At 40.4% G+C, this 72089-nt stretch overlaps 3 protein-coding genes and 1 pseudogene across 7 annotated transcripts in view; all 4 read right to left on the bottom strand.

Moving 5' to 3' along the window:
- Positions 1-1288, bottom strand: part of LOC116758292 (tripartite motif-containing protein 77-like) — a 41387-nt gene extending 40099 nt beyond the window's left edge. The window contains 1 exon segment of the mRNA XM_032641129.1: positions 1223-1288. Within this exon segment, the coding sequence (XP_032497020.1) occupies positions 1223-1288 (66 nt within the window).
- A 21861-nt stretch (positions 1289-23149) lies between these two features.
- LOC116757349 (lysine-specific demethylase 4D-like) lies at positions 23150-50325 on the bottom strand. Of its 2 annotated transcripts, none has more exons than XM_032638768.1 (2): positions 50186-50325; positions 23150-25474 (listed from the first exon to the last, which is right to left on the bottom strand). In XM_032638768.1, exon 2 carries the CDS (start codon positions 25141-25143, stop codon positions 23578-23580), a length of 1566 nt encoding a protein of 521 aa, XP_032494659.1. In that variant the 5' UTR covers positions 25144-25474; positions 50186-50325; the 3' UTR covers positions 23150-23577. The 2 variants fall into 2 exon arrangements, with proteins under 2 accessions (XP_032494659.1, XP_032494660.1); XM_032638769.1 differs by having other exon boundaries at positions 50265-50299.
- Positions 50326-55893: 5568 nt separating this feature from the next.
- Positions 55894-71070, bottom strand: LOC116757963 (lysine-specific demethylase 4D-like). 4 transcript variants are annotated; one of them, XM_032640505.1, is made up of 5 exons: positions 71000-71070; positions 65010-65122; positions 64605-64728; positions 59952-61329; positions 55894-56084 (listed from the first exon to the last, which is right to left on the bottom strand). In XM_032640505.1, the coding sequence occupies exon 4, from the start codon at positions 60909-60911 to the stop codon at positions 60003-60005; it is 909 nt and encodes a 302-aa protein (XP_032496396.1). In that variant the 5' UTR covers positions 60912-61329; positions 64605-64728; positions 65010-65122; positions 71000-71070; the 3' UTR covers positions 55894-56084; positions 59952-60002. The 4 variants fall into 4 exon arrangements, with proteins under 4 accessions (XP_032496396.1, XP_032496398.1, XP_032496397.1 ...); XM_032640507.1 differs by lacking the exons at positions 65010-65122; positions 71000-71070 and adding an exon at positions 58219-58283 and having other exon boundaries at positions 64605-64930; XM_032640506.1 differs by lacking the exons at positions 55894-56084; positions 65010-65122; positions 71000-71070 and adding an exon at positions 58180-58283 and having other exon boundaries at positions 64605-64930.
- The window catches only part of LOC116758291, a 10558-nt pseudogene continuing 5474 nt past the window's right edge, over positions 67006-72089 (bottom strand).

Here is a 72089-nt window from a genome sequence, read left to right as displayed (position 1 = left end):
ATTGCACACAATTGCCAAATTTGATAGATCAAATTTGGTTTAAGTATGTGTATTTTTTTAACATCACCATTATTTTACTACATCATTAAATAATCTTCCTAAATATACATTTAAAGACCCCTTAATAGTTAATTATATAGATATGCCCCCGCTTGTTTAATAAAGGTTATGGGACCATAGGAAATATATCAGTATTCTCCATACCTACCTTAAAAATATTTTTAAAATTTTGAAATAGTTTGATAATATTTTTAAAAGTTAAACTGTATTAACTACTATAATTGAAAATAGTGAATATGGAAACTTTCAACTCATATTAGGAAATTTAGCATGGGATTACATCACTGACTGTAAAACAACATATTAATTATTAAGAAGAGGCTGATTCATTAGTCAATAAGGGGAGGTGATTAAAAATTTATATATACTTAAATCACATGACATTTTTAGTTGACTGATCAAACTGGACATATCCGAAGCTATATGCAATTTAGAAGGCCCAGCTAACCAAAGGACTGAAAGAAGCTATCCAGAGTAAAAGCGGCTACTTTAAAATGGTAGCTGTAAGGCAAATAGAGATGAATATTGAGTTATATTTGATGAGCTTTCATATTGAATATATATCGTGATAAGAAATACCTCAATTACTTGTATTATCTTCTTTCCCAAGTGCCCTAACTAGCAAAGAAGATTGTAAATTCTTTAGTGTAGATATAATTCTATAGTACTTCTCTCCAAATTCTCCTCCTTCCAAATGACCACACCCAACTTCTGGGCACACAGCTGAACACATGATCATGTGAGATTTAATCATTAAGTACCAATAAAAACCTGCTAGCTCAAACAGCACTTCTCTGAATTTTCTAGCATCTTCAAATCTATGCATGATCTTTTATAGTCCGAACCTTTCAAAAATGTATCAATTTAGTTGATTAGAAGTTTACTAGTATATCATATTTTACATTAGTGTACAATACTAAAACATAGAAAATAGCAAATGTCATCAAACATCAATTTTTCAGAATCTTTCCAACATCACATAAATTCAAACATCATAAGAAAGAGTTGGCACCAGTAATAAGATTATAAAAGGCATCATTCACAAGTGTCAATATTGATTTCTATCAGTATTTGGAGATGGTAGAGGGCATTCTTTCACATAAGGTATTTGAAAATAGTAGACCAGGGGGGCTTATTTTTTCTTTCTTTCTTTTTACCTCACTTCCATCTTCATCAAGTATTCAGATGTAGTTGGGATGAGTCTTATTTGGATAGGACAACACGACATCATAATGGGATAACTCAACAGAATCCAGGCCAAATTCTTTCCACTGAGATTGAATTTGCTTTGCAAGCTGAAAGTTTTGTTCTGTTCCAGCTAAATATGGTATCCGTGTAAAATTACTGTTGAACAAAAATTTAAAATGGTTAGAAATTTTTAGTCAGACTTTATCTTAAATCAACAACCAAATAAGGCTGATTTACATTAAAAAATACTTTGACGTGTTATACATTAAAAAAGCAAAGTGGGGGCTTCCGTGGTGGCGCAGTGGTTGAGAGTCCGCCTGTCGATGCAGGGGACACGGGTTCGTGCCCTGGTTCGGGAAGATCCCACATGCCACGGAGCGGCTGGGCCCGTGAGCCATGGCCGCTGAGCCTGTCGTGTGGAGCCTGTGCTCCGCAACGGGAGAGGCCACAACAGTGAGAGGCCAGCATAATGCAAAAAAAAAAAAAAAAAAAAAATGTAAGTGGCACTATTATTACATCAAATAGATTTTCAAGTGTGTTTTGAAATTTTCATGCTCTAATTTATACTCATTCAAGAGAAAAATTAGAAAAACTGATCTTTGTAGAGAATTGTTACACACAACCCTGTAGATGTATCTCTACATATCAGATGAGGAAAGTGTTATATTCTTTCTTAAGAAAGAATGCATCTTTGAACTTTCATGGAATTATCTGTTTACTTCACCTTGTAAAATATAATCAGAAGATAAAAATATTTTCATCCAAAGATCAAGCTGTGACATGCCAAGAACTACTGATAACTACATTTATTTTTAAATACTGAAAGTTATAGCCAAGTGAGAAACCTTTTCATTAGCAACCATTTTAAAGTGCCTTCTTTAAGGAGTAATCTGAACATACTTACACAAGCTCAAACTGAATCTTTTGTACTCCATTCACCATATATACTTATTAAGTAGGTATAATACTTAAAATCAACGATGAGAATTAGTCTGACCACAAATATCTTTAACAAATAAACTATGTGGCTAAAATGTTAGCTACCACAGATACTTTCATGAATAGATTAATTTCTCATTTAGTATGTCCAGATACTGGTGCTTTTGTTTGTTTTAAATTTCTCTCTCTTGGAAATTTGTTGTTTCCTTGAAGATTCAGTTCATTGGTATTTTCAAACCCCTTCAAGAAAAAACAAAAAATCCCATACGACCAAGCATCATGTATCATGATAAGACACTGATTTATTTCTAGCTCATGAACTTCTTGAACTTCATGAATTTCTGGTTCTAAATATGTAGATTTTTCTAAATTCAACATACTTCCATCCTGATGGTGATTTAAAAATAACTAATAGCCAACATGGCTATGATGATCCCAATTTCAAATGTTTGATTCTATTGTGTATCTTTAAAAAAAAAAGAGGAGGGTGATTCTGGTGATTAATTTTATAATTACATTAAAATCATTTAAATTGTATTTACAAAAATAGTATTAAAATTCTCATTCAATAATTTTTTTTCCCCCCAGTACGCGGGCCTCTCACTGTTGTGGCCTCTCCTGTTGCGGAGCACAGGCCCTGGACGCGCAGGCTCAGCGGCCATGGCTCACGGGCCCAGCCGCTCCGCGGCATATGGGATCCTCCTGGTCCGGGGCACGAACCCATGTCCCCTGCATCGGCAGGCGGACTCTCAACCACTGCACCACCAGGGAAGTCCTCATTCAATAAATTTTTAGGGGCTTAAAACCTTACATGGGATTTCTAATGTGTATTTACAAAATAAAGTAATGAAAAGAACACAATTTTAAGAGCCAGCTGAGGAGTCTGTATATCCCTTCATCAATGGATACCTGCAAAGAAAACAGAAAATAGCCAACAAGTTGCTATTTTCTTCCATATTACACAAATCCAAACTGTAACAGAGCTAGATGCAGATTATGCATATTTCCTGAAGTCACAGCTAGAACTCTATTCTTACATGAGAGAAGAATTGTTATGGGAGTCTTGAACCTGCTCAGACACACACAGAAGAGATCATTATTAGACTTTATTGTTGAAACTGAGTTCCCCCTAAAACCGAGCTCCCCTGCCAAGTTTATGATTAACCTCTCTCGCCAAAGCTTTATTCTCTTTCTCATTCTGCCCCTGGTCCTCTCAGGATTAAGAAGTATCAGAGAAAAGGGGGGACTGAAACCAAGCAGTACCCTGCAGGCCCCTCCCAGGTACAAGAGCCCCTCAGTGTCCCCCGTTTCTTTTTTGTAGTAAAAGGCTTTAGTCTTCTAGGCCTTCCATGGGTTCCAAAGAGCAGACTCAAGCAGTTACTAATTAGGGAAGTGAGGGAATAGAGAAACAAAGGAAAAGCGGTCAAGCAAGACAGTAATGATAGCTTAAACAGTATAACAACCTGATGCACACCTCTGGGCTCTTCTGCAGAAACTAAGAACCCCACCCAGGTGGAGGATGCTGACTACATGCTGACCACAATCACACAGACCCTAGACTAGTTGGAACCAGAAGACTGATGATTCAGATTTCCAAAACATCACCCTGTTACCTCACCACCAACCAATCAGAAGAAAGTCCATGAGCTGCAACCCTCACTCCAAATGTTGCCTTTAAAAACCCTCCCCTTGGGCTTCCCTGGTGGCGCAGTGGTTAAGAGTCCGCCTGTCGATGCAGGGGACACGGGTTCGTGCCCCGGTCTGGGAGGATCCCACATGCCGCGGAGCAGCTGGGCCCATGAGCCATGGCCACTGAGCCTGTGCGTCAGAAGCCTGTACTCCGCAACGGGAGAGGCCACAACAGTGAGAGGCCCAAGTACCGCAAAAAGAAAAAACAAACAAAAACAAAACTACCAAGGTAAAAACCCTCCCCTTTAGATAGCTAGGAAGGAGTCGCATAGCACAGGGAGATCAGCTGGGTGCTTTGTGACCAACTAGAAGGGTGGAATAGGGAGGGTGGAAGGGAGGGAGACTAAAGAGGGAAGAGATATGGGGATATAGGTATATGTATATGTATAACTGATTCACTTCGCTATAAAGCAGATACTAACACACCATTGTAAAGCAATTATACTCCAATAAAAACGTTAAAAAAAATCAAATGGGAAAAATATTTTAGGATCGTCTAAAGTATCTTGCCTATAAAAATAAAGGAGAGGCCTTCCCGGGTGGCACAGTGGTTGAGAGTCCGCCTGCCGATGCAGGGGACACGGGTTCGTGCCCCAGTCCGGGAAGATCCCACATGCCGCGGAGCGGCTGGGCCCGTGAGCCATGGCCACTGAGCCTGCGCATCCAGAGCCTGTGCTCCACAATGGGAGAGGCCACAACAGTTAGACGCCCGCGTACCGCAAAAAATAAATAAATAAATTTTTTAAAAAAGAGAGAAGGAATTATATATAATGCGTTAAAAAAAAAAAAAAAAAAAAAACCCTCCCTAGAAAGCCACCTGGGATTTCTGGTCTTTTGAGCATAACCTGTCTTTTCTCCCTATTTGACGCCCTACAGTAAATGCTGGACTCCTTCACCTCAACCTGGTGTCAGTAGACTGGCTTTGCTGCACAGCAGGCTAGCAGACCCAAGTTTGGCTAGGTAACATTATGAGTGAAATTCCTGGTAAAAGTTTTGTCATTACCCACCAAGATGCAATGGTGTTCTATGATCAGGTTTAGAACCCACTCATTTGGAGCAAAGTTAATCCTGAAAATGATGAGTAGGAAAAAAGATTTGTTTCCAAGGATAAATAAATCAATTGGCCACAAAATCAGTGTATTACAGGTTTTGCCACTAACTTGTTGTGTAATCCTGGCCATGTCTTCAATTTCTCATCCATACATGGGGAGAATATTGCTACCTCACTAATTCACAAAGATTTGAGGCTCAATTAGACAACTGCTAAGAAACAGAAGTTCTTTTTTTGTTTTGTTTTCATCAATTGAGAAGTGTGTCACACTGTCTTGATTCTATTAGAATATCCAGTTATTTTCTAATAAGAAGAATAATTTACAAATTATCCAAATTAGCCAACAACATGTATTAACAAAACAAATAGGCTCATACATCTCTGTCTGGCTAGAAAAGTTTATATATGTTCCAAGTATCATTATGTTATCTCAATTAATAAAGGGAGCTATTGGTATTCCTGTTTTCATATACATTGCATCTGGTTTACAAATGCACAGTGCTTGGAGAAGTTAGGTGACCTAAAGACAGCCAGTGAAAGATGCAACTGGTATTCAAATGTAGATCAGTGAAAGCTAAGACATTCTTCTGAAATAATCTTGTCTTTCAGAACTGGGTGGAGGAAATTCCCTCTAAAGACATGCAAAATAGTGAACAGATCTGAAAATTTAACTAGATGCTACAAAACAAAAGGGAAAACATAGGACAACCTTGCACCCCTAGGGAGAATGAAAAGGCAGCCCCTATTTAACCCCACCCCCAGACACTATTGAGGGTCAGGTGACTTAGAAGTAGTAGAGGATTTTTAGTAGTAAAGCAAAGGATTAGAAAGGGGAACAAGACAGAGGATCTGAGGCTTTAATGACCCCTAACCTAAGGGTCTAAATAGACTGAAAGCACTCTGAGGGACAAATGGCAAATTGGAATCCTGGAGAGTCCAGGAGGCTTCTGGAGGTTCTGTGGTCCTTGGAGGGGTGAGTGGGGGGTTCTGTTAATCTCTTTCTTTTGTTTGTTAATGATGAAAACCCTTGAGTTCTAAACAGTTAGAGGAGCTTGGTCAAGGCTACGGAGAATAAGCAAGAAGCTGACGGCCCAGAAAGTGAGCTAGAGGCAGGCATTCATTTTATTTCCTTGCTGGTCATTCCATCTCACAGGTTAGAAAAGGAAAAATGAAGCAGAGGCAGCACCCCTGTCTAGGAGTGAAGATTATATCTCGCCAGACTTCCACTTTTATTATACCTATTATACATAATTATAGTAAAAGAAGTGTAAGAGGCAGAAGGATTTCCACAAAATTTAAGCTTCTAGATCTCTCACTTGAAATGGCCCTTCCAATGACTTGATAGGTGCCCTAGCAAATTTTATTCATAGTTTTAATTCTATCGTAATTAAATAGACATATGCGTTTGTATGACTATGTGTAGGTACATCTATACATATATATATCTTTTTTTACTTGACTGTTTTTACATAAAATTATAACTTGTATTCACTAAGGAGTCCTTTAATCGTTATCAGGACTTCAAGTATGTCACTTTGAAAAAGCTAAGTATTCCAATCAATTATTCAATAAAAGTGTTTTATTTTTAGTTGCCTTGCAAATCCTTTTTATATTTACTCATTTACCTCTTTTTCCCTACAGCAGGGATAGCTATTTCAGGAAATAGGGAGCTGGTGTTTACACTAGGTCACACATATGCTCTCTAATTTCATGCTCATCAGAACCATATCACTATCCCCATTTTATAGAGGTGAAAATGATGGCTCCGGAAGGTTAAGTATTCGCTCAAAGTTACTTTAATATCAGTGGGCGAAGATGGAATTTAAACTTGCGTATGTCTGACTTCGAAGTCCAAAATTTATTCTTTTGACTAAACTATACTATCTTTCTCTGAAACAGGAGTCAGCAAACTATGTTTCACTGACCAAATCCAGCTCACTTCCTTTCTTTGTACAGCCCACAAGCTAAGAATGGTTACCACATTTTAAATAGGTGAAAATAATCAAGAGGAATAATATTTTGTGACATATCATTTATATGAAATTTCAATTTCAGTGCCTACAAATGAAGTTTTATCGAAACTGTCACAGTTATTCAACTACGTATTTACTATCACTTTTTTGGTGCTACAATAGCAGAGCTGAGTATCTGGGACAGAGATCAGCTGGCCTACGAAAGCTGGACCTTTACAGAAAAAGTTTGCTGACACCTGCTTTACAACATCTATCATGATAAAGTTCAGCTGAAGGTACAATCCTCTCCAGATGAAACATGATACAAGATCTTCAATAATAAAACCTTTTTAAAAAGTCAGTTTCTGTTTATGAAATATTGGATCAAAACTTCTAAGCAGAATAGTAAACTTTTAAGTATATGCTTACTACAGGAACGTCTTGATGTTCTCTGCTTTCAACTCATCCAAAAATGCTTTCTTCACATTATGCTGTGGAATGTTAGTAGCTTCACTGGAGGATTTTATAAACTATCCTGTAAAATACAAACAAATATAGGAATGAGATATGAGCTTATAGACAGGGCCTATCTTTCCTTATTATTGTATTTATCATATATAAAACAGGGAGAGAGCGAGGAGACACGGGGCTACATCATAGAGAATGTTGGGTACTTTGATAAAGAATTTCTGAGCTGAGTGAAGAGATGTGGGAAAATTAAAATGTTAACAGTGAACCAAGACAACTACTAGATAACTTAGGACAGGAAAGGAAGGAGTTTCTTCAGCCCTTTCTAACAATGGCTTATATTTATTAAATGTCTCCTAATGTTCCTGTTGTTAAATCTAACCAGGAATGGTGGAAGAATAATAGTGACTGAGCACTTTCTAAATGAGCCACTTTATATACATCAACTCGTTTAATCATCGGTACCCTTCGTGGTTGATACTATCACCCTTCCCATTTTACGTGTAGGAAAACTGAAATTTAATAAGATGAGATAAATCACTCAAAGTCACAAATCTGAGACAAAATCCAAAGTGTGCCTTACTCTAAACCACTGTACTGCTTCCCTTGAGCATGGGCTGCATTTGCTAAGCTCTTTGCTTGTATTGTGAGGAACACTGGGCTTGGATTTGGAAGACTTGGACTTAAGTTTTGGATCTGGTCCTGTGTAAGGCTTGTACTCTAGAGAGTCACATATTCGGTTTACTTGAATGTATCTTCTCATTTGTAAAATATAGGATCATCTAATTACATTATTAGGTACAATCTGTTAATAAAGACGTTCTGAAGGTCAGATGCGAGTGTAATTGAGGGAAATTATATTTACTAAATATAAGAAGGGTTTTGAACAATGTTACAACTACCTAACAATTTAATTAATACCCTTATGGTGAGCTGGGCTACATGTGAAGAAATCAGAGAACAAATGAACATCTGTCAAATCTTATTGAAAGGATTCGTTCTCTCCTCATGAATCTTACAGTTTAGTGGGAAAAGCATAGCTTTTACGAGTAATTAATGACTGATTAATATTATGAGCATATTCTACATGGCAGGCACTTGCTAAATGCTTTACAGAATTATTTCATTTAATTATCAGGATTTAGCTCAAAAGAATTTGAAATCTCTAACAGGTGGTTTTGCAAGCCACACTAGATTTTCCTGTTGCCACTACTTCTCTTTTACAGCTGAAGAAACTAAGCTTTAATGAAGTTCATTAACACCCACCGTCCCCCCAAAAAAACTTGACACATGTTTGCTTTGATAAGCATTAGATCACACTATACTTCCTTCTTCGACTATTGAGGAAAGATTGTAGATGACTCTTCATATAAGGACTTGTAGAAGAAGAAGAATGCCAAACCCAGTAAGATACATTCTTATTTTTCTTTTTTTCCTTTTTTTTATTCTTATTTTTCTTGATTGTAACATTTATCATACTATATTGTAACTGTGTTTACTTGTCCATCTTCCTGGATATTGTGAATTTTTTTTTGAAGTCAAGGCCTTTATTTGATATATATTTATACCCATAATTCCTGGCACAAGATAGCTAGGAATAGCTATTTGTTTCAACTAATGAACAGGTGAATCTTAAAACAGAAAAACAACTTTAATGTTAGAAAGGAAAACTATTTGCTTGATAATTCACTATGTATTATGTCACCTAATGACAAACGAAAAATCTGACATCCCTACAACTTGCCTGGGAGCCTATTTGAGATTTCAAAAACACCGGTTTCATACAATACTCTCCCCAACCCTGTACCATTTACTTCCTTCACACATTCAGTATGCTTCATAAACTCCCAAGGAAAAATGAATACAACATCTGTTTAATAATGCTTTATTTCTGAAAGTGTCCAAAATTGCAAATGTACTCGTCTATGTGGACATATTATTTCCACTTTCATATGCATAACTTCTTATATGGAGTTATTATTTCCACTTTCATATGCATAATTTCTTCTCTCTTTAAAGATCCTGCTCAAAAATACCTATGTTGTGAAGTCTTCTTGATATTCATAGACATGTGGTACTAATACACTGATCTCTACTTTTCCTTAATTTTGTGTCAGCCTTTTGTTACACATGTTACTCTCTTATTCCCTTTCAGATTTTAAGCTTCTTGGTGCCAGGAACCATATCACATTCCTGTCTATTTTCCAGAGTTATCACGATGCCTCACATGTAGAAACATCCTTTTGAATGAATGGATGACATGCTAAGTAAAGAAGCGATTATGAGGTATTAGAGATCACTACTGTTACTGAAAAACTTTACTCAAAGGGGGAAGACAGGACCTAAACGGAAAGATAAATAACAATACCAGAAAGCAGAGATTATGAGCCCAAAAGAACAGCAATAGCTTGTGCTCAGGAAAGCATTTTGGACTCCTTGTTTGTACCTAATGACTCCTATTAACCTCATTAGCTTTTGTTTGAAGAACACCTTGAAATATTTCATAGTGCCATATGCCCATCCATACACAAAAAATGTGTGGCTTTACTTTGTAGGTAGGTAGATAAGGTAAAATGTGACCTGATCATCCTCTTCCTCTCCCAGTGCAGGAAATAATAGATTCAGAATAGAAATATTAATTGAAGGAAACGTAATACACTTGTATCTGCTACTAGTTATCAGCTCTTACAGAATCTCTAGACTGAAAGCTCCAAAGAGGAAGGGCTGTGCCTGACAGAGCACTGGGCACATAATACTGATACGATAAATACCTTTAAATGATTGAGCAGTACAGCAACTATTAGATAATGAATAGTTATTACCTAGTTACAAAACTCTTTTAAACAATAGAACAGTATAGTAGAAAATAAAACTATTTAACTTTAATTCAGTAAAGAGAGAAAGCATTTTTGTCCTTTACTAATATATACTCATTTCGATATTTTATTCAGTCTGAAAGGCATTTCTTAAAATTATCAACATGGGCCAAGTACTGGGCTGGGTCACAGAAACACCAAATAATAAGATCTTTTTTGCTTAAGCTGCGATTTCTGACTCTCTGAACTGTAAGGTTTGGTAAAAGCAGATACTCAATCAATAGTAGCTATTATGATTCCCCACCTATGACTGGCTAGAATTGAATATATATAAATCAGTACAAAATAGTTGTGCTGGCTAACCAGCCTTGGAGAGAATGTGTATAATCCAACCTTGTTAGGCTGAAATGATTTAATACAGTCTTGACCAAGAAATCTTGGAATCTTGCTGTCAACTCAAGTGAGAGGAAGCTTGCGAGCTCAAACAGAACAATGTTGTCAGATTAATTTTCCAAGGTCTCTACTCTGTTTTTGATTTCCCAACTCAGAAACCTGAAGTGGAATCCAGTGCACTATATAGTGATTCTAAATTCCTTAACAAAGCACTGCAGGCTATCTAGATTTTGGATTCTTTTTGGCAACATCCTCCATTAACCTCCCTGTCGTGTACTCTAATGTAATTTCCTAAGTCTTGCTAACCTTCAGTTTACTCATCTATAAAATAGTAATAATACAAGTTCCTGTTGCACACGGTGGTTAAAAAAGGTTAGCAGACAAGCCTGTCACTTAGATCACTGTAAGTGAATAAGAGATGCTGTCGTTACGTATTTCAAAAAAATCATGTAAAATCGTTATCTTATTTGATCAGATTATTTTAAGTAAACGTCATATATGTACTTAGAAATCTCCTCTGTTTGAAACCAACACACTACCATTACGCTAATCTTCGCTTAAGAAAAAACTATTCTTATGAGAATAGTAAAAAAATATATTCCAAAGAGTAAAATGAGATACTCTATGCATAATACTAATATTTCTTTCATAAGTTGAAAGTGATTAGATCAGTCAATATAGCAATAAGGACAAGATAAATCTGTCTTTGTACCAACATGAACTAAATCAAAGAGTATTATACTCGTCTCTGGAATATGTTTGAAAGAAAACAATTAAAATTATTTTAGCTCCTTTATCCCCAGGCTGTAATACATATTTACTTTTTAAAAATACTTTAACGTTCTAAAAAAAACTACTTTAAAGCTCCATGACAAAGGAAACCATAAACAAAACAAAAAGGCAACACACAGAATGGGAGAAAATATTTGCCAATGAAGTGACCGACAAGGGATTAATCTCCAAAATATACAAACAGCTCATGCAGCTCAATATCAGAAAAACAAACAACCGAATTAAAAAATGGGCAGAAGATCTAAATAGACATTTCGCCAAAGAAGACATACAGATGGCCAAGAGGCACAGGAAAAGATGCTCTAACATCTTTACTAACTATTAGAGAAACACTAACTAGAAAAATGCAAATCAAAACTACAATGAGATATTATCTCACACCGGTCAGAATGGCCATCTTCAGAAAATCTACAAACAATAAATGTTGGAGAGGGTGTGGAGAAAAGGGAACCCTCTTGCCCTGTTGGTCAGAATGTAAATTGATACAGCCACTATGGAGAACAGTATGGACGTTCCTTAAAAAACTACGAATAGAACTACCCTGCCACCCAGCAATCCCACTATTGGGCATATACCCTGAGAAAACCATAATTCAAAGAGTCATGTACCAAAATGTTCATTGCGTCTCTATTTACAATAGCCAGGACACGGAAGCAACCAAAGTGTCCATCAACAGGATGAATGGATAAAGCAGATGGGGCGCATATATACAATGGAATATTACTCAGCCATAGAAAGGAACGAAACTGAGTTATTTGTAGTGAGGTGCCTGGACCTAGAGTCTGTCATATAGAGTGAAGTAAGTCAGAAAGAGAAATACAAATAATGTATGCTAACACATATCTATGGAATCTAAAAAAAAAAAATTGTCATGAAGAACCTAGGGGCAAGATGGGAATAAAGATGCAGACCTACTGGAGAATGGACTTGAGGATATGGGAGGGGGAAGGGTAACCTGGGACAAAGTGAGAGAGTGGCGTGGATATACATACGCTACCAAACATAAAATAGATAGCTAGTGGGCAGCAGCCACATAGCACAGGGGGATCAGCTCAGTGCTTTGTGACCACCTAGAGGGCAGATTAGGGAGGGTGGGAGGGAGGCAGTTGCAAGAGGGAATAGATATGGGCACATATGTATAACTGATTCACTTTGTTATAAAGCAGAAACTAACACACCATTCTAAAGCAATTATACTCCAACAAAGATGTTAAAAAAAAAAAAGAAATATTGGGTTCAACCAAGTTTCTAGACACTGATTAGCAAACAAAATCTATAGATCCCATGCACCAGTTAACAATCAGTTATAAAGTGAAAGAGTAAAAAGGTTTTAATCCCTTTAATAACAGAAATACATGGCCCCGATGAAGAAATCTAAAAATGATATGCATGCAATGCTTGTACTTTAAATCCATAAATAAATGTGAATTTTACCAGGGAAAAAAAGTTGCTTTCTGGTATAAAATGTCATCCTTTTCATCTTTATGCTTTAAAGGAAAAAAAAAAGGCCAAAAAAGTGCTTGCCTTCTGCCAGTCTAAAATGTTAATTCCAAATGATGATACACAGGACCCAGAAAATGGTTTCCTTGAAGGATTAAGCCTCTGAATGAAACAGGCTGTGGTCAAAGTCTGGCTAGATATGTCCCACACCAATTTCAATACAATCAGTACCACCCCAAATCTAATACTCTCATATCCAATCAAAATCTCTAATTTGATCCCACATATTTTTCAAGTCCCTTCCAATTGACACACTCCTTACCCAGTTCTAGAAACCCTCTCATTCCCATTAGATCGCAGTGCACTAAATCAGGTGCTTTTTCCTGAAAATCTTTGTGATTTTTACCAAGAAAATATTAAGAAAAAAATTAACTTCACAAGTTGGAAAATAGTTTAAAAATAAAAACTCAAGGAAAGGATATCCCAATGTATAGTACCCTCTCTCTCGCTCTCTCTATATGCATAAATAGTGTCATTTTTTAAAACTTCTGGTAGGAAAATAACTCTTTTGCTCATAAGCACAAATTACAGAAATAAAGTGACCTACCTTCTACCAACAAAATCCTGATTCCAGTTGGAGATATTCAAGGACCCAGAGAGAGAGAGACAGTGTTCTCTGGGCAGCTGGCCTCCAAATGCAGACCCATGTCCTGATGGCTCTGGCTTTCTACCTGGGCAAAGGTATAATTTGATCAGCACCAGTCAACGGTAATTGCTCTCGTTGGTCAGCCCACTTTGTCTGCGCCCCTTTGAGTTTTTAAACCAGTCTTACAGCGAACTAGGAGGTTGAAAATAAAAGGAGTGGGAAAGTCAAACCAAGCAATTATTAAACGAAAGAAACCTGGTCTAGCAGCAATTAATATCGAATGTATTTATAAGGTAAAAGAAGGGCAGCTTTAGTTATGAAAAAGAAAACCTCCTGGGGAAGATTACAATGATGCACTTTACGCACCTAGACACACAGCACTGAGACACAGAACTCAGAGACTGAGAATTATAAGGCAAAACTGACATATCTGCAATCATGGTGTGAGGTTCTTTCTTCAAACACCGTTTTTCCAGAAACTGATACATGAGAAGAGAAGAAAATTAATAATGTTATAAAAGCATAAACAATAAAGTTAACAACTTTGATTATATTTCCTGCAGCAACCACATAGCAAAATGCTTTTCAACACATATAAAACATTTACAAAAATTTACCGCTGTTAAGACCACATAATTAATCTCAATGAAAATTCCTTAGAATCAACGTATTGAGTACCACCTTGATCAATCTATTATTTCAATCATAAAATAAAATTGAAAGTCAATAATGAAAAAAGGGAACACCACCATATTTATTTAAAAATGAATATCCACATAACATCTACAACAATATCCATATAATAGCTAAAAGTCTATTGATTTTTCTGTTGTCTGCAAGTAGTTAGTAAAAACTAAACCAAAATACCTCAGAATAATTTGAAAGAAAAAAAAGATAAAACAATTCAAAAAACAAAAGGGAAAACAACCATATACAAAAATATAAATGATTAATAAAATAGAATCTGTTACTTAAAAAATAAAATAAAGAAAGAACCGGTTAATAAATTATATAGTACTCCCTGCTACAGGAAGAGAGTGCTCCCTGCGTGGAGAAGCTGGTGCAGAGTGGCAAGTGGTGATGGGACTCGGGGAGGGGTAGTCATTTTATAGAGGTGGACCCTGCCAAACACCATTTTCACCAGGTCAACATCAAGAGTCTTAAACTGGGAATTCCCTGGCAGTCCAGTGGTTAGCACTCCGCGCTTTCACTGCCAAGGGCCCAGGTTTGATTCCTGGCCGGGGAACTAAGATCCCACAAACTGCGAGGCGTGGCCAAAAAAAAAAAAAAAGCCATAAATTACTTTGATAGTATAGGTCCTTGATATGATGTAATTAAAATGTGACAAAATTCCCTCCGTAATCTTCCTCCAAAAACACAGAGAAACCCAAGATAATCATAAGAAAAGCATCAAATTCCAATAGACGGGCATCCTACAATATACCTGACCAGTATTCCCCCAGATTGTCAGGTGTCTATAAAAACTTTTGGTCAAAAACAAGGAAAGTCTGAGAATCTGTTACAGCCAAAAGAAACCTAAGGAGACATGAAAACTAAATGTAATTTGATATTTTACACGAGATCTTGGAACAGAAAAAGGACGTTGGGTAAAAGGTGAGGAAATCTGAACCAATGATAGCCTTTAGTAGACAATAATATATTGACATTGGTTCATTAATTGTCATCAATATACCATGGGAATTAAGATGTTACTAATAGGGGGACATGGGAGTGGGGTCGGGTCAATACTCCCTGATCCACGTGCTCAATGTTTTGTAAATCTAAAACTGCCCAAAAATTTAGGTATTGCTAAATATAATATTGTAAATAAATAGGAGAAGGCATCAATAAACAATATTAGAATGAAAAAAATTTGAAACATAATCTGAGTTTTGCAAACAGTCTACAATACAGCACATTATAAACCAAATGATTCTATGAACCACTGTGACATAATCTTTTAGAGCACTTTTTAAAATATTTTAAATTATGAAATATAAAGTGTTCACAGAAATCTATAAAGCATATATGTACACTTCAACACATAACTGAGTGAGCAGAAGTGGAACCACTACCCAGGTCAAGAAATGCAACATTACCAGGCACTGGCTGCCTGACTTGTGCTCTTTTGCCCAGATTACAGCCCCTTCTGCCTCCTGGACTGATCTTATCCTAACTATTCACATAGTAATTTTGGGAAACATTATAAAATTAAAACTCTGCCCAGTTTTGAAAACTTTATATAACCTTGAAGAAACACAATTGTATTTATGTCCGTTAGCGTATTTTTGGTGTATTTCTTCATCACTTACGCCCTTGCATGCAGCTGGACTTTTCTGTTTCAGTGCTGTAAAGTATTCAACCATATAAACTTTCTACTGTTGATGGGGCTTTGGGTTGCTTCCACTTTGGGCCTCTCACAAACAGCGTTGCTCTGAAAATTCTCTGACGTGTATACTGGCCATAGAATACGTAAACTTAAACTTGCCAAAATTTTTCAACACATTTTACCAGTTTACGCACTAGCTGCATGCAAGGGTGCTCATCACTCTTCACGTCTGCAAACCTTTGGTGATTTTCTACCTTTTCAGTTTTAGCCGATCAGGTGAGGGCATAAGGGGTACCTCATAATGATTTGCATTAACTTGGTTACTAATAGGGGTGAACCAATTTTTCTGATGATTATTGGCTGATTGGAGGTGCTCCTTCAGGAAGTGGCTCATCAAGTATTTTGTCCATTTTTCTGCTGGGTTGTCTGTCTTGGTAGTAGTTATATGTTCTGCTTATTAGTTCTTTACTGGGTATGAGTAACACGATATCTGTTCTCTTTGATTTTTCTTTTCACTCTCTTTTTATTTATTTATTTTTGATCAACAGAAGTTTCCCTGTACCTCTATTAGAATATTATTAAAAATAGATAATATTGGGCTTCCCTGGTGGCGCAGTGGCTGAGAGTCCGCCTGCCGATGCAGGGGACACGGGTTCGTGCCCCGGTCTGGGAAGATTCCACATGCCGCAGAGCGGCTAGGCCCGTGAGCCATGGCCGCTGAGCCTGCGCGTCCGGAGCCTGTGCTCCGCAACGGGAGAGGCCACAAGAGTGATAGGCCCGCGTACCACAAAAAAAAAAAAAAAAATCTAATATTGAGTGATCCATGTGGTGATGTCCCGCTCTCCTGGCCCGGGCCTAAGTTACGCCAGACAAGGGACGGACATTCTTGGCAAACGGGACCACTCTTCTTGTTCTGTCCGTGGGCCCCTCGTCTCTCTTGTCACGCCCTCCCGGCCTGTCGAGGGGTGTGTGGAAGGCAGGGGTGGTGGTCTCCGGCCCTGACCCTCGGTCTCCTGCATCCTGCCTCACGGCGTGGGCGGGGCCGTGGTCCTGGGACGCAGAAGACACTCTAGCTTCACCTCACTGGTCTGGGCCTCGTGAGCCGTCCTCCCCGCGTTGGTGGGGGGCCATCCCGCCGCTGCGCTGCGCGCCCCTGCCGGCGCGTAAGCGTGCCTTGCTTGGTCCTCTGTGGTGCCCCTGGAGAGCTCCAGGTCGTCCTTCAGGTGCCCGAGGCCAAGCGGTGGTGTCGTTCCCTTTTTCCAGCATGCTCCTCGGGTCCCGGCTGCGGTGGTGTGTCCCGTGAGTGGCTCTCTTGGGGGGGTCGAGAGGGTAAAGGGAGGCGTGCCTCTGTTTCTCTCCCTCGGTGGGGGACAGGTGCCGCCTCGTTGCCATCATCCTCCCACGGTGTGCTGTTGGGGGGACTGACTGTGGCCACGTGACCCCCACGTGTGCCGCCACCACTTTGGGCGGGGGGGATCGCACGCGGGCGTGGGTGCGATCGTGTTGGGCCGGGGCCTGTGAGAAGGGGATCTGTCGCTCTTCTCCGGCGTGCTCCCTCATTCCGGAACCCGATGGACGAGCCTGGAGGCGGCAGAGGTTGTGCCCCAGGCTGTGGCCGCGAACGCTCCTGTGGGCCGTGTGGTTACCCACACCGCAGACCCACCCGCCCACCCCCCGCCCAGTCGTGGACTTGGCGGCTCGTGGAGCGCCTTCGTGGGCCCAAAGGGGAGAGACGATGGGTGGGGGATGACGCACCGTCGGTGAGAAAGCCTTCTCTAGCGATCCGAGAGGCAGCCTTGGGGTACCGGACCCCCAGCCGCTGTCCCTCTCAAGCGTGCAGTGGTCACGGTGGCGACTGCCAGAGAACCTGGGCAGAGACCCTCGCCTTCGCGGGAGGGCTTGCGCCGGCCCAGCGGTGTGGCCGAGCGCCGTTCTTTGCGTACCGCGGGCCGCGCCTCCCCGCTCTGACTCGGGGGAGGGTCCCGCCAGGCCTGCGTCCGGCGCGGGGCCGCGCGTGTGCGTGTGCGTGCGCGTGCGGTGACCCCGGTGGCGACCCCAAGGGGGCGGGGACGCCCGGATGTCCCGGCTTCCCAGTCCCGCAGCCACGAGTAGCCCGTCGCGCCTACCCTCACCGCGAGTCTCAGCCGTTGGCGGTGTGTGGGCACGGTACGGGTCGCCTCGCTCGGGAGCGTTTCCCTGGGGCGCGAGCCCCGGGGGTCGGACTTCGATGACGGCGGATCTGGCGAGGACGGAGAGGTTGAGTTTGGGTGGTCGGGTCCCTCCGTGCCACGTGGGGGGACCGTCGCACGCGGGCCCTGGCGGCGGGGCCGGGCCGTGCGAGGCCCCAGGGTGGCTGGGGCCGGCCGGCGTCTCAGGCGTCGTGGGACCGCCCTTGTGTGTGTGGCGGTGGGACCCCGCGCTTGTTTTCCTGTTGGCCCGGTCGTGTCTCGGCCCTTCCTCTCCCTGGGCAGCGCCCCGCGCCCCTGCCCCGCGGCCCTCGCCGTGTGTTCGTGCCGCCACCTCCCCGTCGCCGCTGGCCCTCTCCCGCCCCGACCCCTCCGCGCCCCCTTCCCCGTCTGGGACCGAGTCGGCCTCGTCCACGTGAGGGTGTCACCCCCTGGCCGCCTCGGCCGGCGGCGTCCCCGGGTGGAGTGCTCACGGTTCCCGAGGCGGGGGAGGCGGGCCCGGCGGAGGTGTGTGTGGGACCCGCGTGGCGGCCGGTGTGCGCGCGGGAGAGTGTTGTCGCGGGCCGGCCGCGGCTCGTGGGTGTTTGGCGGTGGTGGTCCCGAGTCCCGCGAGGGGGGCCCCTGGGGGGGGGGCCGAGGAGGCCAGTCTGTGTCCTGGGTGCTGCGGGACCGCCCCTGCGCTGGAGGTCTGGCGGTGAGACCCCGTGTGGAGCCCTGGTGGCCGAATCGCTTCCTGGCCCTTAGGATGGCTCCCGGGACCCCTCGCGTCGGCGCAAAAAAAAAAAAAAAAAAAAAGCTAATATATGATAACTATCTAATGCCAGACACTGTGCAATGCACTCTGCATAAAAGAATTTATGCCTTATCTTCATAGTGACCCTATAAGGGAAATCCTATGAATCCTGTTTCTCCTATGAGGAAACCGCATCAAGGAGATATTAAGAAACTTGCTTAAGGTGACAGATCTAGTAAGTAGGGAAGTATTCAAGCAAGAATCTCCAAGATGATTCCTTAAAAGAGGGGTGACTTCTGCTCCACCGAACTGTGATATTTGAGCCGCAATGGACAAATATATCTACGTACAGAATAGAGAGGCCAGACACAGACACATGGATGGATATGTGGGAGTCTGCCTATGATGGAAGTAGTGTACCAAACCAATGGGCAAGGATGGGCTATTCAATATGTGGTAGTGGCATTCGCACTATTGGGGGGGCGTAGAATTGGAGCTTGACCGCATACCACTTACATAAATAAATTTGAGGTGCATTACAGACGGATACAGCACAGAATTTTAAGAGAAAATACTGAAGAATGTCTTTATGAACTCAGGGTGGAACAATGTCTTAGAGAACCAAAAGTACCATGATGGGAATGTCGGATATATTTAAATGATTCCAAACTAATGACTCTAATGGTTAATTTCACATGTAGACTGGGCTAAGAGATGCCCAGATAGCTGGTAAAGCATTACTTCTGTGTGTTGTGCATGGCTGTTCCGGGAAGAGATTAGCACTTGCATCAGTAGACGGAGTAAAGATCACCTTCACCACTGCAGCTGGGATCACCCAAACCACTGAGAGCCCAAATGCAACAAAAGAGCAGCGGAAGGGTGAATTTACTCTCTGCTTGAGCAGACGCATCCGTCTTCTCTTGCTTTGGGACATCTGACATGGGCACTCCTGGTTCCCAGGCTTTCGAACCCAGACTCAGTCATATTCCCCGTTCTCCATCTTGCAGACGGCCCATCTGACATCGTGGGATTCCTCAGCCTCCATAACCAAATGAATGAGTTCCCCTACTAAGAGCTATACATATATCTCCTATCGGTTCTATTACTCTGAAGAACCCTGACTAATACAATGACGTCAAAAATTAAAAGAAATTACAGTCTAGGAGAAGTTTGTCATCATACATGAAATAGACAATGAATTAGTATTCTGAATATCACATAACTTCTACATTAACAACAACAAAAAATAGTCAAACCAAAAAAAGTAGGCAGAGCTTTAGAATAAGTAACTCAGAAAAGAGGAAATCCAAATGGCCAATAAATACAAGAAGATGTGCAGGATCCCTAGCAATCAGAGAAGCTATTCTCTGCCCATTTTGATTAGGTCTGACAATATAAAAAAGTGGGTCAAGATATGGAGAAACCAGAACTCTCCCACACTGCCAATGGAGGTGGAAATTGGAAGGCAAGCTGGCTTTTCCTAAAAAGTTAAAAGTGAAAATACAACCCAGAAATCCTATATACAAAGCTGTTCTCTAAAGCATTGTTTGAAATAACAGAGATTTGGAAATGACCCCATTGTCCATCAGCAGAGTGAATAAAATACACAGATCTAGTTGACTTTGTTGAACTGACTAGGAACTATAAATAGGAAAGTATTAAATCTTGTTAACTGTAATATTGACTTTTCTAAAAGGTGATGGTGGGGTAAGTTGTTAAACCAACATGACATACTACTTTCGGTTTCATAGCCTTTTGTCTACAAACTTGATGAATATACACTGGATTCCTGATTGTTATTTTTCAGAAGTGAAGAGAGGCCTAGGAGAGATTGTGGCAGTGAGAACAAAGGTGGCTCTATCCTTGCCTCTATGTAATTGTCATTGTCAATGTCCCTTGCTTTTCCAAGATTAAGTATAGCAAAAACTTACTGGACATGTAAGAACAGCTGGATTTGGGCATCTTTTCCTGAGAAGAGTGGTCCAGATTGTGAGTATCCAAACTGACTGTGCCGGTTGACTTGAAATAAAATAGAATTTTCAATAGAATTGCTTGATGAAGCCCCTTCATTACCACCCCCAGCTCCTGATCCTTTCAAGAAGACTAATTTTTTTTTTAACGGAAGTATACTTGATTTGCAATATTGTGTTAGTCTCCGGTGTACAGAAAAGTGATTGTTATATACATATTTTTTCAGATTATTTTTCATAATAGGTTATTACAAGATAATACAGTTCCCTGTGCTATATAGCAAATCCTTGTGTTATTGTGTTCTTTTTGTTTTGTTTTGCTTTGCAAATCCTTGTTGCTTATGTGTTTTCTGTACAGTAGTGTGTATCTGTTAATCCCATACCCCTCATTTATCCCTCCCCTGCTCCCTTTCCCCTTAGCTAACCACAAGTTTGTTTTCTATGTCTGTGTGCCAGTTTCTGTTTTGTATATAGGGTCACTTGTATTGTTTTTGAGATTACACATGTAAGTGATATATTTGTCTTTTTCTGTCTTACTTCACTTTGTATGATATTCTCTAGGTCCATCTATGCTGCTGCAAGTGGCAATATTTCATCTTTTTCTGGCTGAGTAATATTCCATGGTATGTATGTACCACTTCTTCTTAAACCAGTCATCTGTTGAGGGGCACTTGGTTTGTTTCCATGTCTTGGCTATTATAAATAAGGCTGCTATGAACACTGGTGTGCATGTCTCTTTCCGAATTAGAGCTTTCGTCTTTTCCTGATATACGCCTAGGAATGGGATTGTTGGATCATATGGTAGCTCTATTTTTAGTTTTTTTAAGCAACCTCCATACAGTTTTCCATAGTGGCTGAACCAATTTGCATTCCCACCGAAAGTGTAAGGGGGTTCCCCTTCATCCACACCCTCTCCAGCATTTATTATTTGTAGACATTTTGATGATGGCCATTGTGACAGGTGTGAGGTGATACCCCTGTGTGGTTTTGATTTGCATTTCTCTAATAATTAGCGATGTGGAGCATCTTTTCATGTGCCTGTTGGCCATTTGTGTATCTTCTTTTGAGAAATGCCTACTTAGATCAAGGAGACTAATTTAGGAACCAGTGTACTGGTAAAACTAAACTGTATTTTTAACATTGCTTCTCTTTAATGGGTAAAGGAAATTTTGTTTCAAGTATAAAAGTGAAGTGAAAACATAGGGAGTGTAGTGGAAGAAATATTTTCGGAAATTTATTTTTGTTTCTTTTCCTTCAAAACCCCCAATTTTGTTATCCTAGGCTATTTGGAGCGTGTATCTGCCGGGAAGAGATTGTGATATCCCTGAAATGTAACAAGGAAAATTTCAGGTTCTAAAATTTAAAATAGCAATATGAGCCAGGCTACTGTCTTCATAGAGGCTTCTCAGAGTTCCCATATTTCTCTGCACTGCCATATCCACAACTGACCTAAATTAAAGGACCAAAAGCCCTCAAGATCTCAGTTACTTATCACATGAAAGGTTACTCCTGACTCATATGAGATCTACTATGGTCCAGTTGCTCTCCAGGGCTGCTGCCTTCCCAGTAATTCCAGTCTGCTTCCATCATGTGCTTCCACCATCTCAATACAGGGCTTAATCATCTTTTCAGCCAAGCATGTCACTGCCATCCTCCACTGAGGATCCGGAGTTCAGTCTTTCAGCTTCAGTTTTCCACAGAATATACTACCACAGAGTTGCCTAGCTGCATGGTGATAGGGAGGACACATGGGCTTTTGCTACGGCTCAATCCGAACTTCAAAGAAGCCTTACTTTTTCCTTGCTCCTGCCTGTAGTTTTACATGGTGCTTCAAATTCCAGAATCTTACTGAAATTCTGTAGGGGACAGCTGGAGGGAAGAGAGATGTGGTTTGATTCTCTGAAATGTTTCCTTCTGCATCCAAACTATCATTTTCAATTTCTAAAATTTATTCTGAGTTTGGCCACTTCTGTGCATTCTCAACACTATGGCCTAAGTCAGTAACCATCGATTCTCACCTGTATTACTTAGATGTTCTAACTACTTCTCCTGCCCCCAAGGGGTCCACAGAACAATTAAGGTGATTAGTTAAATATGCAAATTATATCATGTCAAGTGCTGTTTTAAACCTCCAATGCCTTCTCATTTCAAGTTGAAAAAATGCAAATATTTAACATGAGCTACAAGATCCTGCCTCTCCCTTCTCTAGCCCCAGATACAAATGAGCTTCCTCTCTATACACACAAAAGCACCAAGCTCTATGTTAGGGCTGTTACACTTGTTGTTTTATCCAAGTGGACATCAGCTCTGGACCTTCCTTCTTGTCATTTGGGACTCAGAAAGGTCTCCTGCTTTATGAAATATTCCCTGACCACCGGAACCACACTGCCCATTCTGCACTATCACCCCATCATCCCCTTTAATCTTTTCACAGAACATATGCCCACTTGAAATTGTCTTGTTCATTTATTTGTGGATTTTTATATTGGGATGTATCAATGACTTAACCATGTGAAATATACATAGAGCATTGAGAAGGCAGTGGAGACTTGGAGAGAAGATTTTCACATGCTGGCACTTTTAGCCCTGTGTTTGCTCATCTCTCCTAGCAACCTGGATCAGCCAAGTGCCAGGTGATTTCCACCAAGTCTCCCTTCAGATAGGGCTGCAAACCAAATCCCCCAACACAGCCAGCCAGCTGGAACCCAACAATCAACCCCAAACTCACTCACCAACATCACACAAGGCAACAAGCTCAGAAAAATAAGTTTTGCTTGAAATGCTTTGATATAATTATTAAGAAAAGTGCAGGACTCTCATGCAAGACTAGTGACCTGCAAATAGCCAAAGCTCTGAAATGTCAATGCAACCAGTCTCAAAGGATCCCCACGCAAGAGCAGTGGGGTAGAAAGGCATACCCTGGGCTTAGGGGACAGGGCCACAACCACACATAAAAGCCTTGTCGGGATGCTGGAGCCCAGGGCTGAGCGGGTCAGCGTTGTCTGGCGAGGGTGCATCCACAGGCAGGGGCTGAGCCTCTGGGTCCTGAGCAATGTCCAAGGAAAGCCTCCTCTTAGCCCTGGGAGGAGCAGTTGGCTCCTGAGTCCCCTGTTCCCAAGGACGACGACGAGGGCCACATCTTCCAGCTGGGTGGCCATCCGGGGCGGATGGACCTGGGGTCGGCGGCTGGGTCGGGCCGGGCTCCCCAGAGGTGCAGGTGGCCGCAGCATCGAACTGGGCTGCCGAACAAGAACCCCGGGCCGGCGAAGGGCGCCAGGACACAGCAGGCACAGGGACTAGGTGGCGGGTCCCACTGTCCAGGGCTACAGGCACACGTGGGCGTCGAGCGCGGCGTGGCTGGTGGTGCCTCGGGCCCAGAGCGGCTCCGCAGGCGGCGCGAACCTCCCTCCAGGCGTTCAGGCCCTTGCTGCTGGGCTCCGTGGGCCGCCTGTGGTCCACCACGGTCCGGTCCTGCCCGCGTTTCCACAGCTCGTAGCGCTCCGGTTGCAGGATGCGCACGAAGGCGTCCATGGAGAAGGTGACCCGGGCCTCCCCGCAGCTGCACTGCGACGCCACTTTGCCAAAATCGATCCAGCGCGGGGAGGCGAAATTGATGGCTTCCGCACAGTTAAAGCCGTGGTTGAAGCCAGAGTGGTAGCCATAGGGAAACGTCACTATGAACTCTCCAGCCTCCTGAGTGACCCGACCGAAGGGGATGCCGTTGTCCTTGAGGACCGTGGGCGAGATGAGAGCCACCTTGTGCCGCAGGAAGGCCTCACAGCCCCGCGAGCTGCCCGGAAAAAGCTCCCTGGCCAGGCCTTCCAGGCGCCGGCCGTGCTCCGGGGGCACCGCGTACCAAGTCTTGGGCTCCCCGAAGTGCAGGTAGTTGATGCTGTAAAGGTCCATGTCCTCCGTGTGCCAGGCGAAGGCGGTCTTCCACATGCCGAAGTAAAGATAGGGGGTGTTGACGCCTTCGATGACCACTCCGCACTCTTGTTCCAGCAGGTCCTGAATGGTTCCCAGGTGTCCAAGGTTCCACTGCTTCGTGTTTTCATCAAATAAGGAGCCACTGACGTCCGCACCATAAACCGGTGAATCATAGGGGCGCGTTTTCCAATATTTTCGCTCCAGTTCCTCAAAATCAGAGTAGAATGGAGTCTGGTGTTTTTCACTGTTTGTTAAGCGGCGATACTCACGCACGGTCATGGCTTTCTTCTTTTTGTGGTGCTGAGTAAACACACCTGCGTGCCCAGAAATCACCTGCTGGAGGGGAGCGGCTATTAAGATGTCATCGATGTCATCATAGGTCTTTCTGGCTTTCCAGTCCTGGGGTGGAATTACCTTGGCCAGGCCTGCTCGGTGTGCACCTTGGGATTCCATATAAGCAATGTATTTATCGAAATCATTAAACTCTTCTTTGGTTGGACGAAATACCATTATGCTACAACTTGGGTTCTGGGCCCAGGTGGACTTAGACTTCATAGCTTTCATTAATAAGCAAGAAACCCCCAAGTTTTTACTTATGTTCTGGATAGGTGAGGATGCTGGAAACCACTATTTTTTCAAAAATGGGTTGGAGTATATCAGCAGGAACCCCCAGTAGACTTTAGTGCAATGAGCTGATAATATTTCTTAGGCTTGCTGATTCTGCAGGGGACTCCACGCTGAGCAGAAGCCTTGCTCAGGACTGATGCTGATGAGCCTGCAAGTCTGTGATGTCCTTGCTTGACACTTGGCTCTGGCCTCTTGAGGTCTAGTGAATCACCCAGCCCTGGGTGGGTATCCCAAATGTCGTGTCTTCAGGTCAGTATTGAAAACAAAACTTAAGAAAACATACAATAGAGACAGGTTGAAAACTAATGTTTGGAAATAGTTACTAGGGAGCTACAAATAAAACACCACCGTGGACTATAATTGCATATTCAAATAAAGGCTAAAATTTCATAAGATTGACAGTACAAGAAATGGTGTTGTTGTGAACAGTGGAAATTCCTGTACTCTAGTAAGGAGAATGGAAATCATTACATTCACTTTGAAAAACTATTTGGACAGAATCCACTAAAAGTGAACTTACCCATGTGGTATGATTCATGCCTAGGATATGTGTATGTCTGTGCAATGAATGTCAAGTCCAAGAATGTTCAGAACAACATTATTTCAGTAGCCAAACACTGTAAACAACTCAAATGCCAGTCAACATTAGAATGGTTAAGTACACCGTAGTATATTCATACAATGGAATACAATATAGCAATGAAGATAAACAAGAACTACATGAAAATATAAGAATAATTCTATAAACAGAATAGTGAGCAAAATTACCCAGACCCAAAAGAATACCTATTCTTTGCTTCCATTTTTATAAAGAGAAAAAGGAGGCAACGTATTCTACGTTAGAAGTCAGAGTAGTGCTTACCTTTGTGAGAGAGAGAGGTTGTGAGTGGCGGTGTGAGGAAGTCTCTAGAATAATGTGAATATTCTATCCTGAAGGCAGGTGCTGGTTACACAGCCATCAGAATGGCTCATTGTCATAAATCATCAAGTTATAATGATATTTACAAATTTCTGTGAAATAATTTTTTAATTTATTTAAATTATTTAACTAAATTTTAAAATATAGTTAGGGTGAAAAGCATTAAAGGAGACAGATATCTTTCATCGTACCAAAAGGAAAAGGAAGGGTGATTGAAAATATATGAACTAAACATTCAATTGAAGAAGCTACAAAATGGAAGAAGAGAAAGAAGGGGTAGGAGTAAAACAATAACAAAGAATAAAGACAAAGTTAATGAAAGAAAACACATACAACACCAAACACTGATGACCAAAATTATTCTTGGAAGAAATTAATGATAGCAATAAAACAAGGGCATAACTGAGCCTAAGAAAGAAGTGGAAAATAATCCACTAGGAATGAAATAGTGCACAAAATAATTTTTTAAATCTCAAAAGAGAATCTTAGGAAAGACTTGACAGCAAGATTTTCAAAAGATAAGAGAAAAGAATAATTTTCTGGAGAGGAAACATATCCAAAATGGATCCAAGAAACACCAGAAAGCTTGAATAATACCCCAGTATAAGAAGCTGGTTCAAAGTATGACCCCTGAAAGTCCAGGAGACACATCATTTTATATGTGAATCTCGAAAAGTTGCAAGAAACAGTTAACTCTTATTGTGCAAATTGTCTCAGAGTATGGAAAAAGTTGGGAAGCTACTCAGATGAGGCTATTCTGATCTCTGAGAGCAAAATGAAAAAAGGACAATAAAAAATAAAGCTACAGGCCTTCTTTGCTTATAAGCATAGATGAAAACAAAAAATGGAATGTTATCCAACGAAATACGGCAATATAATAAAAGAATAATACGTCATGACCAAATAGAACGGAAGGATGATTCAACATTGGAAAATTTACTGATATAATCAGAATATTAACAAATTAAATAAAAAATGCCATCATCTTATAGGTACCAAAAAAGCATTTGATGAAATGCAAAATCCATTCATGATTTTACAATTCTTACTTGCAAAGCATCAAGAGAAACTTGTTTTGTAAGATAAAGAATTTCAAGGTAAAAAATAGCAAGGATCATTCTTAACAGTGAAACAAAAGTAACATTTGCATTAAAATTAGGAAAAAGAGATGCATCAACATGGAAAGCTGCTCAATATCACCAATTATTAGAGAAATGCAAATCAAAACTACAATGAGGTATCACCTCACACCAGTTAGAATGGGCATCATCAGAAAACCTACATACAACAAATGCTGGAGAGGGTGTGGAGAAAAGGGAACCCTCTTGCACTGTTGGTGGGAATGTAAGTTGATAGAGCCACTATTGAGAACAGTATGGAGGTTCCTTAAAAAACTAAAAGTAGAATTACTATATGACCCAGCAATCCCATGACTGAGCATATACCCAGAGAAACCCATAATTTTAAAAGACCCATGCACCCCAATATTTATGGTAACACTGTTTACAATAACCAGGTCATGGAAGCAACCTAAATGCCCATTGACAGATGAATGGATAAAGAAGTAGTGGTACACATATACAATGGAATATTACTCAGCCATAAAAAGGAACGAAATTGAGTCATTTGTTGAGACGTGGATGGATCTAGAGACTGTCATAAAGAATGAAGTTAGTTGAAAGAGAAAAACAAATATCGTATATTAACGCATGTATGTGGAACCTAGAAAAATGGTACAGATGAACCGGTTTGCAGGGCACAAGTTCAGACACAGATGTAGAGAACAAATGTATGGACACCAAGTGGGCAAAACTGCGGTGGGGTGGGGATGGTGGTGTGCTGAATTGGGCGATTGGGATTGACACGTATACCGTGATGTGTATAAAATTGATGACTAATAAGAACCTGCAGTAAAAACAAACAAAAGTACAGCTAATACTAAACTTTCTTTAGGTTATTTGTATGGAAATATGTTAAAATAAATGTTTCAGACATTACACGAAATTTCTAAAATACTTATAGGTTCTGGTAAAATGTTATAAGTCATAATACTCATTATTACTTTGAAATGTATATCTCAGAAATAACTAAATTTCTGTGTCAATTTCATTATTATGAACTTTCATCAAATCTTTAACCGTGGTCATTTTTAAGTCTTTTGTCATTTACAGAGAGTACTGTGTGTACTCTGATGCTTTTGCAAAAATGTTCCTATGAAAGGGTTTCATCTTCAAGGAATTCATGGAAAACACTCTGACAAGTACAGGTTTTTGGTAACTGACTATACAGTGTAATTGAACGAATAAGCATTTTCAGAACTCTAATGGCAAACTGATGAATTCATAAAAGTGCCTTACAAAACATCAAGAAGAAAAAATAATTACTTACATGGGAATGAGGGAACTGATGAGGATGATTATAATATTTGTGACTTTCTGTTTGAATAAAAAACAAATCCCACAAGGACTCAGAGGCAAAAAATATACAAGTCAATTTTCACTGCAAAGTAAAGGAGCTGTTACAGCAGAAGATTACTGGATTGAATGTCACTATTATGACATACTATGAGTGTGGTTCGTGTTTGGTAATTGCAATCATTGTTGATTTCTTCTGCTCATCCATTTACAATGCTTTGTGTCAGTTTATTTATCACTTGTAAAAATAAAATACAGTGTGTGTGTGTGGAAAAAAAACATTGAAAACAATGTCAAAAATAAATTTCACTATGTATACTCCATGTTCAACTTGAACTCTATGGAGCATATGTAATAGTTATAATTTTAGGACAGAAAATATATGTGTACAAATAAACGAAAAAAAAAACAAAGCAAACTATTTTATTAACCCAATTTTAAGTGCTTCCGTAATACTGTTGCCTAATCCTCTTAAGCTCCCGTCATTTCCACCATTCAATTATTCTCTTTCAATTTCCCCTGTCCTCAAATTTCAGGCACACCTATTCCACCCGACTTAGAATCCTTCGAATGTCCTAAAAGTCCCTATGTGATCTGGCCCACCATCACCTCTTGACCTCACCCCTTTCTACCCTGCTCCTTGCTCTCTCCTTCCAAACTCATTCCTGGCTGTGTCTCAAAAAAGGCCGGTATACTCTTGTCTGATGGTCTTAGCATCATGGCAACTCTCAAGCCTCAGCCCAAACATCACCTTTTCAGTGAAGTCTCCTCTGATCCTCTTGCCTTGGATAAAAGTAGAGACAATTTTCCTTCAAGGAAAACAGGTACTCTCTCAAGACAACAGTTTCAAGTGAAACTTGAACTGATGGTCAGTACCCATGTATCTCTTCCAGATTCTACTCAAATCAGCCCCACCCTAACTGCATCATTCCTGATGCCATCACAATTGAATGGAATCACCTCTTCCAACTGTCTAGTAAAAGGCCTCATTTTTAAAGTTATCAGTGCACAAAACACAGGTATTTTGCCTGAAATTTTTCCTTTAAGATTTCTTACAAGATAATATATGGCATCTAAAGGTTATACAAATGTCAGGGTCCTTTTAGGGAGAGAGGGATTTCCCTGGGAAAGCTGCCAGAATGGGCGGAGCTAGCACAGTAGTCAGGGCATTAAACACCACTAGTATCTGGTCAGCGCAAGAACCAGGGAGAGGAGAAGAAAACCACGCTAAAGAAATCGGTGAGGAAGAGCTCAACTGCCTTTAGAGAACAAAGGCATTGAACCTTCCTCACCCTGTAGTCTCCCCAATAAGGCTAAGAAAGATCAGCTGGCCTACCATTGTTCCAAGTAATAGAAACTCCCCACATCTCCTATGGTCTGCAAGAGGTGCCAGAGGTCCCTATATGTTATCTAGGGTCCATTCAAGACAAGAGGAAGCTGGGGCTGGGGCCCAATCCTCTACCACCTCTCTTCCCAAAGGGGTCACCACTATTTGGCTTGAACATAAAACCTTTATCCTTTGGGTCTGGGATCAGGGACAAAATAATAGCCAAGGAAGGGCTTGCTCTCTGTGACCCCTGCTGGTAGCTTTTGTAAGAGTGCATCAAATGCAAGAGGAAGAGAGATATGGGAACATATGTATAACTGATTCACTTTGTTATAAAGCAGAAACTAGCACACCATTGTAAAGCAATTATACTCCAATAAAGATGTTAAAAAAAAAAAAAGAGTGCATAAAACGAATGTTTCCTGCAGACCAGAATACTGATGGCAGGGGCTCTTTGAGTAAACAGTAGTAGCTCTTTATACCTCTGCTCAGGAGCCCCATGCACCATGGAATATGCAGAAGGTAGGTAATGGAGGATCAAAAGAATTCGCTTTTCTCCTTTTCTAACTTTAATGTCAACAATAGAAGAAACAATCTCGAGGTCACTACAAAATGTATTGGTAATAAATGGTGGGGAGGGTAAGTGTTTGACAATCTAGCACATCCCTGAGGGAGTGTGACCAATGCTGTTAACTTAGCCTCTAAAGATTAGGTAGAAGTCAAATAATATCTCTCTTCCTATTCCAGAAACACCTGAGGAGCACTCAAGGGTCTTGGGGATAGATTGTAATGAAGGAGAAGCATTGTTCAAAAATGGCCCTATATTTTCAGCCTAGGATGCCTGAACAGTAGGCTAGCCTAGACTCCTTCCATGACTGGACGGCTATAGCATCCAAAAGGGCCCAAGGTCCCCAGGTGCCTCCTAACGTACAAGGCTACTGGCTTTCCCAGACAGCTCCTGTAAATGGCTGGCATGATATCTAGGCAGCTTAATTCCCCAAGCAGTCTGAAGGTCCCTTTCCTAATAAAGTGGCTGTCATCAAAGCCCTATATGAAGGAAGAGCAATGGGGAAGGGGTCTCCTCTAGAACAAAATCCTCCTCAACATGGGATGCCTCTCCATGTAGATGCTGAAGAAATGCAGAGCCTATGTGTGCCTTGGTCTTGATGTGTTTCCTGAACTCATATTGTATGACTTTGTGGAATGTTCCTCCATGCAGAAGGGGACTCAAAAGATGGGAAGAAAGCAAATAGTAAGGTTTCATCAGGGTTAGGGTTTTCCAGCCATGTGTATCTCAAGGAGAGAGGAACAAGTGTCTTGACAGATTGGATGGAGGGATAAGAGAGTTATTAAAATGATGGGCCAGTAAATTTATCCTGGGTAAAAAAGGAAATGAGAACATGAGGGCAATGATGGAGAATGAAAGAGTGTTTGATTCATGGGCTGAATGTCTCCATTAGGTCAAATACTTCTATTAGAACACTAGGAAATGTAAGCTAGAAAGAGAATGGGATGCTGGAAACATAGGTGATACTATCATTATTCCCATTTTACGGAGGAATGCACTGAGGTGTAGAAAAATTAATCTTTAAGTTAATAGCTTGTGTTCTCAATCCCTAGAGTTATTTTTGTACTTGACTTATCGTCCATATAAAACTACTTTGAGAGCATTTTCTAGGCCTTTTGCATCATCATATTTTCCAAGGGATCTTGGTACTTCATATAGTGCACACTCCAAAAATGTTTATTAAAAAAATAAGTAACGAAAATCATTTGGCACACGCTGCAGTCTCTCTCCTCTTGGTTACACCCCATCTTTCTTCCTACTCTCCTGTCTCAGGGGAAGAGAAGATACTCCCCCTCTCCAGAGCTTATCTTGCCATTTAAACTCCTTAAACTGACACGTCTCATGCATTCCAACACTGTGGTCAATTAAATGATCACTATCACCTCTGTAAAGAGTTAAATCATCAGTCATCAGTCTGTTTCCTGATTTAAGCTGCATCCATTCTCTTACCTTCATTTCAATACCCAACATGTCAAAACATAAGCAAAAATAATCCACCTTTACAAAAACATTTCCTCATCTCTCTTGTTTTCTGATTCTGACCCCACTTCTCCACTGAAATTCATCTCTGTAAATCATCACGTTGTCTCCCAAGTGCTGCTCCGTGGTTTACACTTTATCTCTCTACATCGTTGATTCATGGCTCACCTCCTTCCTCCTAAAATGTCTCTGACCTCCAGGGTACTGATAGTCTTCTCCGGTTCTTCTCTTTCTCATTGGATCCACTTCTTTCTCTACTATACAAATGCAGTCTTCTTTCAAAGCTGAATTCTCATCTCTCTTTTAACTCTTTTTATTTTTCCCCTTAAATTTCCTTTTTATGTTCACGGCATTCTTTAGTATCACACTCTCTCTCTCTCTTTAAAGATATTATTTAGTGCCATAGCTTTCTCGAATAGCACTGACTTTCTCCTGTGCTTCTGATTTGCTTTTCCTTCTTGACTGGCCACTGGGCCCCTGAAAATCAACTTGTTTAGTACAAAGTGATCATCTTTCTCCTGAAGTTAACTTCCTCCTTTAGAAATCTTCTTTTCTAAGGATGTGAAATAGAAATTCCTAGTATCCTAGTTACCATTGGCTATTACATCTCCCTCTCCCTAGACATAAAGTCGCTGATGTCGAGGGATCCCATGACAGTCTACTGTGAGGACTCAGGGACATCTGTATACCCCAGGGAGGCTTCCTGTGCTCTCCTTCCTTATATACGGAGCCAAGGATCCAGCTTGCCTTCCTTTTCTACTTACAGCTGTCACCACTCAAGCTAGACCCTGAGGATCTACAAGTACTGCTCATTTGTATCATGTGATAATCTCCCCATCTCACCCTAATTTATAATCTTAACAATTCTTCTACAATGATTTTATTTAAAACTATATAAAAATATAATCACATTTTTCATTCTATATGAAAACTTCCTCTAAAGAAGTGAAAAGAGAAGAGTGAAACAATTCAGAAGGAAAATTAATGTCAAAAATTTAAATACCATGCTAAGGGTCTTTCCTCTAATAAACAATAAAATGCTGATTACGAGTAACAAACAGGCCCTCATTTCTTATTGAATTATTAATAGGCAACTAAAACAAGCCTTGAGCTGAGTTTTTGTTTTTGTTTCCTTTTGGCTTTGCCCGTGGCATGTGGGACCTTATTTCCCTGACCAGGGATCAAACTCGTCCCCCTGCAGTGGAAGCACAGAGTACTAACCACTGGACTGCCAGGGAAGTCCCCTGTATTTGTTTTATAAACTAAATTATTTCCTTTTTACATTTCTAAGGATCCTAGAAGGAATGATGCTGGGCTACCATGTTTATAAAATAAATAATCTAGATACACATTAGTCTTCAGATATTGAGCATCCAAAGGAAACACTCTGAATCTGTAAGTGTAACTCTGTGCGCAAATCAAAACTTCTCAGAATTTGCCGATTACAATTCCGGTGATCCTTCAGTGCTCCAGACAAATGTCTTCTCTATGGGTCTCAGATGGTTGCTTTTACTGTGAAACCGCCTCCATGTTTCTTTCAATTGGAGCCACAGGTACTAGTTGAGAATAAGTACCCTTTCGTTTCAGTTACTCTTCCATTTTACCCTTATTCATGGTATCCCCAGTAACACAGAAATTCTTCATCTAAGGAAACCTGACAATTCTGACAATTGAAGAAAAGTATTTTTAGCACAATGATTAGACCTGATGGACTTCTGGAAATTCGGAGTCTTTTAAAAATAATTCCTCCAAGCTTTCCTGGGGTGTGTGTGTGTGTGTGTGAGTGTGTGTGTGTGTGTTTTAAACTGGGGAAGGTAAGAAGTGAAGTCAGTTTAATAAATCCTCTCACTGTGGCCACTGTCCAGTTTGCTTATTGTACAGATTGCTCAACAATTTCAAGACAGCAGGAAAGCCTTCTTGTGTTTTATGTTCCGTGCATATTTCAAAGCTATTATTTCAAATGAGGATTGTTGACAGAATGCCTCAGATGTTAGCCATTGTTTCTGCTGACAGCCAATATCTAAATGCTGTGTTTAATAAATTTCCTCTCAAGTTAGAAAGTCTACTTACTGTTTATTGAAAATAATTATAACCATAATATTTGATGGCGAAATAAATTCTATTTGATGGAGATAAGTGACTCAACATTCCCCGTATTATAGGACAGTTATTTTGTTTCTTACTTTTCCACAAGTATTACTAATCCCTTATAAATATCCTATATTTCAATACCTAGATCAGTATATTTGGTAAAACATTAAATAATGAAATTCATTGGATTCGATTTCTAGAAATGGAATTACTTCATTGCAAGATTTAAACATTTAAAATCCTTAACATGTATTGCCAAAACTTTCCAGAAACATATCACTTTACATCCTCACCATTAACTTTACTCTGAAAAACAATCTTTAATAATTTGTTAAGAAAATTATAGTGAAAAATTTTGGTGAAAAAGTGTAGCTCTAGTTTTAATTTATACTTCTTAGATTACAGCTAAGATTGACTTTTATTTCTTCAATGTATGCTAGCCATTTATATTGCTTCATATCCTTTGCCCATTTTTCTCTAATATGGTTCTAGTGTTTTTTCTCATCTACTTACATGAACATTTTATATATTATGTGACTATTTCACATATTTTACACAGTATATGAACATTTTACAAATTCCTCATGTGAATATTTTATATATTAAACCCTTTGTTTAATGTGTTCGTAGTTGCTTCCCAGTTTTCCATTTCTTTAATTTGATTTAATTTTATTTTTAAGTGGTTTTGGCATATATTTCAGTTTAATATATTAAAATATTGAGTGGGTCTTTTCCTTTCTAATGCCTTTCATGTCCTTTATGTTTAGACAGTTAGAAAGTTATTTGCCCATTCAGAGACAGATAAATATTATCTTATGGGGTTTTTCCTTTTTATATGTTAATTTTACTTTTAATTTGGATTTTAGTTATACCTTTATTTCTAAGTGGGGTTTTGGGGTTTGTTTTATTAACTTTTTTTTATAGTTTTGCGAGTATGGTATGAGGAATAAGGGAGATGTAAGTACGATTCCTAGTCCTAGTGTGTTGTGTTCCTCTCTATTAGTTTATAGGAGCTTTTCTTTGTCCCAATGCTCTTAAATTTCTTCCGTCTCAAAATTCTCGTTGTTTAGTTTTATGAAAACTTTTTAGTTCCTTCTTTGACAACTTCCTCTAGTTTTTCCCTCTGTACGTTAACTCCTGTATGTGGATATCAGACCTCATGGACTGGACGTCCAATTTTTGTGTCTTTTCTTCTTCCAATTTTCTTTCCCTTTATCACTGTGCTTTATCTTCTGAAATTTCTTCTCATCTTTACCTTGTAAACCTACCTCTATTGTCTTTTTCAGTTCTCCTATCAAACTTTTAATTTTTAACAGTTCATTTCTGTCCCCTTAGCTTTTTCAAGTATATATAGCTTCCTTACTTGTCCCCACCATTGTCCTATTTTTGTTTCACAGGTGCACTTATGTCATGTCTCAGAAAATACTAAAACGTCAATGGCTTTTGGAGGTATTTTTCCCTCCTGCATAGTCTGTTTTTGTGAAACTTCTTTTTATTTTTTTTTCTTTTGTTTTGTTTTGTTTTGGTTTCTCTCTTTCATGTTTAGGGCTTTCCTCAAGTGTCTGGTGATCTTTAGTAGTTGGCACACATATAAGAGTACAGCATAAAGAACTGATTAGAAGCTCAGGGTGTGTGTATGAGTTTGGAGATTATGCTTCCCTGAATGGTGATCTGGCGGGGTTGTTTCCTGTCTGAACCTCTGATGCTGGTATCTCTACGACAGGTGATATTCAACAGTGAAGAATCTTCCCATCTTCCTCCCGAGGGGACAGGCCTGGCTTCCCCACCACATGGAAAATGGGTCCTGGCTTTTCCAATATCCAGCTTGGGAAGTTCACTAAATCAATTGGTTTTCCCTGTGACAACCACATTCTCAACAATTCCTGGAAATTCCCAGTGCAGAGACCATCCTTTTCAGCTGCTCTAGAAAATGAAGCTTAGTCTTCTGTTCAGGGTGAGAGAGCAGTTTACCCTGCTGCCCAGAGGGAGGGGATCTGAGGTTCTCACTGCTTCTAAGACACACTTTCCACAAGCCCTCCTTAGCCTCATTTTAACTGCCACTTCCAGAGGCACCTGGTGCCATGAAATCCTAAGCCTTCTGGGTTCTTAGAGACGATTGTGTTGCTTCTTGGCTTTCCTCACTGCCAATTTAGCATTCAAATTTCCTGGGTTTGACAAATCAGTTTCAACTTGTCCATCTGTTTTCAAGTTTTGCTACTATATTATCTCCTTTACCATATTCTTGGTATATTACTTCTTAAAACAAAAATCCTGTTATCGTCACTCCGGCGTAGTTTTGGAGGGAACAAATAAATGCTTGTGTTTAAACCACCATCTTTATCTCTTCTTCTTTCCCCAAATGTCTCTCACAATAGTTCCTTAAACAAACTCCCAGCTTCAGTCAAATCCATCTAGCCATTGTCCCTGACTCCATGTGCTTCCTCCCTCACTTTTGTTCTCTTACCCTTAGCTAAATTACAATCCCTGCTTTCAAGAAGACTCTCCTACTTGAGGGATTCTTCTCTACAAAACCTAGGTCTCGGAAACGACTGTCCTCTACACTCCACCAACACTATTTGTCTGGCCCATTTACTTGGTGCTTAAAACAAACTGTTGATGTGGGAACTCTCCAGACTGTTTTACTTGACAGCTTGCTTTCACCTCTAATGGGCGCTTGTCTAAAGTCATAAATCCCTTCAATGAGATGTGCTTGCTTCTTTCTCTAAGATACCTGCATGATTCTGCTCCATAAGCTTCAACATTACTTTCTTGAGAAGCTCCGTGGAAAAGAGAAGAATAAAACCTTCCTTTTCCTGGACCTTTTTATCTCAAATGCCAATATCTGATGTGGACTCCCTAGTTAGGAATACCCATGAGTGTGGATATAGAGAAGTGTCAGGCCTGCACAGCATGGATTAAATCCTGATACAGCTGAACAGCATAAATTCAGTATGATCATCTTAAAGGTACCAAAAAAGCACTTGATGAAATGCAAAATCCATTCATGATTTTACAATTCTTAGTTGCAGAGCATCAAGGGAAACTTGTTTTGTAAGATAAAGAATTTCAAGGTAAAAAAGAGCAAGGATCATTCGATAACAGTAAAACAAATATAACATTCTCATTAAAGTTAGGAAAAAGAGATGCATCAACATGAAAAGCTGCTCAACATCACTAATTATTAGAGAAATGCAAATCAAAACTACAACAAGGTATCACCTCACACCAGTTAGAATGGGCATCATCAGAAAATCTACAAACAACAAATGCTGCAGAGGGTGTGTTGAAAAGGGAAACGTCTTCAACTGTTGGTGTGAAAGTAAATAGATACAGCCACTATGGAGAACAGCATTGAGGTTCCTCTAAAACTAAAAATAGAATTACCATATGATCCAGCAATCCCACTACTGGGCATATACCCAGAGAAAACCATAAGTCAAAAACACACATGCACCCCAATATTCATTGCAGCACCATTTACAACAGCCAGGTCATGGAAGGAACCTAAATGCCCATCGACAGATGAATGGATAAAGAAATGGTGGTACATATATACAATGGAATATTACTCAGCCATAAAAAAGAATGAAATTGAGTCAGTTGTTGAGACGTGGTTGGATATAGAGACTGTCATACACAGTGACATAAGTCAGAAAGAGAAAAACAAATACCGTATATTAAGGCATGTATGTGGAACGTAGAAAAATGGTACAGATGAACTGGTTTGCAGGGCAGAAGGTGAGACACAGATGTAGAGAACAAACCTATGGACACTAAGGGGGGAAAACCGTGGTGGGGAGGGGATGGTGGTGTGCTGAAAAGGGACTGACATGTATACACTGATGTGTATACAACTGATGACTAATAAAAACCTGCACTATAAACAAACAAACAAAAAACAACTAATACTACACTTTCTTTGGGTTTTTTGTATGGAAATATGTTAATATAAACGTTTCTTTCAGACATTACATGGAATATCTAAAAATCTTATATGTTCTGGTACAATGTTATAAGCCATAATTCTAGTTATTACTTTAAAATGTGTATCTCAGAAACAACTAAATTCCCTTGTCAGTTGCATTACTATGATCTTTCAACAAAACTTTAACCGTGGTCATTTTTAAGTCTTTTGTCGTTTACAGACAGTTCTGGGTGTACTCTGATGCTTTTGCAAAAATGTTCCTATAAGAGGTTTTCATCTTCAGGGAATTCATGGAAAAGACTCTGACAAGTACAGGTTTCTGGTAACTGACTATACTGCTGAACTGAATGAATAAGCATTGTCACCACACTAATGGAAAACTGACGAATTCATAAAAGTGCGAACAAAGATCAAGATTTAAAAAAATTAATTACATGGGACTGAGTGAACTGAGGAGGATGGTTACAAATTTTTTGACTTTCTGTTTGAATAAAAAAAAAATCCCACAAGGACTCAGAGGTAAGAAATATACAAATCAATTTTTGCCGCAAGTAAAGAAGCTGTTACCGTGGAGGATTACTGGACTGACTGTCACTATTATGACATAGTATGAGCGTGTTTCGTGTTTGGTAATTGCAATCCTTGCTGCTCTTGTTGTGGTCATCCATTTACAATGCTTGGTGTCAGCTTATTTATCCCTTAGAAAAATAAAATACAGTGTGTGTGTGTGTGATAAAAAAGAAACATATTGAACATACTCCAAGTTCAACTTGAATTGTATGGAGCATATGTAATAGTTATAATTTTAGGACAGAAAATATATGTGTACAAATAAAAAAAAGAAAAACAGAAAAAACCAAACTATCTCATTAACCCAATTTCAAGTGCTCCGTTAATACTGTTTCCTAATCCTCTTAAGCTCCACTCATTCCACTGTTCAAATATTCTCTTTCACTTTCCCCTGTCCTCAAACTTCAGGCACACCTATTGCACCCTACTTACAATCCTTTGAATGTCCTAAAACTCCCTAAGTGATCTAGCCCACCATCACCTCTTGACCTCACCCCTTTGTACCCTGCTCCTTGCTCTCTCCTTCCAAACACATTCCTGGCTGTATCTCAAAAAAGGCTGGTATACTCTTCTCTGATGATCTTAGCACCCAGGCAACTCTCAAGCCTCAGCCCAAACATCACCTTTTCAGTGAAGTCTCCTCTGATCCTCTTGCCTTGGATAAAAGTAGAGACAATTTTCCTTCAAGGAAAACAGGTACTCTCTCAAGACAACAGTTTCAAGTGAAACTTGAACTGATGGTCAGTACCCATGTATCTCTCCCAGATTCTACTCAAATCAGCCCCACCCTAACTGCATCATTCCTGATGCCATCACAATTGAATGGAATCAGCTCTTCCAACTGTCTAGTAAAAGGCCTCATTTTTAAACTTATCAGCCCACAAAACACAGGTGTTTTGCCTGAAATTTTTCCTTTAAGATTTCTTACAAGAAAATATATGGCATCTAAAGGTTATACAAATGTCAGGGTCCTTTTAGGTACAGAGGGATTTCCCTGGGAAAACTGCCAGAATGGGTAGAGCTAGCACAGTGGTCAGGGCATTAAACACCACTAGTATCTGGTCAGCACAAGAACCAGGGAGAGGAGAAGAAAACCACGCTAAAGAAATCGGTGAGGAAGAGCTCAACTGCCTTTAGAGAACAAAGGCATTGAACCTTCCTCACCCTGCAGTCTCCCCAGTAAGGCTAAGAAAGATCAGCTGGCCTGCCATTGTTCCAAGTAATAGAAACTCCCCACATCTCCTATGGTCTGCAAGAGGTGCCAGAGGTCCTATATGTTATCTGGGGTCCATTCAAGACAAGAGGAAGCTGGGGCTGGGGCCCAATCCTCTACCACCTCTCTCCCCAAAGAGGTCACCATTATTTGGCTTAAACATAACACCTTTATCTTTTGGGTCTGGGATCAGGGACAAAATGATACCCAAAGAAGGGCTTGCGCTCTGTGACCCCTGCTGGTAGCTTTTGTAAGAGTGCATCAAATGCAAGAGGGAAGAGATATGGGAACATATGCATATGTATAACTGATTCACTTCGTTATAAAGCAGAAAGTAGCACACCACTGTAAAGCAATTATACTCCAATAAAGATGTTAAAAAAATAAAAACAAAAACAGTGCATAAAACGAATGTTTCCTGCAGACCAGAATACTGATGGCAGGGGCCCCTTGAGTGAGCAGTAGTAGCTCTTTATACCTCCGCCCTGGAGCCTCATGCACCATGGAATATGCAGAAGTTAGGTAATGCAGGATCAATGCACTCTTCTCCTTTTCCAACTTTAATGTCAAAGGATAAAAGAAACAATCTCGATGTTATGATGATTTTTACAAATTTCTGTGAAATAATTTTTTTAATTTATTTAAATTATTTAAATAAATTTAAAAATATAGTTTAGGGTGAAAAGCATTAAAGGAGACATATCTTTCATCATACCAAAAGGAAAAGGAAGGATGATTCAAAATATATGAACTAAACATTCAATTGAAGAAGCTACAAAATGGAAGAAGAGAAAGAAGGGGTAGGAGTAAAAAAATAGCAAAGCATAAAGACAAAGTTAATGAAAGAAAATACATACAACACCAAACATTGATGACCAAAATTATTCTTGGAAGAAATTAATGATAGCAATAAAACATGGGCATAACTGAGCCTAAGAAAGAAGGGGAAAATAAACCACTAGGAATGAAATAGTGCACAAAAGAATTTTTAAAATCTCAAAAGAGAATCTTAGGAGAAACGTGACAGCAAGATTTTCAAAAGATAAGAGAAAAGAATAATTTTCTGGAGAGGAAACATATCCAAAATGGATCCAAGAAACACCACAAAGCTTGAACAATACCCCAGTATAAGAAGCTGGTTCAAAGTACGACCCCTGAAAGTCCAGGGGACACATCATTTTATATGTGAATCTAGAAAAGTTGCAAGAAACAGTTAACTCTTATTGTGCAAATTGTCTCAGAGTACAGAAAAAGTTGGAAAGCTACTCAGATGAGGCTATTCTGATCCCTGATAGCAAAACGAAAAAAGGAAAATAAAGCTACAGGCCATCTTTGTTTATAAGCATAGATGAAAACATGAACTGGAATGTTATCCAATGAAATACAGCAATATAATGAAAGAATAAAACATCATGACCAAATAGAAAGGAAGGATGATTCAACATTGGAAAATTTAATGACATAATTCAGAATATTAACAAAGTAAATGAAAACTACCATCATCTTATAGGTACCAAAAAAGCATTTGATGAAATGCAAAATCCATTCATGATTTTACATTCTTACTTGCAAAGCATCACGAGAAACTTGTTTTGTTAAAGAATTTCAAGGTAAAAAATAGCAAGGATCACTCTTAACAGTGAAACAAAAGTAACATTCTCATTAAAGTTAGGAAAAAGAGATGCATCAACATGGAAAGCTGCTCAACATCACTAATTATTAGAGAAATGCAAATCAAAACTACAACGAGGTATCACACCAGTTAGAATGGGCATCATCAAAATCTACATACAACAAATCCTGGAGAGGGTGTGTTGAAAAGGGAACCCTCCTGCACTGTTGGTGGGAATGTAAGTTGATACAGCCACTATGGAGAACAGTATGGAGGTTCCTTAAAACACTAAAAATAGAATTACCATATGATCCAGCAATCCCACTAGTGGGCATACACCCAGAGAAAACCATAATTCAAAAAGACACATGCAACCCAACATTCATTGCAGCGCTACTTACAATAGCCAGGTCATGGAAGCAACCTAAATGCCCATCGACAGACGAATGGATAAACAACTTGTGGTACATATATACAATGGAATATTACTCAGCCATAAAAAACAATGAAATTGAGTCATTTGTTGCGATGTGGATGGATATAGAGACTGTCATTCAGAGTGACGTAAGTCAGAAAGAGAAAAACAAATACCGTATATTAATGCATGTGTGCTGAACCTAGAAAAATGGTACAGATGAACTGGTTGCAGGGCAGAAGGTGAGACACAGATATAGAGAACAAACCTATGGACACCAAGGGGGGAAAACCACGGTTGGGTGCGGATGGTGGTGTGCTGAATTGGGCGATTGGGATTGACATGTATACACTGATGTGTATAAAATTGATGACTAATAAGAACCTGCAGTATAAACAAACAAACAAAAAACAACTAATACTAAACTTTCTTTGGATTATTTGTATGGAAATATGTTAATATAAATGTCTCAGACATTATATGAAATTTCAAAAAATCTTATATGTTCTGGTATAATGTTATAAGTCATAATTCTAGTTATTACTTTAAAATGTATATGTCAGAAATAACTAAATTACCTTGTCACATGCATTATTAAGAACTTTCAACAAATCTTTAACCTTGGTCATTTTTAAGTCTTTTGTCATTTACAGACAGTTCTGGGTGTACTCTGATGCTTTTGCAAAAATGTTCCTATAAGAGGTTTCCACCTTCAGGGAATTCATGGAAAAGACTCTGACAAGTACAGGTTTCTGGTAACTGATTATACTGCTGAACTGAATGAATAAGCATTGTCACCACACTAATGGAAAACTGACAAATTCATAAAAGAGCTAACAAAGATCAAGATTTAAAAAAAAATTAATTACATGGGACTGAGTGAACTGAAGAGGATGGTTATAATTTTTGTGACTTTCTGTTTGAATAAAAAAAAAAATCCCACAAGGACTCAGAGGCAAAAAATATACAAATCAATTTTCACTGCAAATAAAGGAGCTGTTACCACGGAGGATTACTGGACTGACTGTCACTATTATGACATAGTATGAGTGTGTTTCGTGTTTGGTAATTGCAATCCTTGCTGCTCTTGTTGTGGTCATCCATTTACAATGCTTGGTGTCAGTTTATTTATCCCTTAGAAAACTAAAATACAGTGTGTGTGTGTGAAAAAACAGAAACATTGAAAATACTCCAAGTTCAACTTGAACTGTATGGAACATATGCAATAATTATAATGTTAGGACAGAAAATATATGTGTAGAAATAAAGAAAAAAAACCAAACTATCTCATTAACCCAATTCAAGTGCTCCCTTAATACTGTTTCCTAATCCTCTTAAGCTCCACTCATTTCCACTGTTCAAATATTCTCTTTCACTTTTCCTTGTCCTCAAACGTCAGGCACATCTATTCCACCCCACTTCGAATCCTTCGAATGTCCTAAAAGTCCCTAAGTGATCTGGCCCACCATCACCTCTTGACCTCACCCCTTTCTACCCTGCTCCTTGCTCTCTCCTTCCAAACACATTCCTGGCTGTGTCTCAAAAAAGGCCAGTACACTCTTGTCTGATGGTCTTAGCACCATGGCAACTCTCAAGCCTCAGCCCAAACATCACCTTTTCAGTGAAGTCTCCTCTGATCCTCTTGCCTTGGATAAAAGTAGAGACAATTTTCCTTCAAGGAAAACAGGTACTCTCTCAAGACAACAGTTTCAAGTGAAACTTGAACTGATGGTCAGTACCCATGTATCTCTCCCAGATTCTACTCAAATCAGCCCCACCCTAACTGCATCATTCCTGATGACATCACAATTGAATGGAATCAGCTCTTCCAACTGTTGAGTAAAAGGCCTCATTTTTAAACTTATCAGCCCACAAAACACAGGTGTTTTGCCTGAAATTTTTCCTTTAAGATTTCTTACAAGAAAATATATGGCATCTAAAGGTTATACAAATGTCAGGGTCCTTTTAGGTACAGAGGGATTTCCCTGGGAAAACTGCCAGAATGGGTAGAGCTAGCACAGTGGTCAGGGCATTAAACACCACTAGTATCTGGTCAGCACAAGAACCAGGGAGAGGAGAAGAAAACCACGCTAAAGAAATCGGTGAGGAAGAGCTCAACTGCCTTTAGAGAACAAAGGCATTGAACCTTCCTCACCCTGTAGTCTCCCCAATAAGGCTAAGAAAGATCAGCTGGCCTGCCATTGTTCCAAGTAATAGAAACTCCCCACATCTCCTATGGTCTGCAAGAGTTGCCAGAGGTCCTATATGTTATCTGGGGTCCATTCAAGACAAGAGGAAGCTGGGTCTGGGGCCCAATCCTCTACCATCTCTCTCCCCAAAGAGGTCACCGCTATTTGGCTAAAACATAAAACCTTTATCCTTGGGGTCTGGGTTCAGGGACAAAATAATAGCCGAGGAAGGGCTTGCTCTCTGTGACCCCTGCTGGTAGCTTTTGTAAGAGTGCATCAAATGCAAGAGGGAAGAGATATGGGAACATATGCATATATATAACTGATTCACTTCGTTATAAAGCAGAAACTAGCACACCATTGTAAAGCAATTATACTCCAATAAAGATGTTAAAAAAATAAAAGTAAAAAAGAGTGCATAAAACGAATGTTTCCTGCAGACCAGAATACTGATGGCAGGGGCCCCTTGAGTGAGCAGTAGTAGCTCTTTATACCTCCGCCCTGGAGCCTCATGCACCGTGGACTATGCAGAAGGTAGGTAATGCAGGATCAATGCACTCTTCTCCTTTTCCAACTTTAATGTCAAAGAAAAAAGAAACAATCTCGAGGTCTCTATAGAATATATTGGTAATAAATGGTGGGGAGGTGAAGTGGTTGACGTTCTAGCCTATCCCTGAGGGAGTTTGACAAATGCAGTTAACTTAGCCTCTAAAGACTGGGTGGAAGTCAAATAATATCTCTCTTCCTATTCCAGAAACACTTGAGGAGCACTCAAGGGTCTTGGGAATAGATTGTAATGAAGGAGAAGCATTGTTCAAAAATGGCCCTATATTTTCAGCCTAGGATGCCTGAACAGTAGGCTAGCCTAGACTCCTTCCATGACTGGACGGCTATAGCATCCAAAAGGGCCCAAGGTCCCCAGGGGCCTCCTAACGTACAGGGCTGCTGGCTTTCCCAGACAGCTCCTGTAAATGGCTGGCATGATATCCAGGCAGCTTAATTCCCCAAGCAGTCTGAAGGTCCCTTTCCTAATAAAGTGGCTGTCATCAAAGCCCTATATGAAGGAAGAGCAATGGGGAAGGGGCCTCCACTAGAACAAAGCCCTCCTCAACATGGGATGCCTCTCCATGTAGATGCTGAAGAAATGCAGAGCCTATGTGTGCCTTGACCCTGATGTGTTTCCTGAAGTCGTCTTTTATGACTTTGTGGAATTTTCTTCCATTCATAAGGGGACTCAAAAGGTGGGAAGAAAGCAAATAATAAGGTTTCATCAGGGTTAGGGTTTTCCAGCCATTTGTATGTCAAGGAGAGAGGACCAAGTGTCTTGATGGATTGGATGGAGGGATAAGAGAATGATTAAAATGATGGGCCAGTAAATTTATCCCGGGTAAAAAAGGAAATGAGAACTTGAGGGCAATGATGGAGAATGAAACAGTGTTTGATTTATGGGCTGAATGTCTCCATTAGGTCAAATACTTCTATTAGAACACTAGGAAATGTAAGCTAGAAAGAGAATGGGATGCTGGAAACATAGGTGGTATTATCATTATTCCCATTTTATGGAGGAAGAAACTGAGGTGTAGAAATATTTATATTTAAGTTAATAGCTGGTGTTCTCAATCCCTAGAGTTATTTTTGTACTTGACTTATCTTCCATATAAAACTACTTTGAGAGCATTGTCTAGGCCTTTTTCATCATATTTTCCAAGGGATCTTGGTACTTCATATAGTGCACACTCCAAAAATGTTTATTAAAAAAATAAGTAACGGGGGCTTCCCTGGTGGCGCAGTGGTTGAGAGTCCGCCTGCCGATGCAGGGGACACGGGTTCGTGCCCCGGTCCGGGAAGATCCCACATGCCGCGGAGTGGCTGGCCCGTGAGCCATGGCTGCTGAGCCTGCGCGTCCGGAGCCTGTGCTCCGCAAACAGTGAGAGGCCCGCATAGCGCAAAAAAAAAAAAAAAAAAAAAAAAAAAAAAAAAAAAAATAAGTAACGAAAATCATTTGGCGCACACTGTAGTCTCTCTTCTATTAGTTACACCTCATCTTTCTTCCTACTCTCCTGTCTCAGGAGAAGAGAAGATACTCCCCCTCTCCAGAGCTAATCTTGCCATTTAAACTCCTTAACCTGACACCTCCCATGCATTCCAAAACTATGGTCAATTAAATGATCACTATCACCTCTGTAAAGAGTTAACTCATCAGTCATCAGTCTGTTTCCTGATTTAAGCTGCATCCTTTCCCTTACCTTCCTTTCAATACCCAACATGTCAAAACATAAACAAAAATAATCTATGTTTACAAAAACATTTCCTCATCTCTCTCCGCCTATGATTCTGACCCCACTTCTCCACTGAAATTCATCTCTGTAAATCATCACATCGTCTCCCAAGTGCTGCTCCATGGGTTACACTTTATCTCTCTACATCATTGATTCACGGCACACCTCCTTCCTCCTAAAATGTCTCTGACCTCCAGGGTACTGACAGTCTTCTCCGGTTCTTTTCTTTCTCCTTGGTTCCACTTCTTTTTTACTACACAAATGCAGTGTTATTTCAAAGCTCAATTCTCATCTCTCTTTTAACTCTTTTTATTTTTCCCCTTAAATTTCCTTTTTATGTTCACAGCATTCTTTAGCATCACACTCTCTCTCTCTTTAAAGATATTATTTAGTGCCGTAGCTTTCTCTAATAGCACTGACTTTGTCCTGTGCTTCTGATTTGCTTTTCCTTCATGACTGGCCACTGAGCCCCTGCAAACCAACTTGTGTAGTACAAATTGATCATCTTTCTCCTGAAATTAACTTCCTCCTTTAGAAATCTTTTTTTCTAAGGATGGGAATACAGTATCCCAGTTACTGTTGGTTATTACATCTCCCTCTCCCTAGTCATATAATCGGTGATGTCAGGCGATCCCATGACAGTCTACTGTGAGGCCCCAGGGACATCTGTATACTCCAGGGAGGCTTCCTGCGCTCTCCTTCCTTATATAAGAAGCCAAGGATCCAGCTTGCCTTCCTCTCCTACTTATAGCTGTCACCACTCAATCTAAACCCTGAGGATCTACAAGTAGCGGTCACCTGTATCACGTAATAATCTGCCCATCTCACCCTAATTTTTAATTTTAAAAATTCTTCTACAATGATTTTTTTAAACTATATAAATATATAATAAATAAAAATTTTCATTTTATGTGAAAACATCCTCTAAAGAATGAATAGTGAAACAATTTAGAAGGAAAATTAATGTCAAAAATTTAAATACCATGCTAAGGGCCTTTCCCGTAATAAACCATAAAATGCTTATTATAAATATCACACAGGCCCTCATTTCTTATTGAATTATTAATAGACAACGAATACAAGACTAGAGTTGCGTATTTGTTTTTGTTTTCGTTGGCTTTGCCATGTGGCATAGGGGATCTTAGTTCCCTGACCAGGGATCAAACCCGTCCCCCTGCAGTGGAAGCAGAGAGTCCTAACCACTGGACAGCCAAAGAAGTTTCCTGTATTTGTTTTATAAACTAAATTATTTCCTTTTTACATTTCTAAGGATCCTAGGAGGAATGAGGCCAGCCTATCATCTATATAAAATAATCTACATACACATTAGTCTTCAGATACTGAGCATCCAAAGGAAACACTCTGAATCTGTAAGTGTAACTCTGTGCGCAAATCAAAACTTCTCAGAATTTGCCGATTACAATTCCGGTGATCCTTCAGTGATCCAGACAAACGTCTTCTCTATGGGTCTCAGATGGTTGCTTTTACTGTGAAACCGCCTCCATGTTTCTTTCAATTGGAGCCACAGGTACTAGTTGAGAATAAGTACCCTTTCGTTTCAGTTACTCTTCCATTTTACCCTTATTCATGGTAACCCCAGTAACAGAAATTCTTCATCTAAGGAAACCTGACAATTCTGACAATTGAAGAAAAGTATTTTTATCAGAATGATTAGACTTGATGGACTTCTGGAAATTCAGAGTCTTTCAAAAATAATTCCTCCAAGCTTTCCTGGGGTGAAGTGAAGTCAGTTTAATAAATCCTCTCACTGTGGCCATTGTCCAGTTTGCTTATTGTACAGATTGCTCAACAATTTCAAGACAGCAGGAAAGCCTTCTTGTCTTTTATGTTCCATGCATATTTCAAAGCTATTATTTCAAATGAGGATTGTTGAGAGAATGCCTCAGACCTTAGCCATTCTTTCTGCTGACAGCAAATATCTAAATGCTGTGTTTAATAAATTTCCTCTCAAGTTAGAAAGTCTACTTACCGTTTATTGAAAATAATTATACCCATATTATTTGATGGTGAAATAAATTCTCTTTGATGGAGATAAGTGACTCAACGTTCCCCCTATTATTGGACAGTTATTTTGTTTTTTACTTTTCCACAAGTATTACTAATCCCCTATAAATATCCTATACTTCAGCACCTAGAACAGTATATTTGGTAAAACATTAAATAATAAAATTCCTTGGATTAGATATCTAGAAATGGAATTACTGCATTGCAAAATTTAAACATTAAAAATACTTATAATGTATCACCAAACCATTCTGGAAACATATCACTTTACATCCTCACCATTAACTTTACTCTGAAAAACAATCTTTAATAATTTGTTAAGAAAATTATTGCGAAAAATTTTGGTGAAAAAGTGTAGCTCAAGTGTTAATTTATACTTCTTTTTTTTTTTTTTTTTTGCGGTACGCGGGCCTCTCACTGTTGTGGCCTCTCCCGTTGCGGAGCACAGGCTCCAGACGCGCAGGCTCAGCGGCCATGGCTCACGGGCCCAGCCGCTCCGCGGCATGTGGGATCTTCCCGGACTGGGGCACGAGCCTGTGTCCCCTGCATCGGCAGGCGGACTCTCAACCACTGCGCCACCAGGGGAGCCCCTAATTTATACTTCTTAAATTACAACTAAGATTGACTTTTTCGTCTTCAGTGAATCTAGCCATTTGTATTGGTTCATATCCTTTGCCCATTTTTCTCTAATATGGTTCTAGTGTTTTTTCTCATCTACTTACATGAACATTTTATATATTATGTGACTATTTTGCATATTTTACACAGTATATGACATTTTACAAATTGCTCATGTGAATACTTTACACGTTAAACCCTTTGTTTAATCTGTTCATAGTTTTTTCCCAGTTTGCCATTTCTTCAATTTATATTTAATTTTAAATTGTTTTGGCACATATTTCGGTTTAGTATATTAAAATGCTGAGTGGGTCTTTTCCTTTGTAATGCCTTTCATGGCCTTTATGTTTAGAAAGTTAGAAAGTTATTTGCCCATCCAGAGACAGATTAATATTATCTTATGGGGTTTTTCCTCTTTCTATGGTAGTTGTACTTTTAATTTGGATTTTAGTTATACCTTTAACTCTAACTGGGGTTTTTGGGTTTATGAACGTTTTTTATTGTTTTGCGAGTATGGTATGAGGAATAAGGGAGATGTAAGTATGATTCCTAGTCCTATTTTGTTGTCTTCCTCTCTATTAGTTTATGGGAGCTTTTCTTTGTCCCAGTGCTCTTAAATTTCTTCCGTCTCAAACTTCTTGTTCTTTAGTTTTATGAAAACTTTTTAGTTCCTTCTTTGACAGCTTCCTCTAGTTTGTTCCTCTGTACATTTTCTCCTGTATTTGGATATCAGACCTCATGGACTGGACCTCCAATTCTTGCGTCTTTTCCTCTTCCAATTTTCTATCCCCTTACCACTATGCTTTATCTTCTGAAATTTTCTCTCATCCTTATCTTGTAAACCTACTTCTATTGTCTTTTTCATTTCTCCTATCAAACTTTAAATATTTAACAGCTCATTCCTGTCCCCATAGCTTTTTCAAGGGTAGATAGCTTCCTTATCTGCCCCCCACCATTGTCCTATTTTTATTTCACAGGTGCACTTATTTCTTCTCTCAGAAAATACTAAAACCCGGACCCATATTGTGAAAACAAGCTTCACGTAACAATCCTTATGCTTAAAATTGACATTGCAATCTAGTATTTCTGCTGTGTTCTATTTTGTTACCCTTTAAAAAATATGCTGCTGCTAACCCACAAAGTTGTTTCTATGACCCACTAATGGCTCATGTCCTGCAGTCTGGAAAGAAATATTATATAAATCATGTTGAAGCTTTTGATCTTTCAATGTCAGAGACACAATCACATTTGTTTTCTGTGCAGAAATGGACAGACTGGAGTGGCCCAGAATAAATGAAGACAAACATTGATAAAGATCCAGATGAGAGATGGTACCTTTACTGCGGTGGTGGTAGAGACAGAAGCAGAGTGCCTACTAGGGTGCCTTCACTCACATCTTATTATTTAATCTTACTTCCTCAGTGTGCCACGTGGGGAACTGGACCAGAGCGTTCAGATGCTTGTCCAAGATGGCATAATCAGTGAGTCCTGAGCCAGATTTGAGCCAGGCGCGTCTGCTTCCTAAGCTTGGCCTTTCCTCTAAGTCATAGCAAATCCATGAGGTGAGCCTATAAAATAGGAGAGAAATTGTCAGAAGAGCACATTTTGGAGCTTAAGAGCCAATTCCTTGGAGGCGTCAATACCTGAAAAGGTTGACTATGTTTGGCCCCTGAAATGAAACCTAAATTTTTTCTTAATTAAAAAAACAAAAAAACACACAAACAGTGTGATGTCACAGTAACAAACTGACTTGCAGTCCCCTTTGATCTGGAGTTCATGACCCTGGTCATGTGGTACTTGTCCCTCAGCCAGGTCATCCTTACCCTTGTACACCTCTGCCATGTCCTCCATGTGAGGCTGTGAGGATTAGGGTTTTCATGGGATTTTTAAATATTTATATTACTATCTAGGATTATACATGTTCCCCAATGTCCATTCATGTTGTCAACTCTAAACACAATTAAACAACTAGAAATCAATCCCTCTCTTTCTCATGTTCTTTATACATGCTCTATTATGCTACTTGTCATGTAAGGGTATTAATCGTTCCTCTGTCTTCTCTACTAGATCATGTACTTTGGGGGACAGGGTGGTCCCTTCTTAGTCTCTGGGTCCCTTTGGCTACCACAGAGTCTGGAGTAATAGATGTCAAATTTGATAATTATGTTGTGTTTGAAAAAATGCAGAATATATAAATAAATTCTCAGTTTTTATGACTAAAGCACTTATATGACTTTAATTCACTGTTCTTCAAACTTTCTTGATCCCTGCTCCCCCCTTTGATAAGCATAACTATCTCTGCCACTACTCCCCCAACCCCTTCGGCAAATTCTCCTTTTTCCCCAGACCCCTGTCAGTGACCAACACGCACATAACACAGAACATTTGCACATCCCACAGCCAGGCTGATTTTGTCTACTTTAGTTCCTTTTACTTTATAGTACAAACAAGAAAGTTTCTTTTTGTTTGCCTGATTTCCAAAGAGAAGTTATATGATGATATTGAGTTTACTTTTGCAAATTACAAATGTCCTCACCCCAAGAATCTAGAACACAGTACGTCATGGGAGTACCTTGATCTAATTAAAGTTTTTACTGACAGCTCATTCTAGGGGAAGCCTGTCTTTCCCAGCATCTTTATGAGCCATAATTCACTGTCTCCATTTGGTCACCTCTGGTCGCTTTTCTTTGCCACTGACTCTCTTCTCCTGGGGACGAGGTTTCTAACCAGATCCTCTTAGGCCTCAGCACTCACACCCATGCCAATCCAACATCTGTCAATAGCTGTCAGCAAAGACCTGAAGGGGAAGAAGAATGGCTGATGTGGAATAAAACGACATTCTACTTGGATTTCAGTGGTTTGGTTGATTCTTTTCCAAGCTGTTTGAAGACACGAGTCAAACTAGACCCTTCTCCAGCCCTGCAGTCCTCACGACCTCTTCTCTCATACCCAGTTTTTCATCCCTTCATCCCCGCCAATCCATTGTGCAGCTGGAGTGACTTCCTAAAATAAATCTGATGACATCATCCTACTCTTACAGCCCGTCAATCGCTCTCCATGTGCCTTAGGATGAAACCCTGCTACCTACCTGACCCCCAACACCACTGAGATCTGATCCCTTCCTCTTGGGCCTCACCTCTGGCCTGTGCCACCTGGCCGTCTTTGCTCTGAGCAGTACTATTCAACTTCTTGCAGTTTCTACCACAGACAGTGCTCTCTCTTGTCCTGAGACTTTACATCATAAAATACTTCCCTTGGCTTGGAATTCTCACCTTGTATTCCCATCCCTTCAACTCTTTCATTTACCTTATTTTTCCTTTTTTCTTAAACACAATGCAGCCAAACATTAGGTCCTCAACTCATCCATCTTCCTAACAAGCATGTCCTCATTCACCCCTTGCCCTCCTCCTGCCCTACGTGATGTTAAGGGCCCTTTCTTATTGTGCCTTTTTTTTTTTTGCAGCTTGTGGGACCTTAGTTCCCTGACCAGGGATCGAATCCAGGCCCCTACCGTGGAAGCACAGAGTCCTAATCACAGGACCACCAGGGAACTCCCTGATTGTGTCTATTAATCCCGGTATTTCCCCTGTATCTAATTCCTACCTTGCCCCTCATATATATACATAGTGCCTGCTATACAGTAAGTATTCAAACAGGGATTAAAGAAATGAATAAAAGAAAGGGAGAAAAACCCTTCCATGAAATTTCACTTGGAGTCTCTTGGCTCGAGTCCATTCATTCGTTTTCAAAATGTTTTTAAAACATCTACCATGAGCACTGGCTAGATGCCGAGTATCCAGGGAGGAACGAGCTTAGATCTGGTCCCTGCTCTCATGCCAGCACCTCTCAGGGCTCCATGGGTAACCAGAAAAGAAAGCAGAAGTTAACTGATGCTCTGCCTGAGACAGGGAAAGGCAACGCTGGGGAATTTTCACACCACCATTGAGTTCTGTAACATAGACTTCATGCTGTGTCACCTCTAGCCCAGGGCAAGACAGATACAGAACTTTGTACCACAGAACTTGAAGTAGGTAAGGAAGCCAGACAGACAGACATACAAGGAGTTCCAATACAGTGTGAGAAGTGCTCTTTAAGAGAGCTATGTGCTATGAGGGCAGAGAAATGTGGCTGAAGCTAATCTGGGGACAAGTAGCTCTGAATAAACAGTAGCAATGGTGTAAAATCATACTTAATGATGAGATATGTTGAAACTGTGGCTTGTAAGCTAGAATAATGATTAAATTTCTAGGTACCTGAAGCTACTTCTTTGTCACTCCTCTCTGTTGAGTGTCAAACTCTTGTATGAAATTGACAGGGAGTGAGGAAATTAACCACATTTGCATTATGAGGAGAGGCAAGGAGGCTGAGGAGTAGGTGCTATTTGGGTGAGGATGCCTGATTTATATTCCTAATCATGACTAAACCTAAGAAAGGACACCAGGCTCAACCCTCAAGTGAGAAGCAGAAGGCCTCAGAGTCAAAAGAGGTGGCTGACACCCAAGCCAACAGGAGGCTGAATCACGCTCTCCTGAAACTGTGGGCAGAAGTGTCTTCTTTCTGGCAAAGCTAAACCTTGGATGATGTCTAGAAGTAATACTAGACAACCTCAGTCCTCACAGAAGCAGCCATGTGCCCACATGCACACTCTCACCCCATGACCTTGCATTAAATTGGACATATGGTCCATAGAACTCCTGAGCACTTCTGGATTGCTCAGCTTTTGGATATAGGTCCAGATGTTAGGGGACAACTGCAGACAGGAATAACTTTGAGTCTCCTCATGCAGAGAAATATTTAAAATAACTTTCGTGAAACTTTTCTTTTTTTCCCGCTTTCCTTATCTGCAGGGAGAACAGTGTAGTGGTTATGAGCTGGGCCCTGGAGTTAGACTGTCTGGGTGCAAATGCAGTGTGATCCTGGGCATATTGTGGAACCTCTCTATGCCTCAGTTTCCTCATCTACAAAATCAAGATAGTGATAGAAGCTACCTCCTAGAGTTGTTTTAATTAAGACAACATGCTTTAATATACCATGTTTCATTAATTCTAAGCCATGCATTTTTCACATTTTAACATGTCTAAAATTGAGGTGCAATTTACAGTCGATAACATAGCAGAGTTTAGTTGCCTCAGTGGTAGGAAAAATAATGGTGTAGCTTATAATCAGTGGCATCTTAGATGTGATGAAATTCAGGATACAAAGAGCTCAGAAAAATACACAGCATATAAACAGTACTAAATGAATATTTAATAGATGATACAGATATAAAATATATATAGCTCTTCTAACTTCATCAGAGCCAAATTATATAGCTCATTTTTAAACCAATGTCCAAGATAGCAATGGCAAATGATAACATGACTGACCCATTTCCCAGGAAAGAGAGAAGCTGCTCTTAGTACTTGGCCTGGAGCTGGTGGCAGCATCTGGTACCCATCCCTTTACCTTAGCCAAGATCTCAGAAAGGTGATATAACTGAGACCCACTGAGATGTGGATGCCTTGTACAGGTAAAAGTTTGATGCCTCTTTAGATCAACATTCTTTACCATAAAGTGGGGGGATTGAGCACCATTTTCTTTTCACAGTTCTGGAGGCAGGAAGTCCAAGACTAGGGTGCCAGCATGGTCAGGTTCTTGGTGGGGGTTCTCTTCCTGGTTTACAGACAACCACCTTCTTGCTGCATCCTCACATGCTGAAGAGGATAATCGTCTCTCTTTTTAAAAGGGCATTAATCTCATTCATGAGGGCTCCACCCTCATGATCTAATTACTTCCCAATGGCCCCACCTGCAAATCCCTAACTGGAGATTAAGGTGTCAACATATGAATTTTAGGAGGGCACATTCGGTCCACAGCAAGGGGGGGAAGATCGTGGGAAAACAGAATGGAACACAGGAAATGGAATTGAAATGACCAGGCTCCCTAAAGGAGCCAACGAATGTCAATGTCATAAGTGGAGGAAGGGAGGGATTTGACAGTAAGCCACACTCACTTCCTAGAGTGAAGCAGCCAGTGGGAGCATTCAAAGCCAGTCCCATCCCCCTGCACACCTGGTGAGAAAGGAATGCCCGGAGCAGTCATCATTCTCCCAAAAGGTGACCTGTGCCCATTTGTCAGGTACGATTGAGAAAAGTGAACAAGAGAGCTGCCATGAGCCCGAGAACAGACTGAAACAGCTCTGAGAGCCCCAAGAGGCTTTGGCCCTGAACTTGAGGATGACTGTTCCCAGTAAAAGATACCTTTCTTCAGAGGCTCTAAAACCAGCAGTTTGGGGGAGAGCCTGGCTACGGTTATGGTAGCTGGGAAGAAGCCGTGGCGTGGTGAAACTGCCTAACTGCCTGTCTGTCTCCAAGCAGATCATAAACGTCATACTATGTTTCCTTAGCATGTACGACTAGCCTGGCACGGTGAGGGTGCTTAATATTTGTGGAGTCAATGAATGAAGGTCTCATATTGGAATAAGAGAAACAGTATATTCTCTGGCTCTGTAAGTTATTTCAATCCCCAGCTTAGAACTGGGTATCTTATTTTAAAACACAATTAACATGAAAGCAATTATGCTGTAATAGGAATTATTTATTTATTTTAGGTGTTTCTTATGATACTAGCTCGTTTTTTCATTTCTATTGGTGGTTTCAAGTCATTCACTCAATCGACAATATTCACTGAGTCCTCACTAAACAGAGAAAGCCAAGAAAGATAATTATCAACTCTTTTAATCTGGGTCAATCCATGAGCTAAACCATAGGGTAATAAAGTACTCAGGGTCCTAGAGGGTCATGTGTAAGTACAGTCAAGGTGATATACCAGAGGAGAGCTGAGGTTAGGTCACCTGGTTACTAAGGAGTTTCTCAGGAAAAAGAAACTTATGCAATAGCCCCTTGGCATTCCCAGGCAATGGATCCTGAGCTCTTTCTTTGCAAATTCTTAATCCTAGCTCTTTCCTAAAAATTATCCATCTCTGGCGCCAGGATTTCCCATGCATAGCCTCAGATTCTAAATCTATAGGCCGTTCAACTCTCACACCTGATCTCTCACCTGGTAGCTGTTTTTCCAGAGGATTTCTCCTGAAGTCTCCTGAGGAGATGCCTTCACTGCCCTCCACATTATGTGAATATGGGCCTCAGCACAATTCCAAAATTGTGCATTGATTTGCTGTTGCTCATACACAGCTGGAATGGCTGTTTTCACCTTAGCGAATGTCAGTGATCTGCTGGCTCTGTTAAAGTCCCACCTAATGCAATACAAGTCATAAACATGACATGTCAGCTGGTACAGCAGGAAACGAGAACATACAGACATTCTGCTCTCAGGATTTTCATCTGGTAGGAACGACAGAGCCATTTCCAGGGATGGCTGAATTATCCGTGCTTTCAAAGACTCTGTGGCCCCCAAATTTCTCCATCCCCAGGTCACCTAAAACACCAATGGCCCCAATCACTCAGTGGGAGGAGTTTGCATTCACTGAGTTATGACATTTTATGCCTTCCCCCCGCCTCAGCTCCGGCCGCCTCTCTCCTGCTCTCCAGCCACTTTGCTAATCTGTGAGCCCCTTAAGGGTGCCTCCACCGCAGGTATTTCCATGTGTTGTCCCTCTGCCTAGAGTGATGCTCTCATTCCCTTGTCCACAGCGCACATTCGAAGACCACACTCCCAAGAGGCCACCCTCTCCAACAAAGCAGTCCTGTCACTCTCTAACCCCTTACTCTGCTTTATTTTTTCTCCTAGCCCTTGTGGCTGCTTGACTTGTTATGTCTTTCTTTATAATGAGAATATAAGCTCCAGGAGAACTGAACCTTTGCCTTTTTCACTGTTGTGTCCCCAATTCCACAAACAGTGCCTGGTACACGGTAAGTGCTTAGCATACATGTGCTGAATGAGTTAATAAGAGAGTGAGTGAACGGGCACTGAAATACATAGACACCATGTGAAGCCTTTCAGAAAAGGCTCTCTGAGAGATGGGACAAAGAAAAGATGCTCTCTGAGGTCTACAGGACTGGACGTAGCTCTTTGTTAGGTAGAGGGGCCTGAACATTTAGGGCACGAGGATACTGAATGCCAGGATCCTAGAAATATCCAGAAACCCAGCCACACAAATGTTGCATTTTCATTGAGTGGCACCTCCAACATGTTACCCATGCCCAACAGGGCTCAGTTCTACCCTTCCTCTGTCCTCCCTGAAATTGCGTATCCCCCTAACACCCACCACTTGCTGAGGAACCGTCAGAAGGGTCTCACTATTACCCTGTAATCACTGCAGGTCAATGACAAGGAGCTTGGGAGGCATTTCAGTTTGAGCGGATGGTGAGCAGAGCGGGATGGGCAAGGGCTGCTCCTCACCAGGATCTCTTCAACTCACATCAGTGTCCATTCCACTTACCTCGGTCGCCAATTCCGACCAACTGTTTGTGCTTTCCTATTTAAAGTGATGAAAGGTAACACAAACATTGGGGGGAAAAGCAACTTCAAGACCCATATACGGTAACAATCTAATGACATAAATATCATGATAAAGTTATTTCCAAATATCTGGAAAGGAACCGTTACACACACGGAAACTGAATTGGTGTAATGGTTAATCTCTACGAATAATTCATTGTGGCCAAGTAGTCAGACAGATCCATAACTGACCCTTTATACAAATCTTAGAGGAGTCCCAAGACCCGAACTCCAACCTCTACGAGTTATGTTTAAGTACAGGTTCTAATGTCCATCTTACAACTTTGGGCTTCTAAGTAATAATGATAATAGGTAATATTTATTTAGCACAAATTATGTTTGCACTGATCTGAACTTGTTATGTGCAAATCTAACAGAGGTGCAATGTGGCTAAGAGCTCATTTTGCCTAAACTGGCAAGTGGAGAGCCATCGAAACCTGATTTGGTGAAAGACTACTAAACAAGCTGGTGTAGGAGTCTGAATAAAGGCTGGGTCCTCTGGCTCTTGACTGACTGTGAAATCTTTACCTTGCCTTTGTAACACTGCAACAAGGACAAATACGACAAGGAGTGGAATTTGTAAACGGGTATGTGTAAACTTTTGTGCAAACATGCGGTAGATCATGAGGAAAAAAAACCCAAAAAAAACCTATCAGTTTTCTAATGGTAAAAATAATTAGCAGGGCTTCCCTGGTGGAGCACTGGTTGAGAGTCCGCCTGCCGATGCAGGGGACACAGGTTCGAGCTCCGGTCCAGGAAGATCCCACATGCCGCAGAGTGGCTCAGCCCGTGAGCCATGGCCGCTGAGCCTGCGCGTCCGGAGCCTGTGCTCCGCAACGGGAGAGGCCACAGCAGTGAGAGGCCCGCGTACAGCAAAAAAAAGAAAAAATTGGCAGTTTCTTACAAAACTAAATATAGTCTCACCATACCATCCAGCAGTCGCAGTCTTTGGTATTCACTCAGATGAGCTGAAAATTTACATCCACACGAAAACCTGCACACAAATGTTTATAGTAGTTGTATTCATAATTGCAGAAAAAATTGGAAGCAACCAAGATGTCTTTCAGCACGTGAGTGGATAAATAAAGGGTCGTACATCACACAATGGAATATTATTCACCAATACAAGGAAATGAGCTATAAAACCACTAAACGTGGAGGAAACTGAAAGGCATATTACTACGTGAAAGAAGTCAACTGGAAAAGACAAAACTATGGAAGCAGTAAAATGATCAGTGGTTGTCGGGGGTGGGAGGGGGATGATTAGGCAGAGCACAGAGGATTTTAGGCAATGACTATTCTGTATGGTATTATAAGTGTAGATACATGTCATTATACATTGGTCAAATCCATAGACTGTACAACGCCAAGAGTGAATAAATTAAACTAAGGACTCTGGGTGATAATGAGGTGTCAGTGCAGGTTCTTCGACTGTAACAAATGTTCCTTTCTGGTGTGGATGCTGGTGGAGGAGCCTGGGAACGAGTATGTTGGAATCCTCTGTATTTTCCACTTAATTTTGTTGCGAAGTACTCTGCAAAAATAAAGTCTATTAATTAAAAGAAAAGTAACGTGTAAGCCTGGGGCTGTGGTGAGGAAAACAACAGTAGAACTGAGCATCACAGAAAGAATACAAGCAGATGTCCTAGGCATTGGGCTGGCCCTAGAGGCCAGGAGAGTGTATGGATGCACATCAGATTAACTGAGCACCTCTTACATGCCTGTAACATTTACATCCCCAGTATCTTCACAAAATTCTCGCACTGTAATTCTGGCTCAGAGAAAATCAATAATTTTTTGGCTGAAGCTCCCACGACTAGACAGTAGCAAAGCGCAGGTTTGAATGCCATTTCTGCTGACTCTAAGTCCAGTTCTCCCCTCTAAGTAACTGCTGGAAAGCTCAAAGCAGTGACTACCAAAAAGGTTCCTTTACGAAAGACATCACGCTTCAGATTCAACTTTGCACATACGCATACAGAGTGGGTCCATGGATGGACTGAGTTTGTGGCTGGAGGGACAACACAAAACCACATCAACAGCATCACATTTACTTACTTCACCATTAAAAGAAAAATAAGAGGCTGCAGGGGAGGTGATAGGGAAGGAGAACTGAATAGAGAATTGTTATTACTATCCAGAGTAGTAGCCTTTCTGGAATTTCCCATACCAAGGACAAAACTTCATAATGGACAGAGTCAGCTTCCCCTGGGGGTCACCCTCTCTGCCATGATGAGGAAGGAAAGCTTCTGCAGCTCTGGTGAGGGGCCAGGGAAGGGGGCCTCACAGTCGGGTGACAATACAGACCTCCCCAAGTCTCCTTTCTTCTCTACAGTGCATGCCAGGGACACGGCCCATCTTCCTCACCTCTTCATGCCCACACTCATCTTATTGTTCCATCTCCAAGCCTGGCTGGATAGGAAGATAAAGCCTCCTCACCTTCCTATTTCCTTGCTGCTCCAAGAAAACGAAGTCTCCATTCCATATTGCTTCAGGAAAACAGAGACACACACACACACACACACACACACAATTTCAGTACCTTACAGGGCTCCTGTAGTAATGTTACTATTCTAACATCCAACTCCCTTTGCAGCTGGTAATTATAGGTTCCTTTTAGAGTCTCCACCCAACCACCGATTTTTAATATCCTAAGGGTGCTCACCTGAACTCTCCCTTATTCTGACGAAGATCTTTCCAAAGGTCATGCAGAGCCCTATTCCCAGGCCACTTTGCCATAATCGATCCCGCGCTGGGTGGCAAAATTGATGGCTTCCGCGCAGTTGAAGCCAGAGTGGTAGCCATAGGGAAACGTCACCATGAACTCTCCAGCCTCCTGAGTGACCCGACCGAAGGGGATGCCGTTGTCCTTGAGGACCGTGGGCGAGATGAGAGCCACCTTGTGCCGCAGGAAGGCCTCACAGCCCGACGAGCAGCCTGGGAAAAGCTCCTTGGCCAGGCGTTCCAGTCGCCGGCCGTGCTCCGGGGGCACCGCGTACCAAGTCTTGGGCTCCCCGAAGTGCAGGTAGTTGATGCTGTAAAAGTCCATGTCCTCCGTGTGCCAGGCGAAGGCGGTCTTCCACAGGCTGAAGTACAGGTAGGGGGTGTTGACGCCTTCGATGACCACTCCGCACTCCTGTTCCAGCAGGTCCTGAATGGTTCCCAGGTGTCCAAGGTTCCACTGCTTCGTGTTTTCATCGAATAAGGAGCCATGGAAGTCCGCACCGTATACTGGTGAATCACAGGGGTGTGTTTTCCAATATTTTCGCCTCAGATCCTCAAAATCAGAGTAGAATGGAGTCTGGTGTCTTTCACTGTTTGTTAAGCGGCGATACTCGCTCTCGGTCATGGCTTTCTTCTTTTTGTGGTGCTGAGTAAACACACCTGCCTGCCCAGTGGTCACCTGCTGCAGGGGAGCGGCTATTAAAATGTCATCGGTATCATCGTACGTCTGTCTGGCTTTCCATCCTTTCGCTGGAATAACCTTGGCTAGGCCAGCTCGGTGTGCACCTTGCGACTCCACGTAAACAATATATTTGCAGAAATCTTCAAATTCTTCCATGGTTGGGTGGACGATCGTAATCTGATAACTTGGGTTCTGGCTCCCAAAGTGCTTAGAGTGCATGGCGGCTACAGAATAAGCAACGGACTGCCAGCTTCTTAGGTATGCTTTGGATACCTGAGAATGCTGGGGAGTAACCTCTTCCCTATACTTCCTTTATCTTTAAAGAAGTTTTGATAGAGCTGAGAGGCAGGAACTCAGACTTGAACTTTTCAACAAACGAGGTGGTATCTTCTCCAGGCTTGTCAATCCACCAGAAGGACTCCACTCTTGTCAGCATTTTGGAGCCAAAGGAAATCCACTATTTCCCAGAGGAGACGGTTCTCTGAGCCAAGTCCTGCCTCAGCCTGCAGCTCTGAGAGTTTCCTCTGTTGGGGGTATAAGTGGCTGAGACCTCTCCAGATTCCCAGGCTTGAGTGCATGGGTGGCTTCTCACCTCACTGTAGCAGAAAGTCTCTTCATGGAAATTTCCAAGCCAAACCTGAAGAAAGTACAAAATATTGAAAATAAGTGGATGACAAAACAAACTGAGTTAACATCAAGTAAAAGAAAACTGTATAGCAATCTTAATTGCAAAGTTTGGATTTAAGGGCAAAAAGTACACTCTCTTGGTAGGCATGTAAACTGGTGCAGCTATGGTGCATACTATGGAAAACAGTATGGAGGTTCCTCAAACACTGTAACTAGAACCACCATATGATGCTGCAGTCTCACTTCTGGGTATATAGCTAAAGGAAATAACAACAGAATATCAAGGAGCTATCTGCCCTCCCACATTCACAATGCATAAGATATGGAAACAACCAACATGTCCAGCGATGGTTGAATGGATACAGAAGATGTGGTACGTAGATACAATGGAATACTACTCAGCCATAAAAGGAATGAAATTTTGCCATTTGCAACAACATGGATGGTCCTGGAGGGTATTATGTCCAGTAAAATAAGACAGAGAAAGACAAATATGGCATGGTATCACTTATATGTGCAATGTTAAAAAAAAAAAAAAAGAGTAAAACTTACAGAACCAGAGTAGAAAAGTGGTTGCAGGGGAGGGCAGGGAAGGGAGGGTAAAAGGGTACACAGTGAATAAAGTCTCAGGAGCCAATGTTAACCATGGTAATTATAGTTGATAACAATGTGATGTATAGTTGAAATTTTCCAGAAGAGTAGGATTTAAATGTTCTTACCAAAGAAAGTAAATATATGAAGGAAATGTGTTAATTAACTACTTGGGGGGAATCCTTTCACAATGTATATCAAATCAGCACAAAGTTTACTGAGTACTTTACAATTTTAAAAGTCAATTATACAGCAATCAAGCTGAAATTTAAAAATAAAGAATTAGGACAAATCATAAGACAGAAAAAGTGGAATTAAAACTTAACTGAACAGTAAGGACATTAAGCAAGCTAGAAAAGAAAGGAGTTAAGCACTCAACTCAAGAAATTGGGTGGCTTAACCCAAAAGATAAATTAGGGAAAGGAAAACAATGAAATAAGCTGAAACAATTACAAAAGAAAACATAACACCCAATAGAAATGATGACTGAAACCAAAATGCAATTTGTAGACCATGAAAAGTGTAAAAACATAAGCATAAGAGAAAAGTACAAGCATATCACGTTATAATAAAACAGGGGACACAGATACAAATCTACCATTATAGACAGAGTGCCTATGTAACCAAAAGCAGGAAAAAAGTACAGAACACAAATATACACATCCTTAACAAGCATTATCCTTAATGTGTAAATACCTGAAACATTCTCATTAAAATCTAATCATTAATTTGCATTGATAGACAAATTATTAGAAATATAGGTAGGGTTCACTCAGAATGGGAGAAAATATTTACAAATGAAGCAACTGACAAAGGATTAATCTCCAAAATTTGCAAGCAGCTCATACAGCTCAACTTTATAAAAACAAACAACCCACTCCAAAACTGGGCAGAAAACCTAAATAGACATTTCTCCAAAGAAGATATACAGAATGGCAGCAGACACATGAAAGAATGCTCAACATCATTTATCATTAGAGAAATGCAAATCAAAGCTACACTGAGATACCATCTCACAACGGTAAGAACGGCCATCATCAAAAATTCTACAAACAGTAAATGCTGGAGAGGGTGTGGAGAAAAGGGAACCCTCTTGCCCTGTTGGTGAGAATGTAAATTGATACAGCCACTATGGAGAACAATATGGACATTCCTTATAAAACTACAAATAGAACTACCATACAACCCAGCATTCCCACTACTGGGCATATACCCTGAGAAAACCATAATTCAAAAATAGTCATGTTCCAAAATGTTCATTGCATCTCTATTTACAATAGCCAGTACATGGAAGCAACCAAAGTGTCCATCAACAGGATGAATGGATAATGCAGATGTGGCACATATATACAATGGAATATTACTCAGCCATAGAAAGGAACGAAACTGAGTTATTTGTAGTGAGGTGCCTGGACCTAGAGTCTGTCATATTGAGTGAAATAAGTCAGAAAGAGAAATACAAATACTGTATGCTAACACATATATACGAAATCTAAAAAAAAAAAAATTGTCATGAAGAACCTAGCAGCAAGATTGGAATAAATATGGAGACCTACTAGAGAATGGACTTGAGGATATGGGAGGGGGAAGAGTAACCTGGGAGAAAGTGAGAGAGTGGCATGGATATACATATGCTACCAAACGTAAAATAGACAGCTAGTGGACAGCAGCCACATAGCACAGGGAGATCAGCTCAGTGCTTTGTGACCACCTAGAGGGGCAGGATAGGGAGGGTGGGAGGGAGGCAGTTGCAAGAGGGAATAGATGTGGGCACATATGTATAACTGATTCACTTTGTTATAAAGCAGAAACTAACACACCATTCTAAAGCAATTATACTCCAAGAATGATGTTAAAAAAAAAAAAAGAAATATAGGGTTCAACCAAGTTTCTAGACACTGATTAGCAAACAAAATCTATAGATCCCATACACCAGGTAACAATCAATTATAAAGTGAAAGAGTAAAAAGGTTTTAATCCCTTTAATAACAGAAATACATGGCCCCGATGAAGAAATCTAAAAATGATATGCATGCAATGCTTGTACTTTAAATCCATAAATAAATGTGAATTTTACCAGGGAAAAAAAGGTGCTTTCTGGTATAAAATGTCATCCTTTTCATCTTTATGCTTTAAAGGAAAAAAAAAAGGCCAAAAAAGTGCTTGCCTTCTGCCAGTCTAAATTCTTAATTCCAAATGATGATACACAGGACCCAGAAAATGGTTTCCTTGAAGGATTCAGCCTCTGAATGAAACAGGCTGTGCTCAAAGTCTGGCTAGATATGTCCCACACCGATTTCAATCCAATCAGTACCACCCCAAATCTAATACCCTCATATGCAATCAAAATCTCTAATTTGATCCCACATATTTTTCAAGTCCCTTCCAACTGACACACTCCTTACCCAGTTCTAGAAACCCTCTCATTCCCATTAGATCGCAGTGCACTAAATGAGGTGCTTTTTCCTGAAAATCTATGTGATTTTTACCAAGAAAATATTAAGAAAAAAAATTAACTTCACAAGTTGGAAAATAGTTTAAAAATAAACACTCAAGGAAAGGATATCCCAATGTATAGTAGTACCCTCTCTCTCGCTCGCTCTCTCTATATGCATAGTGTCATTTTTTAAAACTTCTGGTAGGAAAATAACTCTTTTGCTCATAGGCACAAATTACAGAAATAGAGTGACCTACCTTCCACCAACAAAATCCTGATTCCAGTTGGAGACATTCAAGGACCCAGAGAGAGAGAGACAGTGTTCTCTGGGCAGCTGGCCTCCAAATGCAGACCCACGTCCTGATGGCTCTGGCTTTCTACCTGGGCAAAGGTATAATTTGATCAGCACCAGTCAACGGTAATTGCTCTCGTTGGTCAGCCCACTTTGTCTGCGCCCCTTTGAGTTTTTAAACCAGTCTTACAGCGAACTAGGAGGTTGAAAATAAAAGGAGTGGGAAAGTCAAACCAAGCAATTATTAAACAAAAGAAACCTGGTCTAGCAGCAATTAATATCGAATGTATTTATAAGGTAAAAGAAGGGCAGCTTTAGTTATGAAAAAGAAAACCTCCTGGGGAAGATTACAGTGATGCACTTTATGCACCTAGACACATAGCACTGAGACACAGAACTCAGAGACTGAGAATTACAAGGTAAAACTGACATATCTGCAATCATGGTGTGAGGTTCTTTCTTCAAACACCGTTCTTCCAGAAACTGATACATGAGGAGAGAAGAAAATTAATAATGTTATAACAGTATCAACAATAAAGTTAACAACTTTGATTATATTTCCTGCAGCAACCACATAGCAAAATGCTTTTCAACACATATAAAACATTTACAAAAATTTACCACTGTTAAGAGCACATAATAAATCTCAATAAAAATTCCACAGAATCTATGTATCGAGTACCCTCTTGATCAATCTTTTATTTCAATCATGAAATAAAATTGAAAGCCAATAATGAAAAAAGGGAACACCACATATTTATTTAAAAATGAATATCCACATAACATCTACAACAATATCCATATAATAGCTAAAAATCTATTCATTTTTATGTTGTCTGCAAGTAGTTAGTAAAAACTAAACCAAAATACCTCAGAATTATTTCAAAGAAAAAAAAGATCAAAATGATAAAACAATTCAAAAAACAAAAGGGAAAACAACCATATACAAAAGTATAAATGATTAATAAAATAGAAGTCTGTTACTTAAAAAATAAAATAAAGAAAGAACTGGTTAATAAATTATATAGTACTCCGTGCTACAAGAAGAGAGTGCTCCCTGCGTGTGAGAAGCTGGTGCAGAGTGGCAAGTGGTGATGGGACTCCGGGAGGGGTAGTCATTTTATAGAGGTGGACCCTGCCAAAAACCATTTTCACCAGGTCAACATCAAGAGTCTTAAACTGGGAATTCCCTGGCAGTCCAGCGGTTACCAATCCAAGCTTTCACTACCTAGGGCCCAGGTTCGATCCCTGGCCAGGGAACTAAGACCCCACAAACTGTGAGGTGTGGCCAAAAAAAAGAAAAAGCCATAAATTACTTTGATGGTATATGTCCTTGATATGATGTGATTAAAATGTGACAAAATTCCCTCCATAATCTTCCTCCAAAAAACACAGAGAAACCCAAGATAATCATAATAAAAGCATCAAACTCCAATAGAGGGGCATCCCACAATATACCTGACCAGTATTCCCCCAGACTGTCAGGTTTCTATACAAATTTTTGGTCAAAAACAAGGAAAGTCTGAGAATCTGTTACAGCCAAGAGAAACTTAAGGAGACATGAAACCTAAATGTAGTTTGATATTCTACATGAGATCTTGGAACAGGAAAAGGACATTGGGTAAAACGTGAGGAAATCTGAACCAATGATAGCCTTTAGTAGACAATAACATATTCACATTGGTTCATTAATTGTCATCAATATACCATGGGATTTAAGATGTTACTGATAGGGGGACATGGGAGTGGGGTCGGGTCAATACTCCCTGATCCATGTGCTCAATGTTTTGTAAATCTAAAACTGCCCCAAAATTTAGGTATTACTAAATATAATATTGTAAATAATAAACAAACAGGAGAAGGCATCAATAAACAATATTAGAATGAAAAAAATTTGAAACATAATCTGAGTTTTGGAAACAGTCTACCATACAGCACATTATAAACCAAATGATTCTATGAACCACTATGTGACATAATCCTTCAGAGCACTTTTTAAAATAGTTTAGATTATGAAATATAAAGTGTTCACAGAAATTTATAAAGCATATATGTACACTTAAACAAATAACTGAGTGAGCAGAAGTGGAAGCACTACCCAAGTCAAGAAATGCAACATTACCAGGCACCTGGCTGCCTGACCTGTGCTCTTTTGCCCAGATAACAAGCCCCTCCTGCCTCCTGGACTGACCTTATCCTAACTATTCACATGGTAATTTTGGGTAACATTATAAAATTAAAACTCTGTCCATTTTTGAAATCATTATATAACCTTGAAGAAACACAATTGCATTTATGTCCTTTAGTGTATTTTTGGTGTAGTTTTTCATCACTTACGTCTTTGCATGCTGCTGGACTTTTCTGTTTCAGTGCTGTAAAGTATTCAACCATATAATCGTGTTGGGCCGGGTCCTGTGAGAAGAGGGTCTGTCGCGCTTCTGGGGTGTGCTCCCTCCTTCCGGAGCCCGATGGACAAGCCTGGGGGCGGCAGAGGTTGTGCCCCCGGCTCTGGCCGCGAACGCTCCTTTGGGCCGTGTTCGTACCCATACCACAGACGCCACCCCCACCACGCCCAGTCGTGGACTGGGCGGCTCGTGGAGCGCCTCCGTGGGCCCAAAGGGAAGAGTCGATGGGTGGGGGTGACGCACCGTCGATGAGAAAGCCTTCTCTAGCTGTCCGAGAGGGAGCCTTGGGGTACCGGACCACAGCCGCTGCCCCTCTCAAGCGTGCGGTCACGGTGGCGACTGCCAGAGCACGTGGGCCGAGCCCCTCGCCTTCGCGGGAGGGCTTGCGCCGGCCCTGCGGTGGGGCCTAGCACCACTCTTTGCCTACCACAGGCCGCGCCTCCCGCTCTGAGTCGTGGGAGTGTCCCGCCAGGCCTGCGTCTGGCGCGGGGCCGCGCGTATGCGTGTGCGTGCGCATGCGGTGACCCCGGTGGCGAGCCCAAGGGGGCGGGGACGCCCCGATGTCCCGGCTCCCCAGTCCCGCAGCAGCGAGGAGCCCATCACGCCAGCCCTCTCCGCGAGTCCCAGCGGAGTGTAAAAGAGTGTAAAAACATAAGCATAGGGCTTCCCTGGTGGCGCAGTGGTTGAGTCCGCCTGCTGATGCAGGGGACACGGGTTCGTGCTCCAGTCCGGGAAGATCCCACATGTTGTGGAGCGGCTAAGCCCGTGAGCCATGGCCGCTGAGCCTGTGCTCCGCAATGGGAGAGGTCACAACAGTGAGAGGCCCACGTACAGCAAAAAAAAAAAAAAAAAAAAAAAAAACAAGCATGAGAGAAAAGTACAAGCATATCATGTTATAATAAAACAGGGGACGCAGATAAAATTCTACCATTATAGAAAGAATGCCTATGTAAACAAAAGCAGGAAAAAAGTACAGAACACAAATATACACATCCTTAACAAGCATTATCCTTAATGTGTAAATACTTGAAACATTGTGATTAAAATCTAATCATTAACTTTCATTGATAGACAAATTATTAGAAATATAGGGTTCACACAGAATGGGAGAAAATAGTTGCAAATAAAACAACTGACAAAGGATTAATCCGCAAAATTTGCAAGCAGCTCAACATTATAAAAACAAACAACCCACTCAAAAAATGGGCAGAAGACCTAAATAGACATTTCTCCAAAGAAGATATACAGATTGCCAGCAGACACATGAAAGAATGCTCAACATCATTTATCATTAGAGAAATGCAAATCAAAGCTTCACTGAGATATCATCTCACAACGGTCAGAATGGCCATCATCAAGAAATCTACAAACAATAAATGCTGGAAAGGGTGTGGGGAAAAGGGAACCCTCTTGCACTGTTGGTGAGAATGTAAATTGATACAGCCACTGTGGAGAACAGTATGGAGGTTCCTTAAAAATCTACAAATAGAACTACCATATGACCCAGCAATCCCACTACTGGGCATATACCCTGAGAAAACCATAATTCAAAAAGAGTCACGTACCAAAATGTTCATTGCAGCTCTATTTACAATAGCCCGGAGATGGAAACAACCTAAGTGTCCATCATCGGATGAATGGATAAAGAAGATGTGGCACATATATACAATGGAATATTACTCAGCTATAAAAAGAAACGAAACTGAGCTATTTGTAAGGAGGTGGACACACCTAGAGTCTGTCATACAGAGTGAAGTAAGTCAGAAAGAGAGAGACAAATACCGTATGCTAACACATATATATGGAATTTAAGAAAAAAAAATGTCATGAAGAACCTAGGGGTAAGACAGGAATAAAGACACAGACCTACTAGAGAACGGACTTGAGGATATCGGGAGGGGGAAGGGTAAGCTGTGACAAAGCGAGAGAGAGGCATGGACATATATACACTACCAAACGTAAGGTAGATAGCTAGTGGGAAGCAGTCACATAGCACAGGGTGATCAGCTCGGTGCTTTGTGACCGCCTGGAGGGGTGGGATAGGGAGGGTGGGAGGGAGGGGGACACAAGAGGGAAGATATATGGGAACATATGTATATATATAACTGATTCATTTTGTTGTAAAGCAGAAACTAACACACCATTGTAAAGCAATTATACTCCAATAAAGATGTGAAAAAAAACACACACACACATTCTTAAATTGCATCTACTAGAACTGTTACAATTAGAAAGACAGACAGTTTCAAATGTTAGCGAAAATGTGGAGCAACTGAAACTCTCATACATTCTTGTAAGAGTGTATAATTAGAGAGTCACTTTAAATAATTTCTTTGAAAAGTAATGTTATACAGAATTATGCCCTATGGCAGAACAATTACACTCCTAGGTATTTACCCAAGAAAGATGGAAACATATGTCCACAAAAAGACCTGCACAGAATTGCTCATAGCAGCTGAATCTAGGTAGCCCATATGGGACACAGTCCAGCTGTTTGTAAATAGGAGAATGAATAAGCAATTTGTAGAACAGTCCCATAATAGAACTCTACTCAGCAAGTAAAGGGAAGAAACTATTAACACACACAATAACATGACTAATCTCTAATCGTTGTACTGAGTGAGAGCAGCAAGGCAAATGATGAGGGAAAATCATAAATTTTTCTATGACCGGAAAATCAAACTAAGAAAGGAAGAAAATAATATGCCCGCTTTGTGGTAGGCCTTTCCCAATGTGCAATGTGCATCTGTATTGTACATTAACCAGACCTCCTCAAACAGGAGGATGTAATCAACCTTTAAGAAAAATGGCTGCTTTATTCAGACACCAACGTTGTAGTTTTAAGGTTATTTTAATTTCTTTTTCATCCCATACAGAGAGCTGTATTGACCAAAACATCTTTGATCAACTTTATGTAGAATGCTAACCTGTCAATATAACACAGAAATTCTTTGTCTCAGAAATATATAAAATTGCATCTCTAACCCCTGACCAATGGAACAGCTCTCAGAGCTTCTCCAAATCTGTTCCCTGGGTTATAATCCTCAGTTTGACTCAAATAAAATTCTCTTTTCTTTCTTCTTAGCTTGACTGTTACTTGATTTTCCACCAACACACAAAAGAATAGTTACTATCTGATTCCATTTATATGAAGTCCAAAACCAAACTAATCAATGATGACAGATATCAGGAAGTGGTTGCTTCTAGGGGGATATGGCAAAAATTGAGCAGAAAGGGGCACCAGAGAACTTTCTGGAGTCATAGAAATGTCCTATATCTTATTTTGAGTGATATAGATACATGCAATTTAAAAAATTTATTGAATTAACTCAAGACCTGTGCATTTCGTTACATGTAAACTGCACCTCAAAATAAAAACACATTTTCTGTCATTTCTTCACATTTAAGAAAAATAAGAGCTATTTTTCCTTTTTTCCGCAAAAAAATAAATAAATAAATAAATAAATTCAATTCTAAATGTAAATTTTTTACTTAGGATGTTTCTGATGATAGTCAAGCCCTTATCTCCCTATTGAGTGGTACTTCAATATGCCCAATTGTCTATTAGCAACTTCTTGGAATATATCCTAGGCACCTCAAACTCAGTATGTCCAAAACTGAATCTACTTAATGTTAAATATTATGGTAGGAGACATAACATTTTAAAAGACATTAATAAATTATATTCAACTCTTTCAAATTTAACTTTCTTATAAAAAGAAACAAAGTACTATGCAAGAATCTGGGGATTTACTGTAAAATCTCAGATGATAGTTATACACACTGCTTTATTATTATTATTATTATTATTTTTTTTAATTTTGCGGTACACGGGCCTCTCACTGTTGTGGCCTCTCCCATTGCGGGAGATACCTCTTTAATTATTGCTTGTATGTATAAGGAAGTTCTCTTTGTTATTTTTATTTTATTGCATGCATTTTTACCTCTGGCATACCTTGTGGAGAAAAGGCACTAAAAGGTGGAACATCTGAAACATTTTCATATCCTGGAGGAGGTGGTTCAAATAATGATGTGTTGAAAATCTAGAGAAACAAAATATAATAATCAGAGGCAAATCAGGTAAAGTTTCATTACTATAATCAAACAAGGAAATGTGTACTATCTCTTTCTGTCAGTAGATGGTTAATGAAGTCTTTGGTATTTTAAAGATACAGATCAAAGAGCCAGCACTGTGCTAGAGGCTATGAGGATTTCATGAGATGAATAAACTTAGAGACCCTTAGAGGATGCATAAGCACTAGCTTTTTTTTTTTTTTTTTTTGCAGTATGCGGGCCTCTCACTGTTGTGGCCTCTCCCGTTGCGGAGCACAGGCTCTGGACGCGCAGGAGCAGCGGCCATGGCTCACGGGCCCAGCCACTCTGCAGCATATGGGATCCTCCCGGTCCGGGGCACGAACCCATGTCCCCTGCATCGGCAGGCGGACTCTCAACCACTGCGTCACCAGGGAAGCCCCAGCACTAGCTTTTGATTTAGAAGGAAAACTTTAAATCTCAAATAAAAATAACAGCGTACAGTATTCTTAGTCACTTGTAAAAATGCTAAGGTAATTACTTGGGAGCAAATTAATGTGAAATTCACTTTGAACCAAATATAATATAATCTTTTAAGTGTATCACTGACATTGCTAAGTAGGAATCAATTGTTTTTTTAAGGTTCCAAACCACTACCTCTAAAAGAGAGCTCCAAGCTTCAGGAAGAAGAAACTGACAGAATTCCAAAGGGAAATAAAAATAATCCACCACTATAGTGAGATAATCTAACATTCCTTTCCCAGCAATTAATAAAGATTGCAGACAAAATAAGACTACATCAAGGATAAAGGCGATTTTAGCCAAACAATTAACAAACTTGAACTAATGAACAAATATAAGATCATTAAACTCAACAACTGAATACATTTTTTTCAAATAAACACAGAACATTAATAAAAACTGACCACATAATAGGCTATAAAGGAAGCCTCAACAATTGCCAAGTGACTAGTGTCATACAAACCACATTATCTGATCACAATGTAGTTAAG

This window comes from Phocoena sinus, chromosome 8 (genome assembly GCF_008692025.1).
Source record: "Phocoena sinus isolate mPhoSin1 chromosome 8, mPhoSin1.pri, whole genome shotgun sequence".
In the NCBI taxonomy this organism is placed as follows: domain Eukaryota; kingdom Metazoa; phylum Chordata; class Mammalia; order Artiodactyla; family Phocoenidae; genus Phocoena; species Phocoena sinus.
Note: the sequence above shows the minus strand (reverse complement) of the source record. Positions and strands in the feature narration are given on the sequence as shown.

Coding starts and splice junctions, on each gene's coding strand:
- LOC116757349 (XM_032638768.1), bottom strand. CDS start 25,143: ATGAAAGCTATGAAGTCTAAGTCCACCTGGGCCCAGAACCCAAGTTGT.
- LOC116757963 (XM_032640505.1), bottom strand. CDS start 60,911: ATGCACTCTAAGCACTTTGGGAGCCAGAACCCAAGTTATCAGATTACG.